This window comes from Oryza brachyantha, chromosome 3 (assembly GCF_000231095.2).
Source record: "Oryza brachyantha chromosome 3, ObraRS2, whole genome shotgun sequence".
NCBI classification, from domain to species: Eukaryota; Viridiplantae; Streptophyta; class Magnoliopsida; order Poales; family Poaceae; genus Oryza; species Oryza brachyantha.
The window spans coordinates 28,189,911-28,243,170 of record NC_023165.2 but is presented as its reverse complement, the minus strand read 5'-3'; the positions used below and the strand labels follow the sequence as shown (position 1 = coordinate 28,243,170).

The following is a 53,260-nucleotide window of genomic DNA, read 5'->3' as shown; positions in this document are numbered from 1 at the left end:
TTTTGTTTATTAAACTGGAACAGCGAGCGGTTGCAGATGCCTATAGTTGAAAAACGGATTTCAGCGCTTGTTAAATGTTAAACGCGTGAGTTCGAAGTCAGATTAGTTGGACGGCATACACTTCGGAAATTAGTTTAGTCAAACGATAGAAAAATAATCCACCTCGACTGAGAATGAGAAGTTCAGCTTGCAAAAATTAATAAATTCATTTGCTAGCTACGCGATGAAGCTAATCCAACTAGCAGTAGCTAACTACTAGATAAGTAACACCAATATTTTTTCTTCTAAACAACAACATATATAACAGTAATACAGTAGTACTAACGACAATGTATTGATCAATCTGATTTCCTTGCAACGTTTTAAAAAGGTACCAACGCGAGCATCTTCCATTAACTACAAACACTTGAAACAAAATACGCATCAACCGCCGGAATGCAGCAGTTGCACGTTAATCCACGACGTGATTTTTAACCCCCGGACTCTCTCCCATCTATTCCCCCGTTTCACTGTGCAGTACTTTTTAAACCTTACTTGAAATCATATGGAGTACTTTTTAAACCTCGCTTGAAATCATATGGATATTAACGAATCTGTATATCTATACTATTCTAAAACAATGTAATAGTGATGGCAGCGAATATGCCATCCATTAATTACTCGTTTTATATAAAGTATTATAAAATAGTCATATATGAGTTATATTTTTATCTCTAAAATACGAGTTGTTCCAAACAATACTAGCACACGTATAATTTATATTTCTCCATAGCAAAACATGAGTATTATTTAGGTAGTATATATAAGTTATTTACATTTGATGAATCTAGTTAAGCCTAAAAAGTCTTACGGTATAAAATGGAGAAAATATATTACAAGTCAGTTTTGGATTTGTTGACTTCTTTAAGTTTAACTTGTTCAAATCTAACCAAAAAATATAGTAGATAAATATTGCAACATTTACGACCCAAAACAAACAATCCAACAATATATTTAATGGTATTTTTGTGGAGTTATAGATATTGACAATTTTCTATACATGCAGTTAAATTTCAAGAAGTTTTACTTAGAACAAATTAACCCAAAAAGTAGCAAACTGAGATTTAAACATCACTAATGAAACAATCGTTGTCAATGTACTTATGTACACGTGAGCTCGACGTAGATTTCATGGCTATCCACTGGTCTCTAGTTTATAATTCATCGTTCTGAACATTTTAATTAACAAACCAAGTAACCGAAGTCTACTTGCACCTAGTTTATATTAGTGCAACTACAGGAAGCGGCAAGTCAACGACTCCAGCCAAGTCAAATCTTATAGCACCTCGCTTCATTCTCTTCACAACCAAGAAATTCATTCTCGCGAGCTCGAGCTCGTTGCCGATGTCTCATTGGCCATGGAGGAATCCTATAAATAGCTCCCAAGAACCTACCTCCCGGCCCCTCGATCGCAACGTAGCATTTCGTCTCGAGGCGGCGGCACGAGCGATGAGGAGGCTGACGTTCGGTGCAGAGGCTGAGATGGTGGACAGCGCCAGCATAGCTCAGGAGGTCATGCTGCTGCTCGCGCGGAGCGGTGGCGCCGGCGCCGGCCACGTCGCCGGCCACGGCGGTGGCGGCGGCGAGGCTCCGCGCGTCTTCGAGTGCAAGACGTGCCGGCGCCGGTTCCCGTCGTTCCAGGCGCTCGGGGGTCACCGCGCGAGCCACAAGCGGACGCGCGGGGGTGGTGGCGGCGCCGGCGCCGGCGCCGCTTCCGCTGCGGCGGTGGCGGCGGCGGACGCGGGGGAGGCAGGGGTCGCCGCGCTCTCGCTCGCGGCGCCCGCCGTGAAGGCCTCCCGCGCGCACGGGTGCGCGGTGTGCGGCGTGGAGTTCGCGCTCGGGCAGGCGCTGGGCGGCCACATGCGGCGGCACCGCGTCGCGGGCGCCGAGGCCGAGGCGGAGGCGGTGGCGGCGAGCGCAATCGCCGGCGAGCCGGCGTCCGAGCGGAGGCCCGGCGGCGAGGCGAGGGGCCTGGTCGTCTTGGACCTGAACACTGCCCCCGCTGACGACGACCTTAGGCTGGGCCTCAACCAACATGGGTTGGTGGATTGCCTCTAATGGCGTCCTGCAGTTTCTAACCATGTGGTCTTGCATTTCTCGCTTTTCGTTTTTCTTTTGTTGGTTTTCGGACTGTAAATTTGTAGTTTTGAAGTTGTTCTTTACATACAATAGGTGAATAGGATCTATATACAAAACGAAACACGATTTGATTAGACTTGTATAGAAGATGTAACTTTTATTCCTGCGTGTCTTGTGCAAGAACATTCTTTCTTTGTTAAAAAAAAATTATACCCCTCCTGTTTTGAACGTCGATGTTGATTTTCTTCACACAAGTTTTACTATTTGTCTCATTAAAAATTTTGTGCAAATATATGAGTATAAGTTATAAATAAAACACATTTAGTAATCATAAAATTATAACAAAATAAATGATAATTACACAAGTTTTTGAATAAGACAAATAGTCACCCATGTTCTATTACTATATTACTATGGATGGCACTGGCTTGCAGCTGGCATTGGCCAGTAAGAATATCCGGTGTTCGTTATATATTATTGGCCATCGTGTTCGATTTCTTCTACGTGGTACGTAACCAGTAATCCAGTGTCCCAAGTAAAGGCAGTTGAACAACGAACAAACGGAATTAACTATGGAAAAGGATTGCAGGATGTCATATTTCTATGTTATCTACTGGCTGTAGCCTCAACATGAGCACAGCCAACCCAATTCTATATGCGCTTATCATTATCAAGAGCAGAGTCAACTTCCACCAATATTTAAAGTAATTGTTCAGACTTAACACCCATTTGTCCAAATCAAGACAATTGCAACAAGTTAAATAACGCACAAAGAGAGAATAGCTGGCAAAGAATGAAATGATAAAAATTACAAGCACCAAGTCACCACCATTTTATCCATGCAGGGAGAAGCTTTCTAAGATCCACAGCAAGCTGATTTCTGTGCGGCTGCTGCCTCGGCTTCCCCTTCTGATTTGATCTTGATGGTTCGGTCCTGCAACCAACAGAGCATGATAAGCTAAAGGCGCTAACGACAAGAAAAAAGGTAGGTTGAACTTGATACCTCAGTCTTGGTATCAGTCTCTGAAAGTCTTTGTTTGATGTCTCTTGCTATAGAAAAGAAAACCTGCTCAACATTCAGGTTTGTCTTTGCACTCTGCAGTAGTCGTAATAAAATGAAATTGTGCATGGGGTTAGCTACAAAGGTACAGGCATCAATGCTTAGGAGAAAGAAACACTGTTTTTCACTGTCAAGTTATAATGAAGGAAAGCTATAACAGAAGTTGAGAATCCGTACTAACCGTTTCAAAGAACTTGATCCCGTATTCATCGGCAAGAGCCTGTCCCTTTGAAGTGGGTACAGCCTGCACAGACAAAATTAGCAGACAAGAACAAGAGAGCTAAGAATTATTCCAAACATACAATTTGAGCAGTTGGTTGGAATTGTAATAGTAAGTAGATAACATTGAGCATGTTTCCTATTATGTTTGCACTTTGACATCTACAGAAGACCATGTAAGATATGGATCACAGTAACCTCCGCAGAATGCAAATCTTAATTCACACACAATCTGTCTACTGCTTTGCATATGAAATAAATAATCCAGAACATGAATGAAAAAGAGATGACAGAAAAAACATGTGGAAACAACTTAGAACAATAGATTTATACCCTTTTGCTTTCGTCCATATCAGCTTTGTTCCCCACCAAAATTTTGTTCACGTTATCAGAGGCATGTTGTTCAATGTTTCTGATCCAATTTCTTATGTCTGCAATTCAGCAACAATGGAAATGTTTAGAAATTGGGTCTGAAGTGCTATATCAAACGGAGCATTTGAATTAAACTGGTTTGTACTGTTGAATGAAGACTCATCGGTGACATCATAAACAAGCAAAATGCCCATTGCTCCCCTGTAGTAGGCTGAAAGAATGATTTGCCAAGTTCAGAACCCTGATTGATGCAATAACCAGAAGCAAAACTTAGGTAAATAAGCATACCGGTAGTAATGGTTCGAAAGCGTTCTTGGCCAGCAGTATCCCAGATCTGTAATTTAATCCGTTTGCCATCCAACTCAACAGTCCTTATCTTGAAGTCAATACTATATCAGAGAATCAGTGAGCACAATCTATAAGGTGATGCTATCATTCAGCTGTAAAACATTCATTCCTAGGAACAGCTTTGAGGTTTTTTAACAAGACATACCCAATGGTGGTAATGAAGCTAGTCGTGAAGGAGCCATCTGAGAACCGCAGGAGGAGACAACTTTTTCCTACACCTGTATAAAGTATATAAAACTTGTAAACAGAATGTTTGCACTATTAACGCTCAAACATAATATGAAAAGAAAAAACATAAATGACGAGATAAAACACTTCAACACAACCAGATAAATGCTATTAAAGCTACATATCAAATTATCAATTAACAGTTCCATTTCAAAGATAAAATAGAAGAGCACCAGACCATAAAAATGGACCAGGCTACATAAGCACAAGGAAGCTAGTTTAGTTGAACCTTGAAAGGCTGCTGGTGAGGGGAAAGAAAATGGTATTATGTAACTTACATGTTTCCATATACTAGAAAACAAATAAGGCCTGATTAGGCAGACCCTTTAGTTGACTTTTATGTGGCAGCGGTACATATTATTTGGGCCTCAAAATACTGTGGGGCAAATGGCTTACAGCTGGAGGCTAAGCCTGTGCAGAGATCCTAAACATATGGATCTCAGCAGCTTCCAGGCCTGAAGCGAACCACAGCATTGAACTTTGTTTGTGTCAATGACATAAAAACCTAACTTAACTTTGATCATGATGGAACCAAGACAGCTAAACATCAACTTAATTCACATGTTAACTGCCAAAGCCATGTGGGTGAAACCATTGAATCAAAGTAAGTTCACAACGACCTGATTAGACAAAGTACAAAGAGATTCAATGAGGAAGGTTCCAACAGTGCATGCCAGGTTATCAGGTGAAAGTGCTGAAACCATTGCCAGTTCTCTTGCAATGAGGACCCTTCAAACAAGTAAAGGTATCCAGAGCATACACTTACACTAGTTTTTACCAACAACCTATTCCTGATTTCATGTCGGGATCAACATAACAATACCGGAGTTTTAATTTGTGGGTCAGTTTAGTGAGAATATATCATGTCATGATCACATGAATGTTGCAAGCAGGAACAAAGCCGCTATTACAAAGCACTTATGAGTGTACGCGAGTCCGAGATACAACGGTAAACACTGAAGCATCTCTTCCCAGTGATTCATTCACCCATTCAAAATTCACACAAGCATCCTAACAAATTGATCCAGGTAACAGATCCCAATCGACTAATTGACTCCTCGAATCAAACGAAACCAACACACTTTACGCCGGAGGGACCAGATCTCGCGTAGATCGAGTGATATGCCACGGCTACTCACCGCTGTCGCCAATGAGGAGCAGCTTAATGAGATAATCGTAGTCGGCCCGAGCCCTCGCCGGCGGCGCCGCCATAGCTCCCAATCTCCCAAGCCCTACCACACACACCATCAGCAACAACAACAACATCAACCAATCAGATCGGATCAAGCGAGTAACCAAAAGCAAGCCCGAAAACAAACCCCAGGCGGCGGAATGGCGAGGCGCACCGGGTTACACGCGGCGGGGGGACGCAGCCGGTCCCGGCTGCAGGCGGCGAGGCGATCTGCGGTGGCGTCTCCCGTCGCGAGCAGCGGCGCGGGCGGCGAGCGGGGTGGGGCAGGAGGAGGAGGAGGTGGAGGTGGGAGAGGGGATCCGATCGATCGAGCGCCGCGCCAGCCTGGGTGGTCGCCCGAGACTACTTTGGGTTGGGGTTGGGTTTGGGTTTGGCTCGGTCGGACGGAGAGGCGTGGTGGAACCGGTCCACCCGTCGACTTTTCGCCACGGGTGGTGCCACGCGCGCGCGCGCGCGCGCGAGCCGAGACTGTGGTGCAGGCCCGGCCCATGTAGGCCAAGTAGGGTGATGGCAAAGGCCGTCGCTGCGTCGAACGGGCCAGGATTGAATTCTATTTGGATGGCCTTCTTTGTCGCTTGTCTTTGGGCTGTTTGTGTTGGCTGGGTAGTCTGGCCCGATGAAAATAAAATTAAGTGATAAAACTTAAAATCAATTCGAAATTTAGGATTGAACATTTAAATTTTGTTTATAAGTATAAATAGAAACGAAAATATGATGGTGTATGATTGGCTTGGAGAGGGAATGAATAGTCACATGTTAGATTTTTTGAGAACTGGTGATGGCTGATTCACGATTCATCGTTACCGCTACATTTTGAAGGTGTATATATGTTAAAATGGTTTAAGATTTTTGTTGAACTACAGTGCCCAATCATGTATAGATTTAGAAGGAAAAAAAACTTGGATGTAGGAGTAGAAAATGTCCACTTGTTGGAAGCTTAAAAGCATTCGAATTTGCGGCGCGCGAGTAGGTGCGGAGTCGCGATCGATTAGCCGACTTTGCTTATTTTCGCAAACCCCGCGTGCTTTGCGTAAGCACTCCGTAAGCTTAAGCACGAAATTTCTATTCTTGTCGTTCTCCGGTTCTCGCAATTTGGAACTCAAAATTCGAAATTTATATCCGGGGCATATTCCGCGTGTGTAAATGTAGCTGACCAACAAAAATCAAGCAAGTTCGATATGTTTCCCTTCATGCTTGCATACCTACGCCCACGCACGCGCCAGCTTCTGAATGATGGTCCATTAATCCGCTATAATAATTAGGACAAAACCAAACTACTTGCTCCTAATCAAAGCAGCTTATAATTTGTGAGTACAAGCTATCATCTCCTCCCATGGGCATAATTAATTGCGTGCCAAACATGCGTACGTTGCCGGCCTGCTGATGAACGGCACCTGCCCAAGTTAATAATTAGTATCATTGTGTTCTGACACTGACGGTGACATTGCAAATGCCATCATGCAAGCTAAGCACTTGACCACGCGTACATAATTAAACTCACTCGACCAATTTAACCACGCACGTTTAAATGCTAAATACTCACGTTCTTTCAAAGGCCCTGTTTAGTTCAAAAAATTTTCATCCAAAAACATCACAATAAATTTTTGGACACCTAAATAAAGTATTAAACATAGATAAATCGAAAAACTAATTGCACAGTTATGTGAGAATTCGTGAGACGAATCTTTTGAACCTAATTAGTATATGATTAACCATAAGTGCTACAGTAACCCACATGCACTAATGACGGATTAATTAGGCTCAAAAGATTCGTCTCGCGGTTTCCATGCCAGCCGTGAAATTCGTTTTTTCATTCTGGTCCGAAACTCCTTCCGATATCCGGTTAAACGTCTGATAGGACAGGCAAAAATTTTCATTTCACCAACTAAACACCCTCTAAAATATAAACATAATTCAAATCTTATACCATGGTAAAAACATTTGTGTATTGATTCATTTTATTCTCATCAGATCAATGTTTTACCACCAATCATAAACTCACAAAGGAAATCTAAACCATTTAAAATTCAAAAATCTAGCAATGTTTCTGTAACAATCTTAATATCTCACAATGAAAAAACTTTAAATTTAACACTGAATTTAAGGTTTTTTTAGCTTATAAATATAAGCACAAGTACAAGAGATAAATCGATGCGTAAGTTGAATTATTTGCTCCGTATCATTCTACAGCTGGAATTATCGGTCAGTTTCTTAGCAAGAGAGCAAGGCATTTTCCGACCACCTTCCACGACGACCCGGCACGATTTTTAATCGGACGCTAGTTTCTGACAGGGACATGTGCATAATTGCATTGCACGACCGCCCGTTGCTTCAGAGCTCAAGCCTTATTGTCACCAAAATTAAGCATAATCAAAACAATTTATTAGTAATTAAAAAATATTTTATGAGTCCCACTTCCTTTCCAGTCCGGAAACCAAGACCTGATCAAAATCATCAAAACGAAACAAATCCTGACAAGGAAACATCGATTAATCAATCACTGCTCGGTCACGTATTAAATTCATTTTTCAGTTTATTAGTTACAATGTTTTATCTTTGTCTTATTTAATTTTTTACGATTAATATTTTTATTATTACTGGATAGTAAAACATAAACAATACTTTATATATAACTAATTATTTTAAATAAATTTAAACATAAAGTTGCTATCAGACGGAGGCGTATCATTCCTATATCGAAGAGCAAGCCCCAAGCGCGACTCTAGCCGATCGGAGTTGAAGCGCGCGAGGAGCAGCGCCGGCGCCGCGGCCGTCTCATCCCCGCTGCCGCAGAAGGCCCGCGACGGAGGATGCCGCGGAATCCTAGCCCCGCGCCGGAGATGACGCTGGCAACCTCCAGCGACGCTGACTCTATTCTTGGCGCGCCGCCGGCGCTCCGGCGGCTCGCTCCGGACCCAGCCTACAAAACCTGCCCAGGTGCATCCTTCCAGATTTCTTTTCGGTCTCTGACCTTAGCTTCGGCCTCTTCCAACAACATCCGTGAATAGGGGCGGAACTAGGAGTGCGCTCGTGATAGAGTATAAATTGTTTAGATAAATCTTAGCTAAAATTTAATATATTTTTAATACAAATTTTTGCTAGGTGTGGAGCTTTAAGCCTAAGCCATTGCACGCTGGTTCCGCTTCTGTCCGTGCACCCACTGGGTTCATAAAAATAATTTATAATTAAAATATATATATATATATTTTAGTAATTTTGAGATTAAAAGTTTAAAAAACCTAAAAAATCAAACCTTTAGTTAAATTCTTAAATCTAAATTTTAACTTATAAGTACATGATAAGAAAAAGATGGTTGATTTATGTCGAAGCGAAGGTGCAGCAGAAGCAGATACACAATAACATGGACACTGACACGCCGCTCTAGTTCTCAAACAAATGACATTAAACACTGTCTTAATTGTAAAAACTGAATCAATTGATCCGTTGCTTGCGTGTTTCTCTGGACGGGGCCAATCAATTGTTTGCTCAGTTATCCGCGTACACATACACTGTCAGACGTTGCTCAGATGAGGCTAAACTTTTTAGCTCTATGTTATATCGGATGTTCGGACACTAATTTGAAGTATTAAACATAGACTAATAAAAAAATAATTTTATAAATGAGTGGTAATCCGCGAGACGAATTTTTTAAACCTAATTAATCTATAATTAGAGCATGTTTACTGTAGCATCACATAGACTAATCATAAATTAATTAGTCTCAATAAATTCGTCTCGCGAATTAGTCCAAAGATTATGAGTGTGTTTTATTAATAGTCTATGTTTAATATTTATAATAAGAGTTTAAATATTCGATGGGACAAGGGACCAAAAATAAGTCACTTGTCCCAAACACCACCTTAATTATGCGCGTGAGTGAAACACGCATCACAAGTTTTCATTCAGTCAATGTCTCAGTCAAACCGAATACGTATTACAAAGAGATCTTAAGAAAAAAAACAGCTAATGAAATGTCAATTGGTGATAACATGAAAAATGTTTCTTTTCTATATTTTGGATTTGAGTTCATTTTCTGGATACTAAGCCTCTATCTATTTACTCGTGCTTATGCTTATAAGTTAAAAAAATAAATTATAAAATTTAAACTTAAAGTGATTTTTGAAGTTTTTCATTGTAATTTATTTATGTCTGACCCTCCATCTTTTCAAAATTTTTGTTCAAATTTACAAAAATCAAATCATAATAAAAATAGTCAATAATTATATAAATTTTTTGAATAAGACGAGAGATTAAAATCAAAAGGTTAACGGCGTCAAACAGAAAAATCGGAGAAAGTATTAAATGTGTTTCACGTTCAAAGATGTTTATATATGCCAATTAAGATAATATGAAACGAAGCAAGAAAATACATGTACCTTTCTAAGAACAGACAGATATATGCTAGAGAGAAAAGAAAAGTAAAAAAATAAATAAGACGAAACTGAGACGCAAGTGCAAAATTCGACGGAGGCAGCCAAGCATGCAGGCTTGAAAAGGCAAGCGCCCAATCCCACGCGGCCGCTGCCGCGCAGCGCAAGCGCCGCCACCGGACGCGCCTCGCCTCGCTTCCTCGCGGCCGAGGCGACGCGACGCCCGCGCCCCTCCCGCCGCCGCCGATCCAGCCAGCGACGCTCCCTCAAATACGCCCCTACCCTGCCCGCCTATCCCGGTCGGCTGATTATTGCGCGCGATCCGCTCGGAGACGGAGAGTCCACGGGTGGTGGTGGTGATCGTCGTGCCGGGCTTTGATTTGGGCGTCGGAGTCGGAGGAGGCTTGGATGGGCGGGCGGGGCGAGAGCGGCCGGCGGAGGTGGACGCAGCGGTCGTGCCGGACGGCAGGGTGTGGGGGTAGGGTCGTGAGGCGGACGGTTGCTTCGCCGACCACGGAGGAGGTGGCTGCCGGCGCAGCCCCGCGGCGGACGGAAGGTTAGCGCCGGTTGTCCTAAGTATGAATTTTTGGCTTGCCGTTTGGACCCCTTCATGTTTTTGTTGGGGATTGCATGATCATGTTTTTTGGTCGATTTGGCGAGTTGATTCCGCATGGTGGTTAGTGTTTGCTTCCAGGAATGGAAGTTTGTTAGGAGTTAGGATTGCTGAAGCGAGGGCTTTGCTTACGTCTTCCTAATTGCATGATTGTTTAGTTGCTTCTAGTTGTAGGAATTAGAATAGTGGGAAATGATGAAAACAACGAAACTCGAATCTCCTCTCGTTTTGTTTTTGTGTTTACGCGAGACTCCTATAAACATGAAAAGGCAGAAAAATCATGAAACTCCAATGAACAAAATGGGGTCTCTTGCTACGCTGTGAGGGTGATATTTGTGTTACATATTATGTTAGTACCCTAATTTCTATTGTGTAGAACAGACATGTGTAAATTTGTGACCTCGTTAATTTTACATCTTATAACATCTTTGAAGAAAAAGGACTACTGGAGTTGACATGTTCATGTTCTACCTTATCATCTTATCAGGGCTTTCGCTTGTGGGCAATCAACGGCGTATCCATGGAGTACCAGATTTCAGAATTAGCACTACATCATCAACCAAAAGTGATTATGTAAGTTGTTCATAACTTCAAATTGTTCGGTTTTCTCGTATGATAAATATTACCCCTAAAAACTTGGAGAATTATATGCTCAAGCTGTTGTAGACTTCTAGTTTTTGTTGCTTCTTCTTTCTGAAATATGTTTGTTGCTACAGATTTGTTCAGATTATAGGGAATTCAAGCACAAAAATTCTAGTGGCAAGTCGACAAGAGGTTTTGCCGGTGAACAAATGAAAAATGGAATGGAAAGTTGCCATTTAGAGCCTTCTGTGATGGCAGACTTAATGGATTTTGATGCAACAATGTTGAAAACTTCCTTTTCATGGTCAAAACGGAGCAAATTCTCCAACAATAGAAAAATGCTTCACGGAAGTAGTGCTACCTCAAGTTATGAATCGTCCTGTAAACCTACGTTTCATCTCAGCAAACAGAATACTAATGCAGAGAAGCCTCCAGCACTAAAAAGTTCTGGGCAGATGCGCAAGTTCAGTCATCAATTGGTTAGAAGTGCTGGAAGATCGTATTCTATGAGTATGGGGTCAAAGAGTGCAAATTATTCCCTTTCAGAGAAAATGTCAACCTTACTTCAACCGCGCCATGGTAGCAGCCATCAGAATGGAAAGTTCGTTGGTGCTTTAAAGAGGCGTCATAATATTTCGCAATCTGGAGGAGCAATCAACAAGCTAGGGAAAGATGAGGTTCATAAGCAGCCCCCTTCATCGGTGCAAGGTCATTGGCAGACTTTATTGGATAATGCATTAGTTCGACAGAGTAAACTGTACCGTTCAGAACCACGCATCGAAGAATCAACTGAACAATCATGGAGCTCTACAAATAGTGAGTCTGAGAAGGCTGTGTGCTTTTCTTCCAGTGGCAGCATTGATGACTTGCAAGCATCGGTTTCAACCGACACTAGTGACTCAAGTGACCACTCTATGTCTTCTCTCTGTGTATCAGTAAATGAACGTTGGAAGATGACTTTTAAGAAGGTAAATATTGGAAACTATTTTTCTGAAGGAGTGAAAACTCTTGACAGTAAAAAAAATTGTCAGTACTATTATTTTTTCCTCTATATAACCGAAATAGCAATATTTGTTTAACTTTTCTTATCTCTTTCCTTCAGGTAAATTGTACTCCTGCTGCAATTTTAGGCTATATGTCTGTCACTGAATCCATCAAGGAGATAGAGCAGCCAAGTCCAGTATCTGTTCTTGAAATTCCAGCTGAAGATTGCTCTAGCACTGAATCCATCAAGCTAGGTACAACAGACCCTCTTGTTCTGCTACTGTCTTTTTTGGTTTGGGTTGTTCTGCTACTGTCCCCTTCCCATGTTCCACGTTCCATTTTTGTAGTTAATTTTGTTTTTGTACTTCTGTACTGCAGATCTCCATTCGGGACTTGGACTTGTTATATGTCCATCTGTGGAGAGTGCAGATGGAGTAGGAGACATTGGAACTAGTGATTATGCTTTGGGGCTGGATGCTGGTCCAAAAGATGAAGCAGTACAACTTGTTGAAGATATCTTTGAAGTATTTGGAGATGAAGAGGAAAGAGAATTTTCATACTTGCTAGATATATTGATTGTATCTGGAATTCATGGCACCATGGAGGATCAGCTGTACAAGGTATGCCAATCCCTTGATTGTCCCGCTGGTTATGATGTGTTTGAGAAGCTTGAAAAGAAGTACATGAAAGTTGTTGAATGGTCAAGGTCAGACAGGAAGCTTATCTTTGATATGGTTAACAACATATTATCAGAAATTCTTGCGCCATGTTTGGACATGCACCCTTGGGTGAAATCTGCTAGAAAATTAGCGCCAGTATGGGGCTCAGAGGGTCTTCTGGAGAAAATTTTACAGATGTTGGTCCGGAGAAGAGAAGAAATTGGGCTAAGTAAGACTAAGCCTGAGAAGAAGGCATTAGATCGGAAGTGGCCAGACTTATCAGATTACATCGATAAGGTAGGAAGGGATGTTGAGAACATGATAAAAGATGATCTTTTGGAAGAGCTGCTTATAGATTTGTTCTGTTAGGCTGTTAAATACTTTTGGAGTTTCAGGTTTCCATAGCCAATACACTTGCCTCCCTTATTCGGTTTTTTATTTTTTTTAGGTCCTTAGTTTGCAATGTTTCTTTGGTCCACAAGGTCAAAGTAATATTTTTTTGGTTGAAGCAGTGGTTGACAAGTTTTTTAGTTGAGTCGCCGTGCTTGAGGTAGAGAGCCAGGTGTAAATTTTGTTAGTTTAGATCAGGTCCATAGATTAAATTCTTTTCTTGAGAAAGGACATACCATAGGTTGTAAGCCTATGATGGAATGTGTAAGAAGTGTAGTCGTCATTCTCTATTTGTTGGATATTCTCAGGTGAAGTCATTTAAGTCTGTAAATCTTCCTCTTTTTGAAAAGTCTGTACATCGGGTAATTGTTACCCTGTCGACATTTGTATTTTTCATTGGAAAAATGAGGTTTGTGCTTCTGAGTTTGGATTGAGAGTAAAAATTATTCTACTTGAATGTGATATTTTAGTTATATTAGCATGGAACAAAGAGCTATCCAAATGATGAGCATGTCTCTATTGAAAAATAGATCCTGCATTCTCCTGCCATTGTGGTACTACTCTCCTAGAAGCATATGACTCCAGAATTGGTCTGGACGACTTCCATAGAAGGCGGGGACGATGTTGAGGCCATGGCATATTCTCTCTTCGACTTCGAACATACTTAGTTGTTTTGGACTTTTCTCTAAATACAAGTTGTTCTAGAATATTTGGGATGCTTGTCCATTTCTTTTCTCCAATGTCCTTACCAATTTAATGCTATGGTTTGCAGTTTCCGCATTCTTGATTCCCATCTAACCGTAGAAGAATTAATTATGTTGACTATACTCCAAGAGCATCTCCAAGAGAATGCTAATATTTTAATTTCTAAAAATTTGTATTATGTTTATCTAAAAAAATATTAGGCATAAAAATTATGCTCTTCTCCAACAGAAATCTAAAAATAATAATTTGTATTAGAAACAAGTATTCTTACCTCAAATTTTGAACATAAGTGAGTTAATTTAGGCTTATATAAATATTAGAAATATTTTAGAAACCTGTTGGAGATAAATTTTCTAGCTCAATTCATACATTTTAGTCTTAGAGATCAATTTTAGACATCTCGTGTAAAATCCACCATAAAAAACGACGAATTGGCACGTCCCAATTGCTCCCAACTACCCCTAACTATACCCTCACATGAATTCTAAAACTATAGAATTGTCACCACTACTTCTCTCTTTTTTTTGGAGAGACATAGTACAACGCAGACGCTCATAACGCACGCACACGCACACCCTCTTCTGAGAACGCACGCACGTAAACCCTACCCCTATTAGCACCTCTAAAGCCTGGTCGGCATATCCTAGAGAAATTGACGAAGTCAACACAGATGCCTCGCTGTCGACGAGTACGTCGTACTGAAAGCACAAAGTCGTTAGAATCCTGAAAAATTTGCTCCAACTAGAAGTCAAACCTAGGAGCTCAAGTGCTACTGAGACCTTTGTAACCATCAGGCTATAGGCCCTTTCGCGACTTCTCTACTCTCCTCAATGCTTCACGGAATTTCTTCATACCAATCAAAATTAGTTCTAATCTACAAAAATTTGTTACCTTCGTCTCGTAATATAAGACATTATATTATATTTTCTAATTAAAAATAAAAAAATAAAATTTAGTATGTATAAAATAAAGCGTATAAAAGTTAATGGGTAAAATATAATTAATTTTGGACATGTGACCATGCACATATAATGATATGGAAGGTAGTATGGTAAGTACTGTTTTAACAAGCGGTCAATGAGAGTTATGAATTGATTGTGTCAACTCAGTCAAAATGAATTAATGTACCTGCGACGTAAGCAACGCTACTTTTGCCACATACTCATCGTCTCAGACCAACACTACATATGCAGATGTTTAGTTTGAGAAAATTTTTGGAAAAAATGTCACGTCAAATGTTTAATCGGATATTAGAAAGGGTTTTCGAACACAAATGAAAAAACGAATTTCACGGCTAGCCTAGAAACCGCGAGATGAATCTTTTGAGCCTAACTAATTCATCATTAGCACATGTTAGTTACTGTAGCACTTATGGCTAATCATGGGCTAATTAGGCTCAAAAAATTCGTCTCAAGATTTTTTTCATAACTATACAATTAATTTTTTGATTCATCTATGTTTAATGCTTTATTTAGGTGTCCAAAAATTCGATAGAATGTTTTTGGAAAAAAAATTTTGGAAACTAAACAATGCCTCACTTTAGAGGTTATTTGAACCTATCTGGATATTTTAAGGTGTAAAATTCTTGGCTTTACATTTTAGGGGGTGCGTGGACTAACCCCAATAGTTGACTTTCTCCAACAGGTTTCACAATCACTCATAAGAGCAGATACAATATCAGGCTATAAGCTAGCTATAAATATATTTTAAGAAGATAAAAGATGGAAGAGAAAGGTAGCGGACTAATAATTTATAGCCAGCTGCAGCACAGACTTCAAGACACATGTGTGTAGGACAGGTGGAACCGAATATTAGTTGTGTAGTCTATACTATTATATGAATTGACTATTAAGTTGACAAGTTAGAGTCAACAGTTGGCTATACTATTAAACTTGCTCTAATCTCATACGTAAAAACCGCAATAAAACATTGGTGACAAAAGTGCAAGAGGGTTGCAGGCTAGAGATACAGACAAGACATCCGCGCCCCGTTCACCAAACACAAAAACTAAGTTTTTTTTTTTTTGAAAACTAACACAAAAAGAAGTTGATACGCTAGATTCTCACAGCCACGATCGATGGCAACGTTGCAATTGCAGATCAGAGTTGGTGCCCATCAATTCAGCGGTTGCAGTGTCGCCTCTGCTCATGAAGCCATCACCCAGCTAACCATCTCGTGGCCCTTGGATTCAACTACCCCGACCTTGATCCCTGCATCTGCTGCCTCCGTTCTGTTTGATTTTTGTTTAACGTTTATTTATTCGTTTTATTTAAAAATTTAGTAAAATATAAAAATAATAAGTTATGTTTAAATGTTTTTCTAATAAAATAAGTTACAAGCAAAATAAATAACATTTTCATAATTTTTTAAATAAAACAAATAGTTAAATATTAAAGAAAATAAAATCAAACAAACGTATGGAAGGACCAATCTACAAATATCTCTCCACGTTCTTTGGTTTTGGTAGTCGCAGACCCGATTCTGCTGCATCTATGGCTGCCGTGTCGGAGGTGGAGGTCGACGGCGTCGTCTTCCCGCCGGTGGCCCGCCCGCCGGGCTCCGCCGGCCGCACGCATTTCCTCGCCGGTGCAGGTTTGTTGTGTTGTGTTTCGTGCCAGTTGAGAAGTGAACTCGGGTGACGTGATCGACGCGCGCGCGCGCGTGCAGGTGTGAGGGGAATGGAGATCGCCGGCAACTTCATCAAGTTCACGGCCATCGGCGTGTACCTGGAGGACGCGGCGGTGCCGGCGCTGGGAAAGAAGTGGGCCGGCAAGTCCGCCGACGAGCTCGCCGTCGATGGCGCCTTCTTCCGCGACGTGGTCACCGGTAAGAAGTGAAAAGAAAAAAAAAAGAGCTCATCTTGCGCGGGGTGGATGGCGGCTGCTCGTCGTTGCTAACTTTGCTGCTCGTGTCGTGCTGCGTGAAATGCATCGTGCGTGCGTGCGTGCGGTGCAGGGGATTTCGAGAAGTTCACGAGGGTGACGATGATCCTGCCGCTCACCGGCGAGCAGTACTCGGAGAAGGTGACCGAGAACTGCGTCAAGGCATGGAAGGCCGCCGGCGTGTACACGGACGCCGAGGGCGCGGCCGCGGACAAGTTCAAGGATGCCTTCAAGCCCCACAGCTTCCCGCCGGGCGCGTCCATCCTCTTCACCCACTCCCCCGCCGGCGTCCTCACCGTTAGCTCCCTTCCCTCCCCACCAGTCCGGCGCTGCATCGCGTGATTTTGCCTCTTTCCATCCGCCGCCTTGCTTATGCTTGCACTCCTCCGACGAGTGATTTCATTGCCAGGTCGCGTTCTCCAAGGACTCGTCGGTGCCGGAGGACGGCGCCGCGGCGGCGGCGATCGAGAACAGGGCGCTCTGCGAGGCGGTGCTGGACTCCATCATCGGCGAGCACGGGGTCTCGCCGGCGGCGAAGCGGAGCATCGCGTCCCGCGTCACGGAGCTCCTTAAGGCGGACGCCACCGGCGACGTGCCGGCGGCGGCGGCGGCGGCGGCGGAGACCGCGCCGGTGTCCGCGTGAACACCGAGCCGTGTAAATCGAAGAGAAAGAGGTCTTCCTACACTTCGATAGTACACTTGTGTGAAAATCTCAAAACGTCGTTGATTTGTTCACATAATCACATGAAATAAAGAAGGAATCGCGGCTGTTTTTCCATCCCAGAATTGAATTACCGGTGCACGGCTCACGACGGCGGCGATAGTACACGACCGGTAGGAGGACGACAATGGCAGATCCGACCACGCAAAAGCGAAAACGATAGCGAAAGCGAGAAAAATGGTTCTCCAAAATGTGGCCCGGTCCAAGTTGGGCCAATCAAGGGGAGATCACGGCTCTTGCAGGCCTTTTTGCCGGTGCTGCTCAGGCAGGCCTTGGAGTCGATAGGCTCCATCCTCTTGTCTTCGTATGGGCTGAATCTCTTTTTTGATTGATCAGCAATGCAACAACACCAATACATTTTTTCTATTTTTTAAATACTTTTAATAAATAATTTTATTACTAAACCATCTGAACTTTGTGGCCACGCCACACCCCTCAGCGTAGTAAAATAACACTGTCATATTGATTAGTTGGCACATGGCAGTCTACCACTATGTGGTACGTCATCTAGATTGGCGTGATAGCTTTTTTCGTCATGATAGTAATAGTAGTGTGACTAAAAATGTTTAAATGATAAAAATATTTTTTACTAGGTTTAGTAATAAATTATTTATTAAAAATTTAGAAGATAAATTAAATTCTCAATACACACTCCTATGATTGCACAGTGCAGTGTCCTATCTAAATAACAAGAGAGAAATATACCAATATACGCCCTACGCGTCTACGCTACATTTTGCTGTTGCGTCCAGCCATTAAGGGGCAGGTATTTCCAGAGTTGGACGAACCGGTTGTTCGGCTTGCACGGAAGATTACGTTGTTTCCGTATAAAGATCTCCAAACCCACCCACACTTGTATTCAATCACTACTCCTTTGGATCTTCACCTTCTCGTGAGGGTCCAGTTCTTCTGGATTACTGCAGAGGGATATTGTTTATGTGAGTGACACAGTAATTCAATGTCATAAATAGTACCGAAACACTGAAACACTATAAAACACTGTTCATTACTGTAGCACGTGTTATAGATCTCATTCATACATTTTGATCCAACGGTTACGAGATGTACCAAATTTACATTACTGTTTATCTCTGCGGTAGCAGGGATCTCATCCCTCTCGTGAGACCGAGGTCACTGCAGCGAGCCGTTGGTGGCGTACGGGACGCACAGCGCAGGCCGATCCGATCAGAGCTTCCCCTCGTTGGTGTTGCAACGAACAGCTCGCTCGTCTTCCACGCACGCCGCAAATTTCTTTTGGCCCCCGACACGCCCAGCGCCTCTCGCGTACAACACGACGAGCCCCCGTCACGTGCGCGCACTGACACGCACCCGCACCACGCAAGCAAAAACGCAACGGCTCTCGCTGCCAGCGCCAAACCAGCCGCGCGCCGCTGCCAATTTCACCGGTTTCACCTTGCGACTTTGGCGAGCCGGTGAAAACGGTGCCTGCCTCATCTCTCGCAAGAGAAAAATCGATCACGGCAGCGGGGAGGAATCCGTGACGCCGACTCGCCAACTGTTTGGCGATTCATCATCGCGTGGTGAAAGGGGGCGGGGAGAGAGAAGTTGGGAGAAGAATCCGATCCTTGCTTTTGCGCGTGCAGTGCACAGGCGATCGACCGCGAGAGGCCGTGCAAACCGATCTGCTTTTGGCCTCTCGCCGTCCACAATAACCTGTTCTTTTCGCCTCTGAATCGAAGTTGATCATAAGATTGAACTATGGCGTTCATTCTCCTCTATGTCCTGATACGTGCAGCTGAATTATTGCTTAGTACTACTTACCTGAAACTACCAGAGACAGAAGGTAGTACTATACCATGGTTTATGTACAGCTGGGGTAGAGGTAGACTAGATCACTAGACATGCATGCTATGATAGTTTTCATTGAATCAAATGAAGACAGCATGTGCAGGAACTTGTAAACGTTGCCTGCAACGGTCTCTCTCACTGTCCTCTCCTGATTTCCATTTCAATTTTCCTGCAGCTGGAAAACCATGGACTCTTCATCATTAAGAAATTCGACAGAGGCCGAACGGAGGACATGGGCAGTAGTCAGGCTGCCTTTGTTCTGCCATCAATAATATTCTTGTTTCTTGACAAGATCTGATACTCATGGACATGGATGCTACTCCTATCCGATATAGAGGAGGAGCCTTTCGTCCAAGACTTTATTTTTCTTTTGGGCATGCAGACATTCCTTGAATCATTCGGAGCTGCACCGTTTCAGCCACCTTGGCAATCCTGCCGCACACTTTGTGGAGGAAAAGAAATGGAATCCTTCTACACTCTCAGAAGCTGTTCATGAAAGAGCAAGGAGGATATATCTAGAAAGAAGATTGGAACAATCCATGCTTCTTGAGAATTGGATCGGTCGTGTAATTGGAAAACAGATAACCTGTCTAATGCTATGATTAGTCCCAACTCTGAAACCGTTTCAGGATTCAGTATTCTGTTTTGATGGGAATTGTACCTGTACGAAGTCTAGTATTATTAGTCCAGTTATTCAATCAACGATTCATTAGTGCTTGTTACATCAATCTCAACTACTATATTAATTTCTTGATAGGGCTTTCTGTGGTGGAAACAGAAGAGTCATCATGCAGCTAGAGATAAGCAGCTGAAGATGTGAGCCATACGGCAACGTGGCTGAAAGCCTGAAACCTGAACACGCCAGGGCCCATCACGGTTAACCTGGCAGCTAAGCAGTAAAGTTTAAAACGAGCCGTTTCTCTGAAGCTAAACATATGTGACAACTCCTTTTTCTGGTTACATAAATAATTGTGCACATCCTAACCCTTGTGCCTAACTTTGCCTTGTCAATAGAGATGAAAAAGTGTACCTTTCTCACCGAAATCTTTAGCCTGTTGTCTGTTGCAGTGCATATCACTTCATGACTCCTTGTTTGTTTTAATGCTCCATATATTTCTGTTTTTTTCTTGGTGGTAAAAGGAAAAACAATGGAAGCCTTTTTTAGCAGTTGGCACAGTTTTTAAACTAATCAGTAATCCCTCCGTCCCAATATAAGTGTTTGTAAAGCATATAGAGTCAAACGAGTTGCAAGAAAAAATAACTTAAATGCAGTTTATTATTTAAGAAATTGTATAAAGTAAGAGATATTTGGAAGTAAAATGGATAAAGATTTAAATAGGAGATGATGTATTAATAGAGGTAGCCGACAATAGGACTATAGCACTAGAGCAATTTTATAGTCCTTAAATAGATACTGAGGTATCAAAATTTTACACTGAAATTTTAGTACCATAGAAATTACTGGTAGAAATAACATGTAAGAAACGTTGTCTCCTCCTATATAAGCTAAGCTAAGCAACTCTTCCTGGGTCCAACACATAAGCTCAGCCAGTTTACCACTCACACTAGCTAGCCCTCACCAACACTCTGCTGCCGTTCCAGAGTTGCAGGGCAGCATGGCTCCTTTGCTCTTCAAGGACATGAAGAGCCTTTCGTGCTCGTCTCCGGCGTCCACCGCGATATGCCCGAGCCTGGAGCGGCAGCCGATGGTCCGGTCGCACAAGGCCATTGCTGCTAGCCCTCTCTGCCAGGTCCCCAGTGAGCCAAGAACTCTCAGGCAAGACTGCAGGCGAGGCCAGCACCAGCACAAGGCCGTCGCCAGTGGCGTTGAGCTCGTCAGCCCCGCCGGCTCGTCCAGGTACCTGCTGAGCAGCCGCGCCGCCGCCGGCGAGGAGATCCAGGAGGTGGAGGCCTCGGCTGCGCCGGCCGTTGATGCCAAGGTCGTCGGGGAAGTGCAAGCCGGTGATGTGAAGAACACACAGACGCAGGAGCAGGTGAGTCATTAAACTCGTTTTTAAATTTTACCTGCGAACAATTTAATTACTGATTAGTACTCGTACGCAGCACCTGTGTTTTGGAGCTTTAATCCTCTTTTCATTTCTTTTTTTTTCTCCTTTCGCTAATATATCAACTTTCATAAAGAGAGAAGATAAATTAAGTTGTAGAAAAAATACATTCATTCAAAAGGAAAAAAAAGTTGTACAAAAATACTGAGATGATGCAATCATTAGTACTCATATCCTTGTGAGATCCGGAGGATTTGTATGCGGTGATTTTCTATAAAGAAAGCCAAATATCATGATGACGAATTGACACAAGCATATAATTTTTTTCTAGGCAAAGGATTGATACATGGTACCATATGGATTTCAGTGAGATTTGTACGCATATAAAATATCCAGATAGTAACAGATACCCTAGGTCGTTTTTCGCTTGCCTAGATAGCATCAGAGATCCAGAATCACTCCTCGGTGGTAAATAAGAAAGATTCAGAACATAACCCATAAACAAAGAAAGATTCAGAACATGGCAGTTTTCTTTACGACTACAATACGACAACTTGAGATTTGCCGTGATTCCTTGATTTTAGTACTGCACATTTGCATCGCTTTGTATAAAATTTCGCAAAAGCCAAACACGTATGCTTTAAATTAACTAACCACCGGCATTGAATTGGGTGTATCTTATCAGGTAGTTGTCCTGAAGGTATCACTGCACTGCAAAGCGTGCGCAGGCAAAGTGAAGAAGCACCTCTCCAAGATGGAAGGTGAGCCTAGCAAGCGGAATAATTAACTTTTTTTCGTTCTTACGAGTGGAATAATTAACTTTTTTTCGTTCTTACGAGTGGTGATAATAGATTTGTCATCGGATCCACATGGCCACGTGTCATACACATCGAATGACAAATACATTATCATCCAATCTTAAGAGTGACAAATAGTTAAATGCTCCAAGATCTGATGTCCTTGTGTGCATGAAACAGGCGTGACATCGTTCAACATCGACTTCGCGGCCAAGAAGGTGACGGTGGTCGGCGACGTGACGCCGCTGGGGGTGCTGAACAGCGTGTCCAAGGTGAAGAACGCCCAGTTCTGGGCGGCGACGACGCCGGCGATGGCCGCCTGAGCTGAAGAGGCATAGGATCCTTCCCTTGGGCAGGGCCGGCCGGCCAGAGAGCCAACGGCGCTGGACCAGCTGCTGCTGTCTGTCTGTCTGTCTGTCTGTGAGTGATGGCATGGTGGTAGTGGTGTCTCTCTCCTAGATGAGCATGCGTGTGTGTGTCCTGGGGCTCTCCTCCTGAAAGGGGGTAGAGGCATGCAGATGCAGCTTTGCTGCGTCCTGTGGATCGTTTTGTTTCCTTGTGGTTGGCACCATGCCAAGGTACATGCCGCCGATGAGTGATGAGCGTGTGTGACTCTGCTCGATCTTAAGTGTTCTTTTGCGTGGTTCTTACTGTAATATAAGCATTTCACTACTACTACATCGTTGCTTCATAGTACTCTCCGTGTCGTATTTCGGTTTTGGCTTTTTCTTGAGCTAAAAACTTCGTTAACTTTTAATCAAGTTATAAACGTAACAACGTTTCCAAAATATATTAAGGTGTGTTCATTTTGTATTGAAAATGTTGCCATATTTTTATGAGAAAAATATATATTTGGTTCCTCAATTATGACCTCATGTTAACTTTGATAGCACAAAATCGTGTACTTTTGGTTTCTTGTCTCTCAAACTACCCACAATTCATCCCCACATCCAAATTGTAGCACCATGTCATCAAGAACTAGGAATAGGCACGGGACGGCCTGTAAGTAATCTGTAGTCGCTCTAATTCATTATTACTCATGGACCGACCGTGGCCATTTCTAACGAAAACCACCTTACCTTTTGTTCTTAAATAAATTATGGATAGTTTTTTAGAGATGGGATCAAAATCTATGAGGTCATTTTTTCCCTTTTTATTGAAAAAACATTGTCATATTTGCAAACGAAAATAGTGTGTGAATAAAATTTTTATATCTATATGAAAAGGTCCTGTGTAGCCTGTTGGATCAAAGGATTGATTTCTATTACGTAACATTTTCTTTGAAATATGGTGATTTTAAAAGAAAATAAGCATGAGATTCCGCTTCATATTTTCTTTTTTCTTTATCACTCCTATGTTTGTTACATGTGTCAGATAAACGGTATTATTAGAACTTCTCCTGAGTTTTTTTATTTATGTAGGAATTCTATGAGGTAGACATTTTATTCATATGTTTATGTATACCCGTGTTTTTTATAACCCTACGTTTCAAAGGGGACATAAATAAAAAATCATATAAAATACTTTGTGTCTTTGACTGCGTGATTTAGGCCACGTTCGGACCCCATGATAAGTTATCTAACCTCTTTCATTTTTCGCGGACACGCTTTTCAAACTGTTAAACGGTGTATTTTTTGTAAAAAATTCTATAGGAAAGTTGTTTTAAAAAATCATATTAATCTATTTTATATTCTTTTATAATTAATAATTAATTAATTATATACTAATCTATTACTACGTTTTCCACACAAGACAAGTTATCTTATCTGCCCCTTTGCTGAACTTAGGCTAATCTCAATGGGAGTTTCATGAGCAATAAATAGGGTGTCATGTAGACATTTTTGATGATGTGAAAAAATATTAATAAAGAGAGCTAAAATGAGTTTCATGAAGATAAAACCTTCTATGCACTGTTACGTACACAATTAGTGTCTTGCATGTAACCTAGAAAATAACAATAGATGAAACTATGCATTGAGAGAGGGGTGTTTTATCCTAATTTTAAACTTTTCAGATGACATGTTACTTTAGATAATCATATCTATAAAACTTACATTGAGGATGATCTTAGAGTAAGTCTAGTGTCTCCTTTCACTGCCAGTTCATCCAATTACCAGTCAAAAATCAGGGATAAAAAAAATGCAGAGGGAGACAGAACAAGGATATGCGAACTCTTTAAGAATCTACGAGTTCTTCTTATGAGAATGATATTCCCTTTTACGTAAAAACGAGATTATTTAAGGTGAATCAAATACCTTTTGGATTGTTCAGGAATTTTGGTCTCCTTTGATAATTTCAATTCATATTTGTTCCAATGTTCGGCCATGTAGTCGGCAGCATTAGCACATGCACTTAAACTGTTTAAGTCGAGTCAAAGACCTTTCGGATTGTTTCAGGTCTCCTCCGACAATTTTAAGTGGGCCGGATACGGGTACGTTGGGCTACACGTGACAGGCCCATTGGGCTTAGCTAAGGGGCGGTTGTTATGGTATATTTCTAAACAAAAATTAATTTATAAATAAAACGTTTATATATCTATTCTTGACGATCTAAAAGCAAATGTCAAAAATAAAATTCGATAAAAAATTCTAAAATTAACCCTAAATTTTAGGTTAAAAATTAAATTTTGGCTTATAAACATAAACAAAAAGGACAGAGACAGTAATCGTAAGTGAAATAAACACAAAGTCCATTTGCATATAAATGATTGTATCGTACGAACTAACATACAAAATATTCATATCGTTTTATATTATAAGACTTTCTTATATTTTCTAAATTTATATTTATACTAATAAATATAGATCAATAAATCTAGATTAGATCTAGATAACCCTAAACCTAGAGAGCCTTATAATAGGGCACGGAGGGAGAATAGATCTACTGCACAGATTTTGACATGGCGGCGGCGCGCAATGCGGAAGGAAGGCGGCGGCTGGATCCATCAGACGACACCGACGGCGGCGTCGACATGATCAACACCGACGGCGGCGCCGACCTGATCAGCCGTCTCTGCGACGACGTGCTCCTCCGCATCCTCCGCCTCCTGCCCAACGCCGAGGACGTGGTACGCACGGGCGCGCTCTCGCGGCGGTGGCGCCACCTGTGGAGGAGAGCGCCCGTCCTCCACTTCCGCGACAGGGCAGGAGGCGACTCCGGACGGTTCGTCTCCTTTGTCGACGGCGTCCTCGCCCGGCGCGACGACGCCGTCATCGAGCATCTGGCGATCTCCTCTTCTGTCTTCTCCGACGTCGTCGACTTTCTTTTCGACGACACCGCCACCGCCGCCGTCAATGGGTGGATCCGGTACGGTATGCAGCGAGTGGCTAAATCTTTCGCCTTGACATTACAACCGGCGACCATGGCTATGGCAATTCTCGACGTGCTGGCAGTGCTGCCGGGCTCGGCAAGGTTGGAGACGGTGAGCCTGGACATGGGGCGCGCCTATCTGTTCGGGCTCCCCTCCGCCGCCGCGCCATTGTTCGGTTCGCTCACCGATCTTGCGCTGGCGAATGTACATGTCGGGGACGTCGGTGGAGACCTCCTCCGCCGCCTCTTCTCGCCGGCGTGCTGCCCGCGGCTGAAGAAGCTACGCCTGCATAGGATATCGGGCGCGCCGGAGAAGCTGGTGGTCGACTCCGGCGAGCTCTTGGAGCTGTCGATGAGTTGGATCGTGCGCGAGGAGCAGGAACATCAGCTGCCGCAGCTGGAGATCAAGATCGAGACTCCTAGGCTGCGTGTCCTCCGCATAAATCACATATACTCCATATCCAAGCTGATGATCTCGGCGCCACGGACGGAGGAGCTCAAGCTCACGTTTCTCAGCATGTTTGCTTACGAGGTCGACGCCGGCGAGATGCCATGCGTGCGGGAGCTCAACGATGTCGTGCTGCACCTCTTGCGACTACCACAGGAACCATCACTGATAGTACATGAACACCCAAGTAGCATTTTCCGATGCTGCAAATTTCTCAGGCGTCTCCAGCTGCGCTTGCATCTTTATGAGGTACTCCTCTTACTGCCTTACATATTAGGGCAAGAAGATACACGAGAAATTACTGTTTTCTATGTAACATTTGGTTACCAAGAGGTATCAAATTTTACATAAAAAACAGCGTTACCTCCTGGTACTTCTTAAGAATGATAAAATTACTCTACATGTATATTACATGTAGCAAAATTAGTTCATCCAAAGATAAAGCAAGAACTATCTATATGCAAATGTGATTCCACCTTAATTTCCTAGTCCAATTTTGTTTAATCTACATTGAACTTTGTTTAGATCTTTTTTACTGTTCAAACCACATGCAAGAAAAAGTAATGCTTTAAATTAATAAACCTCTCCTTTTTAATAATATTTAAAAAGTTCTTTCTCTGTTTCACGGTGTAAGACTTTATAGCCTTGTCTAGATTTACATAGATGTTAATAAATTTAGACAAGGCTATAAAGTCTTATAATATGAAACGGAAGTAATAACGCTTTAAGTAATTTCTGCTCATAGTTTATCTTCTCTTTTTTAATACTAGAAAATTTAAACGTGCGTAGCTGTGTGTCTTACGGCAGAAACTGGGGTTTAAAGCATTTTCGTTATCCAAAAAAGTGGTCATGAGACATACAACAAATCCCTTTTTTTTTTTTGCAGGGGAAAGAATACAACGAAGACACAATTGTTGACATGATGACAGATATACCACAGCTTCAACATCTTACATATTTATCGGTACAATTTAGTGGACCGATTGAGTGTGGTCTTGTCGCCATTACAGCACATCTCCTTTCACAGTGCAAATTTCTCAAGCATCTTGAGCTTGACATCCGACGTTGTAGGCCGGTAATTAAGCTCCTACTTCCTGTTTAATCAGTGTCGTTTTATTTAAATAATTAATAGCTATATATAATTTCTGTTAATCATAGGGTGGTCCTGAAATCCCACTGTCAGAGTCAGAGAATGGTCATGGTATCATCTTGTTAGAGAATCTCCAGGAGATAAGCATCACTAACATTCATCTACGAGATTATGAAGTCAGGCTCCTGAAGTTCTTGCATGCAAGCTCACCGGCTCTAGAGAAGATGAAAGTAACTTTCCTCTATGTAGATTGTGAAAAGTTGGAGTCGTTGGGTATGAAAACATGCGAAGAATTTCTACTTAGCATTGCCAACCCTAAGGAAGGGAAATGTGTACTCTGCAACAGTAGTCGCTGGATGTCGTCGTATGAGTGGATGCCTGTAAGCAAGTAGAGATACCATGTTTAGTAGTCGAGCAATTTTACCATCCTTGAGAAGTAGGAAGGTACTAGAATATATCACTGTTAGATCTAGAGTGTTCTAAATTTATTTTATATAGAAAAAGTGTTCTAAATTTTATATAGAAAGAGTGTTCTAAATTTTATATAGAAACAGTGGTACCTCTTCAAGAATGGAAAAAATGCTCTTAGTAGTCAGTGTCTACGAGGTATTTCATGGTCACGTTATAAGTTACTTTAGTTTTATATATAATACTAAGTCAAATATTTTAAATTTGTTTGAGTTTATATAAAATAGGCATCGTATGGAAATGTACCTATTTAGCCGTGACTCTAATGAATCTATTTTGATGTTATAGATGTTATATTTTTCTATAACTAGCATATTCCACGTAAGTTGCAATGAGATTTTATTAAATAAAACTATCATTGACATATTATTATTATTATTATTATTTGCTTATATTATCTCTTATTTGTTACATTATATTTGTTACTGATCTGTGAGCCTAGTGATCCCACACTCCTCTGATCTTCCGGAACCCTCGTATAATGTTACTGATTCTTCACTTCTTACTTCCAAACACTTGTATAATAATGTTTAGCACATAAATAGACAATTGTATTGTATCCTCTGCTTGCATAAACTACTGGTCGGTGTTTGTGATCAGTGGACGGCAATATGCTATTTCACGCGCCACAGTAGTGATTATTACTGTTGAGTTAATCCAACAGCTCGTGTTTAGTTAATTCGACATGAAGCCGGACGCAAGCTTGTGATACACATCTAGAGTAGGAAATAAACCCTTGTTTTCAAATACCCATTTATTCCTTATTTGTGTGTACATACCACATTCCATGTAATAGCAGTATAAATCATGATATGGGTTTTAATTATGTGTACGGAAGCATATATAATTCTCACAGCATATTTCTTTTTTTTAATCTCATTAGTTATCACCTCTTGCATGCCACGAAACATCAACATACACGTTGTAGTATATGTGCTAATAGATTTAACTGTTGGTAATTGTAGGTTTTGACAAGTACTCTCTCCATGTTTAGACGTGTTTGACTTTTAGATTTACGTTTAACCATTTGTTTTATTCAAAAATTTATTTTAAATATGTAAAATTATAAGTTATACTTAAAGTTTCTATAATAATAAATTAAATTATAACAAAATAATTAATAGTTATATAATTTTGAGTAAGACGAACAGTAAAATTTAAACATAAAAATCAACGATATCATATAAAAAATATAAAAGGAGTATAATGCAGTGAGCTAGTTAATCGAGATATCTGGCGTGTCCAGATTAAAACGCAAATTAATTAACATCAGCGATTAGTCAGTCTGCACGATCATCACTTCCACTTTCTCCCGAACATTTTCTTGTTCTTCCCATGCTTAAACTTGCCGTGCTTGAACTTTCCTTGCTTGAATTTGCCACGGTGGCCGCCGTACATGCCGTGCCCGCCGCCGGGCCGTGCGCCGTGAGCTCCCAGCGCCGCAGCCGCCATCGCGGCGCCTCCGGCGAGCAGCGCTCCGAAGCCTCCTGCGCCTGCACCATGCCCGCCTCCTAACATGCCACCACCTGAACAAATTGGAATTTGGAAATAGGGAAATTTTAATCCCACATGCTTTTGCCTCATTCACCATTCACCATGTACAGGATTGACATGTAGGAGATTCCAAAGAGGACTTGCCTTGAGGGGGAGCTTGCATTGGTGGGCCATGACCATGACCCGGGTAACCGGCTGGCGGGTAGCCTGGTTGATGTGGATACCCTGACGGAGGATATGCTCCTGGAGGGTACCCACCACCTTGTGATGGAGGGTAACCGCTCGGTGGATATTGTCCACCAGGGTAACCACCGGATGGCGGATATTGTGGTAGTGCACTAGAATAGTCAACGGTAGACAGATATTGCCTTGGTGGTGCACTAGGATATCCACCGGAGGAAGGATATTGTCCCGATGGTCCACCAGGATATCCTTGTGTCGGAGGATATGCACCAGGATAACCAGGGTATCCCGATGGATTAGGGTAACCTCCTGGATACATGGGGAACCCTTTATCAGCATTTGAAGAGCCATGATTGTTATTTCCACCTCCCATATTTGCCATCTTTGGTAGTTTGCTAAAATAAAGGGAAATCAAAGATTATACACATATTACTTTTGTTCTATATTATAAGATAGTTTTGGTTACTTTGTAATAAATTTAGACACATGTATAAAACATCTTATAATATGAAATGAAAAGGGTATAAGATTACAACAAGTTACCTGGATATCTTAGGTGATCATAAACTTGTCGAGAAGGTGGCACCAACAATGACCTAACTAAGACCTGCAAAGAGTTTGGACAGAATTCACAATGGCCAATGGCAGCTTCTCCTCTCATGCCATGGACTTGTATAAATATGTCCAAAGGGTTGTGGACGTTGGAGAAAGCTTACCGATAAAACCAAATGGCCATGAGCTGCTATGTTTAGAGGTGCTAGCTATTTCTTGGTGTGGTTGTACACGAAGATAGGAGTGAACAAAGGCTTCCCCCTTCCTTACCCCGCAACCTGCGGTGCCTTTCATGGTCATTTGGGCATGCGGCAAAAGTATTCGGATGAAATGCCCTAGTTAGAGCATCCCCAACAGCTAATCTATCACATCCTCTATCTTGAAAATAGAGAATGAAGACTACAAATTGAGCTCCAACAAAACGGCTATCCTATCATCTATTTTTAGATATCATCCATATTAGAAGAGAGAATCTTTATATTTGGATGATCTCTCTCCATCCTCCAAATAGATACAGAGGATGTTATATATGGATGATCTAGTGAAGTACATAAAGATATGAAGGATAAAACTAGTTTAGATGATCATCCAAATGAATATATGGATAACTAAATTTAGATAAGCTGTTGGGATGATCTAACGTGCTCTGCTGATGCCATCGAATTCATCACCACGTGTGTGATGGCCTCTGCCCCTTAAGGTGGATGATGGTCTCTGACATATTGCTTATTACGTGAGTCACTGTTTGTACCACAAGACTATCCACATCAGATTCCGTTGTAGTCTAGCTGGTTAGGATACTCGGCTCTCACCCGAGAGACCCGGGTTCGAGTCCCGGCAACGGAACTATTTTTTTTCAGGAGTATTAAAAAAAAATCACATTTTTTTCCTGTGCACAGTAGTTGAAAAATGCAATGGACAGGCTACAACTCATAGGACTAGGATGCATACAGTCACAATTCACAAATGTATATCATCAGTGCACAGTTTTGAGCTCCCAGTTTTTACCAGGGTTACTCCACAGAGCGATAATTTATGCAAAAGAAAGGAAGAAACTAGTGAGCAAACACAGTCGATAAGCATCAGAGGCTCTTCCTACTTAAGGTTCAGCGGATATAGGATAGGTCCAGATAGCCTAGGATAGTACAGCTAGCCATGCTTTGAGAGGATGCTCTCTGCGACGCTACGAGCAATGGGATGATAAAACTCATGCGCCTCCGAGAAGATCCTGTGGGCAAGCATCTTCTCCTCCCCGGAGCATCGAGCCAGCGAGCTGTAGAGCGGGCGAAGGTACTTCATCCTCCCCACTTGCTTCAAGCATTTCTCGACCTCGTTGAAGTAGCATCTGCAGCCAGTGGGGATTGCGAGCTGGAGAAACGCAACTTTCACCTCGTAGTCACGACTTTCAGATAGCTTGTACCGCTCATCAAGTGCAGTAACCTGGACAGAGACAACAAATGACACTGGAAGCAGTTAATTTAAAGTTAAACATAAGTTATAGAGAATGCCTTACACGCCAAGCTCTGATCCACAGTATGCTATGTAGCAACAAAAATGACAAATAATTACCACCAAAAGTGTTGATTGAAAACTACAAATGATCAACTGATTGTCCTGAACAAGTAGTAGGGAACTCCCAATCATAAACACCTTAGGGTTTTCTTTCAACATCTAGCTAGTAGACAGCTTTCAGCTTTAGTTTGTACTGATTACAAGCCTCAAATCAAATGACAGCCCATCTTTCAATTGTAGATGCTCATTCAGGAAAAGCAGCTTTGCGCTACTAATTATTATTGATTATTCAGTCCAATGATGATTTCCAGTATGTTGCCATCTCTTCTGACAAGGCACATAGGTTATCCTGTGACTGAAATGTTGGTTGCATGCATATAAAGTTGTAAATGAAATACTGGGCTGTATCTGCAGAGGGGAGAATGTCCAAATCCCAAACAACCGGTAAACCATCCTTACTTCTGCAGTGTAAAAGAGCACAGTATTTTTTTTTCCATGTAGGATTCCCCAACCCACATTCTACAATGGCCACAAGGCAAGTGCCACCACATCCATCTACTGTCCCCCTCCCCACAAGTGATGTTTGTGGTAAATACTGATTGACAATGTGGCAAATACGTATAATCCATTTCAAATCAAAGTAATATGTAGAATCTGGTTCTAAGCCCACTCATAAGTGGAGTGCAATACACTTATAACTATGAATATACAATTTAGCCACTCTTTGCCCTGCAATTTATACCTGATTCTTGGTCCAGTTACCTGGGTAAACAAAAAGCCCAATGTTTTTTTTTCTGGACAGTGACTCAAAAGGCATGTTTAGGGGAATCCATAATTTGACAATGGATTTGGTCTTAGGCCAACTGCAACTAACCAAACAGATCATGCAACATAACTCTGTAGTGGTAGAATTCTTTAGTTTTGAACTAAGATCGATTTACTGTACATAGACTGATCAATTAAACATGGATGATGTGTCTGTAGAAGTTATGCTTGATTCAATTGGCCTGGCCCTCTTACGTAACGCTAAGCAAGCGAGATAATAATGTAAAGAAACAAAATCACAACATCATGTAAAGGCGCTCCTTTATTTATGAACACATGGAAGCAGAAAATCCATGCATTTAAACTGATCGAAAAAGTTGATGCAACATTCTGCTATTCTTGAGATTCGGCGATTGTGGATAAATAGCAAATTGCAACCCTTCATACTACATCACAGATGCTGAACTAAACCATCACAGGGAACAGAGAAAAGTCCTATTTACAAGTATACAAGGCAGGTAAACAAATCAATTTCAGCTTAGCCATTCTAAAAAAAAACTTAAAATCAATACTAACAGGTGGATGTACACAAATATGAAACAACTAAACAATTATAGACTGGAGATATGAACAAGGTGTGAGAAACTCAAAATAGACAAAAATTCAAACCTGTGAAGCTTCAACATCTGTGGGTAAGTTTTCCAAGTAAAGTTCCCATTCCTGTCCACTCCAGTCTGCTACCTCATCTTCACTTGGAAGTTTTCCAGACTTGAACTCTGCAGCTAGAGAACAGATCTTTTTATAAATAGCTGAATCCGGTTCCATGGCATCTGGAGGGATACCTGTTCCCTTGACCCACAGCTGAAGGTCAATTTGGTTTTCTATTCCAGGTACATTAGTTTTCAGGAACTCAAGGAATGTCTCTGTATCTATCGACTTGAACTTAAAGGTGGCAATGTAATTCTTCAGGAATTCATCAAATGCAGGTCGACCAATCTAATAGGGGAAAAAGTGTAAAACATTACAATAAGTCGTATTGATAAAAGAACTTGCAAAACATTTGAAACATATAGTCGCAGTTTTACACCCACCTGACGCTCAATCCGCCAAAGGAACTGGAAGCCTTTCTCGTAAGGAACTTCTGAATACACATCATCAGGGTCAATCCCTGCCATACTTGGCTTCAGCTTGGTAAACTCCATGTTATCTTTAAACCTCTCCATCATTCTGTTCAAACCCCGCCATCCAATGCCCATGTTTAAGGCTGCCCGCTCCTCCCCATGCACCACCTCAACAATCCTCCTCTCAGCATATGTTGTGAAACCCTGTGTACGGAAACAATAGTATGGAGTATACATGAGTTTTAGTAGAATGTGTGCACCTCATTTTATAACGGTTGGGACAAAGAGGATATTACAGAAAGACTGTTATCAGAATAAATTCCAACCAAGAGCTAGATTGTCCCTTTACCTAATGGGCATTTTGTACTAATCCATGAAACCTTGAACATGTAATTGTACCCAGGGTAGATGCACAGGTTAATAGGTAGCATCCACAGCGTTCGCTCCAAAACATGTGGTCTACCCTATTGATAAATTGGCATATGAATGCAAAGTATGTAGGCAGAGTTTCAAATTTCACCAGCTTTAAGAATCATCTAAGTACAAAAATGCACATTTGGTTGATAGCTAGAACAAATAGAGGGTTCATCATTCACCTCATTTAGCCAAAAGTCTTCATTGGTCTTGTTAGTGATCAGATTGCCGGTCCAGCTATGCGCGAGCTCATGCGCCACCACCTGCGCCCCTGCAGCATCCCCCTTGATCACTGTGGGCGTGAGGAACACCATTCTAGGGTTCTCCATGCCACCGTAGGGGAAACTGGGGGGCAACACCAGCAGATCAAACCTCTCCCACTCATACGGCCCAAACAGCGACTCCCCAACCTTGACCATCTCCTCGACACCGGCGAACTCCCTCGCCGCCTCATCCAGAACCTTGTCCCCTCCCTCAGCATACACCCGCGTCCTCGGACCGAGGTCCCTGAACCCGATCCCACCGGCGGCAAACGCGAAGAGGTAGGGCGGCACGGACTGCTCCATCTCGAACTCCTCCACGATTCGTCCAGGCGCGCACCACAGCGCGTCGTCGCAGGCGCCGCGGTGGTCCGAGGGCAGGGGGTCCCGGCGGGAGACGTGGCGCGCGGCGGCGACCGCGGAGAGCTGGGTGGGGACGTTGAGCAGCAGCGAGAAGGTAATTCGCGCGGCGGGGGTGTCGTGGCAGGGGAAGACGGACCGCGCGTGGATGGACTGGCACTGCGAGAAGACGAACGGCTGCGAGGAGGCCGTCTGCGGCGGGGAGAGCCACTGCAGCGCGGACGCCGAGGGGGAGGTCGAGAAGGTGAGGAGGAAGGAGGTGGTGTCGGGGGGGAGCGAGAGGGTGAGCGCGGAGCCGAGGACGGGGTCGGCGGCGTCGGCGAGCGAGAACGGGACGGGAGCCGGCGGGTCGGAGGTGGTGGAGGCGGAGTGGACGGTGAGGGCGCGGGTGTCGAGGAGGAGGTCGCCGGAGTGCGGCGCGGAGAGGGTGAGGAGCGCGGAGGCGTGGATGGTGGAGGCGGCGAAGTCGAGGTAGAACGCGAGGGCCGCCTTGGCGGTGACCGGGTGGTCGCCGTCGGTGAAGGAGTGGGGATCCACCGGCGCCATGGCTACTACTGCTGCTGCTGCTACGGCGGAGGAGATCGGAACGGAGGGCGAGGGGGGTTTGGTCGAGTGCGAGCGAGTCGGGGGGGGGTTTGGGTTTCGGTTTGGTTTGGTCGAATCGAGCAGGAGGCGACGAAGCCTCGCCTTGGAAGCAAGCAACGCAGCGCCTTTTTCGGGGCTTAAATTATCCAAATTGGAAGAAACAACTCACATGGTTAGCTTTTTGTTTGGCGATTACATGCTTAACTTTAATGATATTTTCAATAGTTTATTTAAATTTGGTTATCCATATCTTTATTTGGATAATTATCTAAAACAGTTTTATCATTTATATCTTTTGTACTCTAATAGATCATTCATATATGACTTCCTCTATATCTCTTTGGAGGATGGAGAGAACATCTAAATATAGAGTTTCTCTCTTCTAATATAAATTAGATATTCTGTTGAAGTTCTATTTTTATCCTTTATTCTCCATTTTAAGATAGAGGATATGATAGAAGAGTTGTTAGGGATGTTCTTACTAGAGAATATAATTTGATAGTACGTTATGTATTTAAATATCTAGGTGGTTTATTTATTATATTATAATAAATCATATTACTTATATATTCATATATTTTTTTGAGTTTTAAATAACATGAGTAGTCCAACGTATATTTAAGTTAACAGTGTCGAACATACCAAAACATATATGAATATGAATTAGTGTGTCTTATTCTTAGGAGACGAGTTCTCTTTTTTTTATGAGCTAATCAAATTGCTTTATCCAAGTATCCAACCCTAGAACAGAAGATGCTCTCCTTTTTGAGTTCAATTCAAATTGATCTATATTATCACTTTCTTAGGAGATGCTTTGCTTTTGCCCTTCAGTTGTTTAAGGAAAAAAAAATAGGCCATTAGGAGGTCATCTTCAGCTTCAAGTAGCCCCGAGCGTTACCTTCCAAAAAATAATTGTTCATGCCCACATTTAACTATCTGTGGCTTTTATATAACAACTAGTCTCTAAAACCATTAAGTGAAGAATATTTATTATTTATTGCTTTTACCTGCGTGACATGGCTTATATGATAGTCAGCTTAAACCGTGTAGATAAAATATCTAATTTTAGCTACCCTGTGAACCCCACGAGTCTGTCAATCTCTCCATCCACTCATCTTCAACCTCGTGATGTCAATCCCGCGGAGCAACCCAGCGGCTATTTGGATCCAGTAACTTTTTTTAATCATTTATCACATTAAATGTTTGATATTAATTAGGAGTATTAAATAAACTGATAACAAAACTAATTGCATAAATAAAGACTATTTTATTAGACAAATTTTTTAAGCCTAATTAATCCACGATTAGTAAATATTTACTATAGCATCGCATTCGCTAATTATGAACTAAGTAACTAATTAGGCTCAATAGATTCGTCTTGCGAAATAGTCCAAAGTATGAGGTGGGTTTTATTAATAGTCTATATTTAATACTTCTAATTAGTGTCAAATATTCGATGTGACCTAACACTTAAAAAAAAGTCAAGGGTAACCGAACATGCACTAAGCTGTCGCTTGTGCTCTAGTAGGATTACCTCCAAAGACAAAGAATAGCTACGTGGTGTGAAAGTTGATGCCATGGACTAAGAGCAAATTCAACAGTATAGTCAACTATTGGCTCTAAATCGTCTGTAGTCAATTTAATAGCCAATTCGTATAATAGTTACCTTCAAAACATATACTATTACGTCCCACCCGTCATACACACTGCATCTTAAAGTCCGTGCTACATGATAGTCCACTGGTCTTCTCTCATCTCTTATCTAATTAAAATATATTTATAGCCAGCTTATAACCCGCTGCTGTACCTGCTCTGCTAAGCCATCTCGCTCGTAAAATTGGTCAAGGGAGTGCCCGTTCAGTAATCATGGAACTATATCACTCCACTGTAGAGGTTGGCCAAGATAAGTAGTCGACGTGCCTATAAGCTCAGCCCCTTTACCCTATTTCTCTTTGAAAAGAACATGGGCTGTTTACGTTTGCACTTAGACAGTGCAGTTTATTTATTGGTTTTTATACGTATGTTTCTTAAACTATTATATATTTATTTTTAAAAAAAATTATATATAAGTTGATAATCTTATATTTATAAAATAGATTTTTAATTTATAGGAGTTAATTCTATTATTTATACTAGGAAATAGTTATAAAAATCGAATAATTATTCCTCTTACGGCTGCCCCTAAACATTCTTAGTCCGCGTTCGGTGGGTAGGAGTAAGTTAACTTATTCCTGGTACGAAAAACGTAGTAATAGATTAATATATAATTAATTAATTATTAAAAATATAAAATAGATTAATATGATTTTTTAAAATAACTTTTCTGTAGAACTTTTTTTAAGAAAAATATACCGTTAGTTGCTTGAGAAATATGTGCGAAAAAACGAGAGAGATAAATTAACCTGGGGGCAAAGACGCGGCCTTATTGGGATCAACTCATCGTTCTCAGCAACGGCCATTAAACGACGCGAGTGGCCACGCGGCGGTAGCGGGCGGCACCCGGCGCGAGCATGCGACGGGGCCGGGCCGACGGTGGAGCGGCTGAGGCGCACGCTGGAGCGCATCGCGTCGCAATCGTAGGCGCAACGTGGAGAAGACGGGGAGCTGCTCGTGCGGGTCTGGATGACCGGCAGGTGCTGACGACGTGCGGGCAGCCATTCTGGCTAGACCGCCGAAACCATCGCCTCGCCAGCTACCGCTCGGTGTCGATGAAGCATCAGTTCTCCGCCGACGAGAGCGCGCGCGCCGAGCCGCCGACTTGGTGCTCCCCGGCCGGGTCTTCATCGGATCGGCCGCGTCCCCGAGTGGACGCCGGACGTCCGCTACTTCTCCAACGAGGAGTACCCCCGCTGTCCCCCGGGTCCAAGTCCAACACGCCCAGTACTTCGACATCCGCGGGAGCATAGCGCTGCCGGTGTTCCAGCCGCGGAGCCGGACCTACCTACCTTGGCGTCGTCGAGCTCGTCATGACCACACGGAAGATCAACTACAGTACAGAGATCGAGAACAACTGTAGTGCTCTCAAGGTAGATTCCGCAATACTACTCTTTCTGCTTCATTTGATTCTCCATTAGGAAGAAGAGAGAGGAGAGAAAGGAAGAGAGAAGAGGAAGGGAGAGAGGGGGAGAGAAAATAAAAAATCTATCATGTGAAGCCACCGGACGCCACGTCAGTAAAACTGGTCAAAAAAAAATACGTCAATACGGCCGATGAACCTTTTTTTGAACGTATTATGTGAGTTTAGAGATATACATTTCTGGCATTGCAAATAAGGAACGAAAAACAAACTCGCATTTAACTTTAGAGACTTCTAGTGGATTTTTTTCTTCATGTGCCAAATTTCTGACACAGAATGGTGGTGGGCTTCCCTAACAGGCCCGTTTTGACCTTCTTTCTAGGACAGGGGCCAAGCCCAACTCAAGCTAGAAAAGTAGGGACGAGCTTAAATTAGTAGTGTGCTCGAGAGGCCCATGGCCCATGGCCTGTCTGTGCCTGGCCTATGAACAGTTTGTAGGCCTGTGCCTCAACTGTTCCCAAAATCAGACTAGTTAGTTGATGCTCTCGATAAATTGTTCATCGGTTAAAAGCATCTCCAATGCTTCATATAAGCCACATTAACGAAGTCATACATGGGTCTCCTACTTTAACAAATTTTAATGCGCATGTCTATGATTTAGCAAATATTAGTGTGTTGATTGCCATGAAAACAAAAATAGCAAGGAGAAATGGCAAGACTATTATCATTATAATTATGCTAAATTAAAAATATAACATCTGACCCACATGTCAGTGACTCATACATGTCACACGTGTCAGTGATATATCAATGTATATCTTTAGCTTTGCAAAATTATATCAACAGATTTGCAAATTTTCCAAAAAAAAATATATCCGTAGGACAAATGAAATAAAGAATTATGCATGCCTTTTATAGATGGGAATACTAATTAATATTTGTTGGTGGTTAGATAAAGTATATTTAAGGAATAAAACTTACTATTAATTTACAGTCAACAATAATATATCTATCCTAAAATGTAAGGACTTTGGAGAATACCATCCACCAAATGGAGTAAAAGCGAACATAATTTTAGAACAAATTGAGGCAGCCAGCTATACATAGTATTTTTTTATTAATTAGATCTATGTCATTACAAATATACCAATTTAGAAAAATAATATTACAATTCATCTAATTATAAACATACCATTACAATTTCACCTCTTTTATACACATGTCATTTTCTACTTCTGACGGGCTATTGGACCTATTTTCGTATAGCCCAAAATACCTTTTTTTTATCTCTTATTTCGACGAGGACACGGCACCGCCATTTCCGTCGCCGGCAGCGCCGCCATTGCCGCGCCTCGGCCGCCCTCGTCACCGTGTCGTCGCCGCGCCCCGACTTCCCTAAGCATCGCTCTGCGGCGGAGGCGGAGGCAGCGGCGTTCGTGGATGGCGGCGAGTCCGTGGAGGCGGCGGCATCCGTGGGGGGCGGCGGTGCGTCCGTGGATGGCGGCGGCGGCTTCCGTAGATGGAGGCGACGGCGAGGACGCTTTCATCGTCTTCCTCTCGCTCGTCGAGGACACGTTCCGGGCGGGCATAGGCAGCGACGAGCTCCAGATCCAGCCTTCGCGAGCTCAAGTTGCGGGCAAGCATCGTTTGACCACATGTTCTTCGTGAGCTCCAGCCTCCAGATCTGTGTTGATCGAGTTGGCTTCTGCAGCCTCACTGCCGGAGGTGTGCCGCCCATGTTCATCATCGATGGCGGCTGGCAGTCCGTCGACACCGACGCGAGGGGGTCGGGCCCACATATGTCAGTTAGTGAAGGTAGGGGTATTGTAGGCAATAAGAAGATACATTGGCCTGTACGTGGGTCCAGTTTTTTTGGTATACAATATGACATGTTTAAGATATGGCAAGAATTATAATGATATTTATATAAATATTAAAATTATAATAATATTTTTTTAAAACTGATATATTTATAATAGTATGAATCTAATTAACTTTTTAGGACTTTTTCTTAAGTAGTCGATCGTTAAGTAGGCCCCCACCCTCCTACTCCTATATACGAGGCCATCGATCCATCAAGCACGTTGGTCTCGAGGCTTGCACGCACGTCGTCCTCGGAATGAATAAGGGTGGCTCCACTCCGATACTGTAGTACCATCGATCCACGGCGCAGTAATCACCACCGAAATGACCTGTTGCTGATAAGAATATTTATAGCAGCGGAACATAGTACTCCCGTTGCTTCGTGCATCCTACCCTAAGCTGTGTTTAATTGCCAACTTTTTTTTGAACGTCGGACATTTGATCGGCCGTCGGAATGGGTTTTTAACACGAATGAAAAAACGAATTTCACGGCTAGTGTAGAAACCGCGAGACGAATGTTTTGAGTAATTAATCCATCATTAGCACATGTTTGTTACTGTAGCACTTATGGCTAATCATGGACTAATTAGGCTCAAAAGATTCGTCTTAAGATTTCTTCCATAACTGTGTAATTAGTTTTTTGGTTCATCTATATTTAATGCTTTATTTAGGTGTCTAAAAATTCGATGTGATGTTTTTGGAAAAAAAATTTGAGAACTAAACAAAGCCTAAGTTTATTTTTTAGATTTTTTATATAATGTTTGATTCGTTGTCTTATTTAAAAATTACGATTAATATTTTTATTATTATTATATGACAAAACATAAAAATTACTTTATGCGTGACTAATTTTTAAGTTTTTTTTATATTTTTAAATAATATAAATAATTAAATACTAGAGAAAAAATAAAGTCTTTTTTGAACGTACAAGACATTGCTTAGGCCATACTTAATGTAAGTTTTATGGATACGATTAACTAAAGTGATATGTTATCTAAAATATTTGAAACTAGGATAAAACACCCCTCTCTCAATGTATAGTTTTATATATTGTTGTTTTCTAGGTTACATGCAAGACAGAAGTTATCTAGGTAACAGTGCATAGAATGTTTCATCCACATAAAACTCATTTCATCTCTCTCTTCATTAATATTTCGCCATATTATTAAAAATATTTACATGATATCCTATTTATTGCTCATGAAACTCCCATTGAGATTGGGCTAAGTATTAATGTGACAAAGTAGGGTGACATGTAAGTATTTTTGATGATGTGATAAAGTATTAATGAAGAGAGAGATGAAATGAGTTTCATGGGAATAAAACCTTCTATGCACTGTTACATAGATAACTTGTGTCTTGCATGTAACCTAGAAAACAATAATAGATGAAACTATGTATTGAAAGATAGGTGTTTTATCCTAATTTTAAACTGTTTAGATGACATATCACTATAGATAATCGTGTATATAAAAGTTACTTTAAGGACCAGGAAAGTACTCCAGCTACATCTACTCGAATAAAGGAGTAGTACTACTGGATATCACACCCGGACAACGAACAAAATAATACTCCCTCCTCGCAAGACGTAAACGCTTCTAGAGCTGATCACAGAAATTGAGGTGGCCATTTGATTTTTTTTAGAAAAATTAAATGGTATATTTGTAAAATAATTAATAAAAAAATTATACATGTGTTTTTAGCGTTCTGTAAGCCGAGACTAAAAATAAACTACGATAAAAAATCTTAAAATCAACTTAAAATTTAACTTTAAAATTTAAATTTTTAGCTTTATAAACGAAAACACGAGGGTGCATGCAAGAATTAAGAAAGCATGAAAAAATAATTAGAGAAATATTATAATTTATTGACAAGAGTATGTAGTTGATAAAATTAAATGAAAAATAGTCATTGGTTGAAATGGTCAGTTATGTGAAAAAAAGTGTTTTATTTTGGATCAAAGGATACACAGTAGAAAATTAGAAACAAATTCATTTTGAGACCGAGCGAAACTCCCAGTGTAGTAGCCCCACAATCAACAGCTACCGTCAAAACCACATAACCACATGCAAGAACTGAAGAGCCTGCACATGCTGAGCCATGGAAAATCGCCGGGTTAGAAATACATACCAGGGTGCCAAAATGGAGAAAAGGCAGGAGATCCAGAGGAGCGGAGAAAACTGTAAAACATACGGAGGAAATGGAGGCAGCACGGAAGCAGCAACAAGCACAGGTAGTGCAGAACAGCATCTCAGTCAGGATGGGCAGGGCCATCCGCCCATGCAAAAACGTCGACACGGGAAAGGAAAGGAAGAGTCGTGGCCGACGAAAAGGGGAGGAGATCGGTCAAACGGATGGGCACGCGGTGCGGCGGGAGGGGGTAGGGGCCCCGTCGATCGACTGCAGTTGGAACAGCAGCCGTGAAAACCACCTTTACCCACCCACCCAGCAACAATCGACCAGCCGCGGGAAAGGTTGCCGGCCGGAGAGGCCTCAAGCTCGTGGGGACCTTTTTTAACCTTTTGCGCTAATTACAAAAGAGTTTAGGTCATCTGATTCAAAGGAATTTTAGAATATTTCAATCCTATAGGAATTTTTACTACAAAGCCTTTTAAATCAAAGGAATGAATCCTATGAAATTCCTATGGAATGCATCTTCCTATATAAGTTTTGGAGGAAATTTAACAAGAGGTTGAACCTCATGAAAAAAAAATCCTTTAAAGTCTATATCTCTCCTTAAATTCCTATGTTTTTTTGGGGTCTAATCAAACGGTCATTCCTACGTTTTCCTGTGTTTTGTAATCCTCTATTTTACACCCACGTTCCTGTTAGAATCCTATGTTTTTCCTATTCCTCTGTTTTTTCATTCCTGTGATTCAAAGGGCCTTTAATTTCTCTCGTAACACCGGTGAGAGAACAGTGATAGATTTATAGTCATTAGTTTGTAATAGTGACAAAAATTATATTTCGACAAGCCTCGTGAGTGTATTTGCAGCGCAAGGCTCTTAAGTTAGGTGGTCTCTGTCTGCCCCTCTGTCTAGCATGGCATTGCTAGCCACTCTGTCTGCCCCCTGTGCGGGCAGGATCTTGAGACATCAAACCACATTCTCCTTAATTATATGTTCGCTAGGCAGGTCTGGCACCATGTGCTTTCGCCGTCGAGCTGGACGTCACTCTCTCCCCGCAGTGGCGCTTGCCTTCAGGACTGGTGACCTTCGGCTAGAGTTTGCTTACCTCACCACCTGAGGTCCTGCTTTAACTCCTTAGTCATCCTCGTCTCATGGCAGTTGTGGAATGAGCAAAATCACAGGATTTTCGACTCGAGGTTGTATTCTGTCTTAGCAATGAAGGAGCTCGTGGTTTCATAAGGCCGACTCTGGTCAGCCGCCAGTGTCGCTATCTTTGGTGTTCTCTTAGGAGAGTAGGGGGGACTTGCCCCCTCCTCCCTCTTTTGGAGTTAAGTTTTTCTTAGTTACACGTCTAGTTTAGTTTTTTCTTTCTGTTTTTTGCTTTCTTGGGTCTCTGTATTAAGCTCGTCAGACCTCTAGACGTTGTGTACCAAAACTCTTTCCTGCTAATATATTGACGTGCAAGTCTGTTGCGCGTTCGAGAAAAAAGTTAGTGGTCTCAGATTCCACGCAAATCGATGAGGCTAGGGTTATAAAAATTCTAATATAGAGCACATACGCTTAGGGAAAAAATAAATCCACTAAAGAGAAAAATGAAAAAAAAACTCACTTAATAATATGTTATTTGATTTTCTTTATTATATTTTTGATATGTTACATTTATAATATTTAAATATAGTTTATAAGTTAGACCAACTAGAATCCAAGATACGCTACTCATTCGAAAAATTGTTCTCCCATAACGTAAGTGACCTCAACGCTAGCTTTAACCTTTTATTTTAGCCTCATTATTTTTTATTTTGGTCCTTATATCTTTTATTTTATATATTATCTATTTTTTACGCTATAAACCTAAAAACAAAGAAAACAATAAAAAAATAAAGCATATGATTGACCGTTTGATTGGACCACGGGAAAAACACATAAATTTGAGAAGAGATAAAGACTCGTGGATAAAATCCATGAGGTTATTAAATTTTCTACAAAACTTATATGGGAAGAGACATTCCATAGAAATTTCATAGGATTTCATATGTTTCATTCCTTTGATTTAAAGGGCTTTGTAAGAAAATTCCTATATGAATGAAATTCTCTAAAATTTCTTTATATCAAAGGGGACCTAAAGTTAAATTATAAGAGCAACTCCAACAGCTCTCCATGCTAACTCGCTATCTCTGGTTTTTGGTAAATTGTAAAAAAACTGTCTCCAACAGTTTATCATCTGGGTTTTTAAATTTTATCAATTTGACATATTCTTTCGTCTGCGCGTGTATATATATATATATATATATATATATATATATATATATATATATATGAGTCCTGATAAACCTACTAAGCTAAGTTTCTTTGGCGCCTCCGGCTGAAAAATTCACTTGCGACGAAAAGAGGAGTCCCGGTGTGGCCGAGTCGCCGTCCAATGGCCGAGCCGCCGCCGACCGGTGCCCCCGCCGCCGCCGCCTGCCGTCCCACCGCCGCCGAGGCCCGTTCCCGGCCACCGTCGGCCGCTCCGCCCCGGCAGCCGCTCACCCCGGTCGCCCGCTCGCCCGCGCGCCCCGGCGGCCGCTCTCCCGGTGCCCCAGTCGCATATGATTCAGCGTACTCCACCTCCTCCTCCATGGCTGCGCCCAGCTACCCTTCCCTCTCTCAAGAAGAAAAGAATTAACCGGGCAGGCCACCATGCGGTGCAAAAGAAAGCTCACTGCTCACTACAGTTATCCGGTGCAGCTAGCTAACAACAGCCTAACATGCATCTGGCTTTACTGATAGTGATGCCCTCATATGAAGACCAATACCGGAGGTATGGAGAGGAGAGTGGAGGGCTAGCTCGCTGGAGAGAGGCATGCATGCGTCGATGGAGCTGGAAGAGGAAGCAGCTGCTTGTATCTCCGATGTCAGAAATTAAGGGTGTATCCTCCTCCGGCGCTGTGGAGTATCGCCGTGTATCTATGCCTCCAGTCACCTGTCTCCTGGAGAAGAGATAGAGATAGAGAGAGAGAAAAAGAGGCTTATGGACGGCGGGCGAGCGGCCACCAGGGCACAACGCCGGGGAGTGGGCGAGCGGCCGCTGGCGCGCGACGGCGACGAGGAGATGACGGCCCGGCGTGCGGGACGCCGAGCGGCGGCGCGCGGGCACTGGACGGCGACGCCAGGATAGTGACAACAGAGACAGCAATCTGCGGTCTTTCTCGACTTCTAACCATTTTGATGACTTAATGAAATATCCTTAACTGGTAAAGATAAAATAATTTTTATTTTACTATATAATTTACAAACTTGCTAAAACATAAATTGGTTACCGTTAAAGTTGCTATTACAGTACGGAGTACGGTAGGAGCATTTGTGCTTAACCCTGAACACCACCACCAGTATCTGTCACTCGCACCAGTCACTCCTATGCACGGATCACCAAAAGAGCCGGATTGGGCAGCACACGGTACTCCAGTACGTACTGCAGCTGCTGGAGTAGGAGTGGAGTACGTCCCCAACGGATTGGACGCCCAACCCTTGCTATGGCTACGCGCCTCGGGGGTCGGGAGCGAGTAGTGCAGGAACAAGACAACCAACCCATGCATGCACGCGTAGCCGGAGCCCGGTCCCGGAGCAGTACGAGAGCGCGGAGAGAAAAGCCGGCCGGCCGGAGACGCCGGCCGGTGACACGCTGTGGTGCTCCAGTGCGACCCGATAAAAGCAGAGCTGAGAATGAAGCTACTAGCTGGAGCTGGCAGAGATGGCGAGGTCGTCGGCGCCCTGTGCCACTACCAGTCTCACTAGCCCTATAGGCCCAATACTAGGCCATTGCCAGCGACGACGATGCAACAGCACTCACCTAGCTTAGCCTACACAAGACGACGATGCCCGTAGAGCTTTCACTTCACTGTGCTGACTTAACTCTGACATCTACTGTAGTGCTGTGTTTTACATCCCCATCAATCGGAGCTCCCTTCTCCTTTCCACCCCGAAAACAACAATATCCGTCAGCTAGTTCCTTCTAAACAATTTATTTTTTAATTTCTGTTTTCAACTTTACCATCCGTCTTATTTAAAATTTCTATTTTTTTAAAAAAATAACACATAAAGTATTATTTATATTTTATCATCTAGTAACAATAAAAATACTAATTATAAAAAATTCAAATAAGACATTTTAGTCAAACATTATATCTAAAAATTAAAAAATAAATTTATTTCGGGATGAAGTAATACTTTATCTTTAGCCATCTTTTTTTAGCGTACCTAAACTTTTATTCTTGAATTATTATTATATTAATGTTTGATAAATTAAAAAATAAATACTTGATAGTTTTAAAAATATTACATTCATCCTAAAATATAATCATTTCTAAAGTTTTTATCATGTACCAAGTAGATGCCAAAAGATTCTTTTTTAGTTACTTCAGTGGCTATTTTTATTTGAATTAATTAGATCATCTTAACCATCTGATTAACTCTAAAATTATTAAAATGATTTAAATAATGAGAATAAGCACATAAATACTTATGGTACAAATTTTGAATCCTAAAAATACTTATACTTTTAGACGAAGGAGTAAAGAACATATGCATTATTTTTTTAAAAAAATGATATTTTGATCTTTATAAATTGATGTTAGTATGTCTTAAAGATAGGTCAAAAATAAAGTCTTTGAGAGACGAAGTGAGTAGTTGATGTCTCGGTCTCACCCGGAAAAACATGTCAGTCACACTAATTAGAATCCTCTACGTTAGTGCTACTATAGTAATGCTTAATGCCCACTGATACTGATATGTGACCCTCACTTACTCAATCACACACGTCTCACTGTATCATGAATCTGCACCTGTGACTGTTAGACTGTAGCTAGCTCCGGTCATGAATAAACACAAGCTCCATGCCCATGAAGAATTCATCCGTTCATGGCGCAAAATATGTAACAGTATTAACACGGGGAAGACAGAGAGATTAATGAGCTGGGGTGTGAATGCACCTGGCCCTCTCTCTGGCTGAATACTGCAGTAAGTTGCATGAACAATTAACGGCGTTTCACCGGCAAGGCGATCCGAGTCGCGAACGCCATGCACACACGTGAACCGTGATGGATCGGTCTGTGTCAGGCGGTTGGCGGGAAGTAGAAGGGGTGTTCCGGGAACGGCGGCTGCCGGCGGAGTGCGGTGGCGCCGGCGCCGGCAGAGAATCCTGATGATGCTGCAGCGTGGAGCAGTGGCAAGTGGGAGGGCCCCTGCATTTGCCAACCCTGTGTGGGGAATGGCAGGGGACCCAGCTCAGGCCTTCGCTCCACTGGCCTCTCCTGCAGTTCCATAGCAACAAACCAAGCATGAGTTTTCTCTCTTTGTACTGTGACCTTTATTTTTATCGAAGCATAGGATTCTTAATGCTACAATGCTTCTCCTGCGGTCGTAGCAGTGCATGTTCTATCTTAAACAAATATTTTTTTCGCATGAAACAGAAGACCCAATTGGCTGGTTGTTCGTTAAATTAAACTAATTATGCATGCGTGCAGAGCATCACAAGCCGGCAATATAAAGGACATTGATCACCTCAGCCCCTTGCAAGCTTTTACGGAGTATCTGGCTCTAGAGCATCTCCAGGGTTAAAAGCTGCACCAGGTGATCACTGTACTAATATGAATGTTGTATGAGTAGAGCTGTAAGGCTGACAGGTCTAGTTTTTCCTTCTTTTTCTTTTTGGAAAAAAACTAACAGAACAAATAATCACGAAATACTCCTACTTAGGTAATCTATCAGAACTCAAACGATAAACAATGACTCTTTATGTTTCAAAATATAGCAATCCTAGAGTTAAGTTTTTTTTCCCAAGATATTAGCAACTTTTCCACCTACCGACTTATCTCAACCAAGCTCAATCATCTCCCATCTGATCTCGCTGCTTATTGTTTTGAATAAAGCTATGACTTTGCATTCAATTGTCGTTCATCATACAACCTCGGCAATAATTGGGTGTAGCTTTTTTCAGCCAAATGCCACAATAAATATCATATTTAAAAAGCATCTCCTTTTCTTAATCCCTAAAAATTCCTAAAAGGTTATTATATTTGGAACGAAGGGAGCAGAAGCAAGTGGTTGAGGTACTACTAAAACCTACTCCCGATGTCTTCAAATAACTTCATTTTTCACGCATTGCACACATATAAGCGCGAAAATATTATAAACCCTCCACTTTATCAAATGATAATATAATTATCCTACAATTATCTGCTTTTAATGCATTTATTCACTACTTTCATAAACTCCGAGCAATAATTGTCCAAAGTGAAACTATTTGGGAACAAATAACATAAAGCAAAAATGGTCTTATTTTGAGGCACGGTTAGTATCTACCACCCCCATCTTTGCGCTACTGATTATGCTTATAAGTCAAAATTTAAATTTTTAACCTTAAATTTAGATTTGATTTTAAGTTTTTTTCACTAAAGTTTATTGTCCAGCCTGACTTTTAGATCGTTAAGAATATGTATATAAAAATTTTATTCACAAAAATAATTGTTTACAAATATGTTGTTCTGATTTTTCAATGAAAAAAACCAAACAATCACCCCCTATCTTTACAAATGTTGAGTTACGTATAAACATCTATACCCGAGGTATTATAAAGGTAAAAGGTAACCATCCTTGAAAAAAAAGCTTCAAGGTACCATAATTTTTAGTGTAAAAGTTTAATACCTTGAGATACCTTAATTTTACACTAAAATTTTTGATACCTCAAGGTACCTTTCAATGATGGTAGAAAAACCCAAAAAAGTAATGTCTAAAACTTGTTGTAAGATTCAGAGCTAGATGATTGTTCTTAAGGCAGCAAGCATTAACATGGAAGGTTTCACCATGCTACTATATGTCTCATTGTTGCTTCTTTAGTATTAGCATGCAATATATGTTCTGTAACGGTAATTTTAATTAAAAACACAGTAGAATTGGTAAGCAAGATGTGTTGATAATACCTGTAGGTTCGGGACGAAGCCAAGACAAGCAGATGGGTACAAACGTTGATGCTGAGAGGGCAGTGATGTGCTTTGGTGATGCACAGTCCACTGGGGAGACGAGCCCATTGGCTACAGCAAAACAAAAGTTGAAAAAAAAACTTAAGTATTAAATATAGGTTTTATAGAACTTGGATCGTTGCTTTCTCAATCCGATAGTGAACCAATAAGAGCAACAGTAGAGTCTATATAGGAGGTTAACGCTAGCCATTATGGATACGAGAAACCTAGCTGTTTACATTCTAATTTCCTTTTAAGCATGCATCAAGATATAAACTTGCAGAAATTTTCATAAAAAACAGGATTGAGATCTAATTAGTTTCTATATGCATTACCTGATGGACCATAGTATTTGAAGATTGAGGAGAATCACAAGTTAACTGGAGGCCAGTTATGGTGGCAACCCTTTTGGAGTCGCTCACATTAGGTTGCGAAATCCGCAAATCCAAATCAAGGACATCACTGTCAACAATTACTAAAGAAAAAACAGAGATAGTTGTAACAAATGATGTTTGGTATGCTTTGGCCGAAACGGAAAATTCGATGGTGAGACGGATTATAGTACCCTCATTTCCGGCGTCTGGTAAAGTATCCACATTATAGGCAGTAGGCTCGAAGTTGGTAACAGCTTCCCTCCCATTGAAGCGAATGGCTGCCCTGTCATATGCTCTACCAAATTCAACCAGACATGAACCAAAGTGAGCCAAAAGAAACTCAGAAACTGTAGTATGACTCGTCCTGTCGCTTCAAATTGAGAAGTGCAGTAGTACCTTGCAGCTTCAACTTCGGTGTCGAAGAGCCCAAGGTATATGTACCTGCACGAAAGCATCGTTTCTGAATTCTGAGACCACTTCGCAGCAGAAGCGTAGTACATGCCTAAACAGCCTACCTAGACTACTCTTGATGACAACACTGACTCTCTAGCTAAAACAGTACCTATGTTTTCTCCAATATTGGCTGCGATTGATGCATTGAGAATTGGAGATGTAGACCTCTCACCCGTATGATTTTAAGACACAACAACCAGAAACCACTTGTGCGATAGACTAGTGCTAGTAAGATTCAATTAGCTTTGACATATTAATTACCATCCTAACATGAACGTCTGTCTGAACTGTCAACCCAACCCCGTTTCCGAACTGAAGAATCCAAGGGCAAATGGAGGTAGAGCTTACTTCTTGCCGAGCAACTGACCCATGCGCGCCTCCCACCGGCCGCACTTGTGCAGCGTGACGCCGCGGAACTTGGAGCTCCCCCTCGCGAACCCCGTGCTCTGTCGCCGGAGTATGTGCACGAACTCCTCCTTGGTCCAATTCCTCATCTGCAGCAAGCACAGATCAGTTCACACACACAAGGACGAGCTAGCTACCATGTAATAGTATGACTAGTAGTAGATAGATCACCTGCTTCAGATCGTCCTCGTAGTCGCTCAAGTTGAAGTTGATGTCTGCATCGAGGCCCCGAAACTTAATCGCCGCTCGATCGTAAGCCCTGAACATGATTCAGACGATGCAATTTTAGACGGAATGATCGATCAATAACGCCAGGGTTAATTGAATTCAGGCGAGCGTAATTAATACATCACCTTGCTGCCGCTTGCGCCGTGTCGAAACCACCTGGTTGATCGATCAATTGCAGCAGTGTTAAGCTTCGGAATCAAATTAACGGCAGAGCTATGAAACTGACGAGTTTAATTTTGCTCACCTAGGTAGACTTGCTTCCCGCAATCCCTGCGGAGATTAGGATGAAGGAGCGAGTGATTAATGGCGGTAATTAGCGAAGCGGGTGTGGATTAGTTGCGAGAAGCGAGAGATGATTAATTAGTTGATTGATTACCAGATGTGTGACTCCCAGCGGCCGGTCCTCCTGTAGAAGGTGACGCCCCTGTACTGCGAGCTCCGCGACCTCGGCCCCCGCCGGGTCTTCTTCGCGACGACCGCCCTCTGCGCGAGTCCGGCGTCCTCCGCCGGGCGGCGCGGCTGCCACGCCGTGGTCAGTGGCGCCGGCGCTGGAGCGGGCAGCAGAGGAGGAGGAGGGAGGAGCTGCCGCGTCACGACCCCCGAAGCGACCGGCGCCGCCTTCCCGGAGCACTCGTCCTCGTCGGGGCTGCTCCCGAGGAAGTCGAACCGGAAGCCGCCTTCTACGACTCCGGCGTCCCCGGAGTTCAGCACCGACGAGCTCGACGTGCCGGACCGTTCCGGCGACGCCACATTGAGATCCAACACCATCTCCGATCGGGAGCCCACCAGAAGCGCAATCGACGCCTCCACCTCCCGCCCTTCGAGGCTTCGACTCACCACCACTCTCCTCGCCTCTGCTTCACCCGGCTAGCTAGCTCGATCGATCGGTCGACGTATACCGGTACACGGCGGCGCCCCGACTAACGAGTCACCACTATACCATCATCACACGACACTGGTGGCTTCGAGCAGTGGCGAGGTGGGAGTAGCAGCAACCGCTGGTGGTAGCCATGGGGGTAGGGATGAACAAGAAGAAGAGGAGGGCGACGAGGAGGAGGAGAGAGAGGTTGGGGAGGGAGCAGTGGGAGAAAAGGAAATAGAGATGAGACGTCGAAGTGGCGGAGAGTATCAGAGAGGTATAGTCGTTAAACTATTTCCGCACAGGGGAGCTTCGCTACGGCCACACACGGACGGGGCCGGGGACGCCTGCGCCGGTAGGGACGGCGGTGGATAACGTGTCGCGCGGCGACCGGATCGCCGGAGATGGACGGGGCAACTCCGCCTTGGGAGAGAGGAGACGAGACGAGACGAGAGAGAGCGGGTTTGGGTTTTCGCTTGGCCGCAGCCCCCCGCAGCGTGGGTTTTTCTAGGCGCTGTTAGTACTCGATAAAAGAAGTGTGCCCCAGTGGCTGGTTTTCTATGCGCTAATTAGGACACAATCACGCAACATGCGTGTTAGTTTACTAAAAGTCGATACAGTCTGACGTTAATTAGCATAATCTAAATGACAGTTGAGTTTTTTATGGAGTTTTATAACGTTGTACTCTATATCATTACTTTTACTTAGCTACATATGTCAGGTGAATTATATATAGAATGGAAAAAGCATAGATTATTATATGGTTGACCTATGACTCGTGCGATGATATTTTTATAAGTATGAGTGACATGACATATTAATCATGAGAGGTAAAAGGTGGCACGTAGAAGATTCTATGAGTTTTTAAAGCTTTGAATATATTACTGTATAATAGTTATATAATAGTTAGTAAACCAATTGTGGGTGGATATAAAAAATAAAAATATACTAGACAATAACTTCGTCTATGGTATCATTCGATAGTATATATGCCAACCATTAACGTCACATATTACCAGGATATGCAAAACATATTAAGGATGATTGTTTAGGTGTTTCGTAGAAAAACCAAGCGGCATATTTATAAACAGAAAATAAATTGTCAATAAAAAATTATATATGCATTCTTAGCGATATAATGAATAAATTTTAATAAAAACTCCTAAATTTAAGTTTTAAAATTTGGTTTATAATTATAAACATATATGAAAAGAGGGGGATTGTTTAGTACCGACTCTATATTCGACGTGTAATGTTTCACGTGTGATAGTATCTCCGCCTTAATACTAACTCTGTCCCATAATAACTTTATTTTTCGTTTTTCCGTGTTCAACGTTTGACCATTTGTTTTATTTGAAAATTTTGTGTAAAAATAAAAAAATTAGTCACGTATAAAGTACTATTCATATTTTATCATTCAGTAATAATAAAAAATTAATCATAAAAAAATTTTAAATAAAATAAATGATCAAACATTAAACACGAAAAAACGAAAAATGAAGTAGCCGTACTAGATAAACAGTAAATATCTATACTGTGGAACGGGTTTTCTTTGTCGACATTCAACAGTTGGCAGAGAACAACCGTACCCTCTTGTTGAGTTTTTTTAGCCATATGATGGCAGCGCAGCCAGCACGCTCCAGACCGTGCACGCTGGATTTGACAGCCACAATCACACGAATCAACAGCGCCGGAAAAGGGCACCCCACCGGTCGGTCGGTTCGACGTTAGGCTACGTTACACCACTGGCCAATCAGCAACGAACCATATGCATGCACCCACCCTGGCGTGCACCCAGGCAATTCCCACCACTTCTCTTTTTCACGGCACCACCACCACGCCATAATGGCAGGCAGCATCAAAACTCCTGTGCCCCATTTTTTAACGCTGGAGGCACGAACCGCCGTACACCCCCGGGCTCACTGCAGGCCGGAGCCGCCGGCGCCGCGCAGGCAAGTGTACCCGTCACGTCACGCACGGGGGGCCGACCGCGAGAGTGGACTTGCCGCCCCGCGCCCGTGGCGTGCTATTTCCTGCGTCCCCGCAGCCGCTTCGCTGGCAGCGCCGCGCCGCGTCGTGCAGTCGCCGAGCGCGGCGCGTGACGAAGACCTCTCCGCGGCGCACGCACGCACGCCGCCTCGCGGTTGGGTTTTCGTGTCACCGCGGCCGCGCGAACGGAAGGAAAGCACGCGTGCTTGGCGTTGGCGACGGCGAAAGCTACGGCTAAACTCGTAACAGATCGACTGATGTGCGTGCGTGCGTGGGTACGGATCGGCTAAGTCGTGCGCCATGCCGCGTTGATCATGTACCGAAACACGTTAG

General features: G+C 42.4%; 9 protein-coding genes and 1 non-coding gene across 11 annotated transcripts; 6 read left to right on the top strand and 4 right to left on the bottom strand.

The window, feature by feature from the left end:
- The first annotated feature begins 1,488 nt into the window (after positions 1 to 1,488).
- LOC121053986 (zinc finger protein ZAT8-like) lies at positions 1,489 to 2,341 on the top strand. Its single transcript, XM_040522743.1, has one exon. It carries the CDS (start codon positions 1,489 to 1,491, stop codon positions 2,095 to 2,097), a length of 609 nt encoding a protein of 202 aa, XP_040378677.1. The 3' UTR covers positions 2,098 to 2,341.
- Positions 2,342 to 2,757: 416 nt separating this feature from the next.
- LOC102709912 (ras-related protein RABE1c) lies at positions 2,758 to 5,808 on the bottom strand. Its single transcript, XM_006650740.2, has 9 exons — positions 5,692 to 5,808; positions 5,485 to 5,577; positions 4,263 to 4,335; positions 4,058 to 4,158; positions 3,915 to 3,980; positions 3,731 to 3,828; positions 3,360 to 3,422; positions 3,122 to 3,214; positions 2,758 to 3,052 (listed from the first exon to the last, which is right to left on the bottom strand). The coding sequence occupies exons 2-9, from the start codon at positions 5,555 to 5,557 to the stop codon at positions 2,975 to 2,977; spliced, it is 645 nt and encodes a 214-aa protein (XP_006650803.1). The 5' UTR covers positions 5,558 to 5,577; positions 5,692 to 5,808; the 3' UTR covers positions 2,758 to 2,974.
- Positions 5,809 to 9,772: 3,964 nt separating this feature from the next.
- Positions 9,773 to 13,563, top strand: LOC102712626. Its single transcript, XM_015834641.2, has 5 exons — positions 9,773 to 10,463; positions 11,008 to 11,093; positions 11,237 to 12,070; positions 12,205 to 12,340; positions 12,465 to 13,563. Exons 1-5 carry the CDS (start codon positions 10,316 to 10,318, stop codon positions 13,112 to 13,114), a joined length of 1,854 nt encoding a protein of 617 aa, XP_015690127.2. The 5' UTR covers positions 9,773 to 10,315; the 3' UTR covers positions 13,115 to 13,563.
- Positions 13,564 to 16,287: 2,724 nt separating this feature from the next.
- On the top strand, positions 16,288 to 17,505 carry LOC102709632 (chalcone--flavonone isomerase). Its single transcript, XM_006650739.2, has 4 exons — positions 16,288 to 16,432; positions 16,508 to 16,666; positions 16,796 to 17,019; positions 17,132 to 17,505. Exons 1-4 carry the CDS (start codon positions 16,333 to 16,335, stop codon positions 17,363 to 17,365), a joined length of 717 nt encoding a protein of 238 aa, XP_006650802.1. The 5' UTR covers positions 16,288 to 16,332; the 3' UTR covers positions 17,366 to 17,505.
- Positions 17,506 to 20,789: 3,284 nt separating this feature from the next.
- On the top strand, positions 20,790 to 22,733 carry LOC102709351 (protein SODIUM POTASSIUM ROOT DEFECTIVE 2-like). Its single transcript, XM_015834242.2, has 3 exons — positions 20,790 to 21,246; positions 21,944 to 22,019; positions 22,236 to 22,733. The coding sequence occupies exons 1-3, from the start codon at positions 20,869 to 20,871 to the stop codon at positions 22,376 to 22,378; spliced, it is 597 nt and encodes a 198-aa protein (XP_015689728.2). The 5' UTR covers positions 20,790 to 20,868; the 3' UTR covers positions 22,379 to 22,733.
- A 2,253-nt stretch (positions 22,734 to 24,986) lies between these two features.
- On the top strand, positions 24,987 to 27,618 carry LOC102712349 (F-box/FBD/LRR-repeat protein At3g52680-like). Its single transcript, XM_006651898.3, has 3 exons — positions 24,987 to 26,061; positions 26,699 to 26,887; positions 26,971 to 27,618. The coding sequence occupies exons 1-3, from the start codon at positions 25,027 to 25,029 to the stop codon at positions 27,292 to 27,294; spliced, it is 1,548 nt and encodes a 515-aa protein (XP_006651961.2). The 5' UTR covers positions 24,987 to 25,026; the 3' UTR covers positions 27,295 to 27,618.
- A 908-nt stretch (positions 27,619 to 28,526) lies between these two features.
- On the bottom strand, positions 28,527 to 29,737 carry LOC102709066 (glycine-rich protein A3-like). 2 transcript variants are annotated; one of them, XM_015835083.1, is made up of 3 exons: positions 29,591 to 29,737; positions 29,009 to 29,356; positions 28,527 to 28,896 (listed from the first exon to the last, which is right to left on the bottom strand). In XM_015835083.1, the coding sequence occupies exons 1-3, from the start codon at positions 29,706 to 29,708 to the stop codon at positions 28,667 to 28,669; spliced, it is 696 nt and encodes a 231-aa protein (XP_015690569.1). In that variant the 5' UTR covers positions 29,709 to 29,737; the 3' UTR covers positions 28,527 to 28,666. The 2 variants fall into 2 exon arrangements, with proteins under 2 accessions (XP_015690569.1, XP_015690570.1); XM_015835084.1 differs by having other exon boundaries at positions 29,009 to 29,442; positions 29,591 to 29,682.
- Positions 29,738 to 30,372: 635 nt separating this feature from the next.
- On the top strand, positions 30,373 to 30,445 carry TRNAE-CUC. The gene has a single exon. It is a non-coding gene; the product is annotated as a tRNA-Glu (tRNA).
- An 84-nt stretch (positions 30,446 to 30,529) lies between these two features.
- LOC102708784 (leucine aminopeptidase) lies at positions 30,530 to 34,696 on the bottom strand. Its single transcript, XM_006650736.1, has 4 exons — positions 33,594 to 34,696; positions 32,968 to 33,201; positions 32,546 to 32,872; positions 30,530 to 31,039 (listed from the first exon to the last, which is right to left on the bottom strand). Exons 1-4 carry the CDS (start codon positions 34,575 to 34,577, stop codon positions 30,749 to 30,751), a joined length of 1,836 nt encoding a protein of 611 aa, XP_006650799.1. The 5' UTR covers positions 34,578 to 34,696; the 3' UTR covers positions 30,530 to 30,748.
- An 11,781-nt stretch (positions 34,697 to 46,477) lies between these two features.
- On the bottom strand, positions 46,478 to 51,408 carry LOC102708508 (APETALA2-like protein 2). Its single transcript, XM_006650735.3, has 10 exons — positions 50,456 to 51,408; positions 50,324 to 50,349; positions 50,205 to 50,235; positions 50,023 to 50,110; positions 49,795 to 49,940; positions 49,390 to 49,434; positions 49,185 to 49,288; positions 48,955 to 49,094; positions 48,581 to 48,691; positions 46,478 to 46,912 (listed from the first exon to the last, which is right to left on the bottom strand). Exons 1-10 carry the CDS (start codon positions 50,845 to 50,847, stop codon positions 46,715 to 46,717), a joined length of 1,281 nt encoding a protein of 426 aa, XP_006650798.2. The 5' UTR covers positions 50,848 to 51,408; the 3' UTR covers positions 46,478 to 46,714.
- Positions 51,409 to 53,260: the final 1,852 nt, after the last annotated feature.

Coding starts and splice junctions, on each gene's coding strand:
- LOC102709066 (XM_015835083.1), bottom strand. CDS start 29,708: ATGAGAGGAGAAGCTGCCATTGGCCATTGTGAATTCTGTCCAAACTCT. Junction 29,357..29,590: donor TGATCACCTAAGATATCCAG/GTAACTTGTTGT, acceptor CCATGTATCCAG/GAGGTTACCCTAATCCATCG. Junction 28,897..29,008: donor AATGCAAGCTCCCCCTCAAG/GCAAGTCCTCTT, acceptor CAATTTGTTCAG/GTGGTGGCATGTTAGGAGGC.
- LOC102712349 (XM_006651898.3), top strand. CDS start 25,027: ATGATCAACACCGACGGCGGCGCCGACCTGATCAGCCGTCTCTGCGAC. Junction 26,062..26,698: donor TGCGCTTGCATCTTTATGAG/GTACTCCTCTTA, acceptor TTTTTTTTGCAG/GGGAAAGAATACAACGAAGA. Junction 26,888..26,970: donor ACATCCGACGTTGTAGGCCG/GTAATTAAGCTC, acceptor TGTTAATCATAG/GGTGGTCCTGAAATCCCACT.
- LOC102709351 (XM_015834242.2), top strand. CDS start 20,869: ATGGCTCCTTTGCTCTTCAAGGACATGAAGAGCCTTTCGTGCTCGTCT. Junction 21,247..21,943: donor ACACACAGACGCAGGAGCAG/GTGAGTCATTAA, acceptor GTATCTTATCAG/GTAGTTGTCCTGAAGGTATC. Junction 22,020..22,235: donor GCACCTCTCCAAGATGGAAG/GTGAGCCTAGCA, acceptor TGCATGAAACAG/GCGTGACATCGTTCAACATC.
- LOC102712626 (XM_015834641.2), top strand. CDS start 10,316: ATGGGCGGGCGGGGCGAGAGCGGCCGGCGGAGGTGGACGCAGCGGTCG. Junction 11,094..11,236: donor CATCAACCAAAAGTGATTAT/GTAAGTTGTTCA, acceptor TTGTTGCTACAG/ATTTGTTCAGATTATAGGGA. Junction 12,341..12,464: donor CACTGAATCCATCAAGCTAG/GTACAACAGACC, acceptor TCTGTACTGCAG/ATCTCCATTCGGGACTTGGA.
- LOC121053986 (XM_040522743.1), top strand. CDS start 1,489: ATGAGGAGGCTGACGTTCGGTGCAGAGGCTGAGATGGTGGACAGCGCC.
- LOC102709912 (XM_006650740.2), bottom strand. CDS start 5,557: ATGGCGGCGCCGCCGGCGAGGGCTCGGGCCGACTACGATTATCTCATT. Junction 4,159..4,262: donor AGCTTCATTACCACCATTGG/GTATGTCTTGTT, acceptor TCTCTGATATAG/TATTGACTTCAAGATAAGGA. Junction 3,215..3,359: donor GGATCAAGTTCTTTGAAACG/GTTAGTACGGAT, acceptor CGACTACTGCAG/AGTGCAAAGACAAACCTGAA.
- LOC102708508 (XM_006650735.3), bottom strand. CDS start 50,847: ATGGTGTTGGATCTCAATGTGGCGTCGCCGGAACGGTCCGGCACGTCG. Junction 50,350..50,455: donor CGCTGGGAGTCACACATCTG/GTAATCAATCAA, acceptor TAATCTCCGCAG/GGATTGCGGGAAGCAAGTCT. Junction 50,236..50,323: donor CGGGAAGCAAGTCTACCTAG/GTGAGCAAAATT, acceptor TCGATCAACCAG/GTGGTTTCGACACGGCGCAA.
- LOC102708784 (XM_006650736.1), bottom strand. CDS start 34,577: ATGGCGCCGGTGGATCCCCACTCCTTCACCGACGGCGACCACCCGGTC. Junction 33,202..33,593: donor AAGACTTTTGGCTAAATGAG/GTGAATGATGAA, acceptor TTCCGTACACAG/GGTTTCACAACATATGCTGA. Junction 32,873..32,967: donor TTTGGCGGATTGAGCGTCAG/GTGGGTGTAAAA, acceptor TTCCCCTATTAG/ATTGGTCGACCTGCATTTGA.
- LOC102709632 (XM_006650739.2), top strand. CDS start 16,333: ATGGCTGCCGTGTCGGAGGTGGAGGTCGACGGCGTCGTCTTCCCGCCG. Junction 16,667..16,795: donor CTTCCGCGACGTGGTCACCG/GTAAGAAGTGAA, acceptor CGTGCGGTGCAG/GGGATTTCGAGAAGTTCACG. Junction 17,020..17,131: donor CCCCCGCCGGCGTCCTCACC/GTTAGCTCCCTT, acceptor TTTCATTGCCAG/GTCGCGTTCTCCAAGGACTC.